We start from the raw sequence: 72,089 nt of genomic DNA, 5'->3' as shown, positions 1-72,089 counted from the left end.
ACTGCAAAAATCTGAGCTGCGGGCAGAGAAAGGGCATTGTGCATCTCTGGCCCTGTGATAGCACAGAAGTACATGTGATACATCTGTTGTATGAGGACTGCCCATGATTGCCCTTTCAATTTCCAGTTCCTGACTGCATCAAAATGGCATGAACTTGCCATTGTGACTTGTGCTTGTGACTTGCAAGCACATTGGCATGTATGTATCAATATGCTAAGTCAGATTCTTTGCATAACTTGGCTATAAGGATACCAATACCACTGTAAGCGTAAGTCTGCTCTGTGCATAACTATACACAGCACTCAATAAAACTCAAAGGCATTGGATGTAGATCTTAGAAGGGAGAAGATCTTATTAAGAAAAGCAATTGATCCTAAAAGTCTGCAATATTCCTGATCACTTCATAATACATGCAAAGAAGTATGAAGCTTCTTTTATTTCAAGAAATAATATTTGAAGGCAGCACCAGTCATAAAAAAAAAAAAAAACAGAAAAATTTTTGAAGTGCAAATTACCATAACAAAGGAAAAAGCACATATATTTTGTGTTCTGGTGAGAAGGCAGCTAGTGAAGAGGAAAAAAAGAGTCTGCTCTAACTTCAGTGAAAACCTACTATATTTTGGTAATGGAGTCTCCTCTTTCAGAGCATATTCTGAAGAAAAGCTGCAACACTTCAAACAAAACTTTATTCGACTTCGCACAAAAATATGAGATTCAGGCACAAAAAAATAGTGTTAAGAAAACACAGTAGCCTGATACAGACTCCTTTCACTTACTGTGTTGAAACACTGTCTGAAGATCTTGAATGATCTTTGACAGAATATAAAATATATTCAGGATAAAATAGGAAGGTGAAGAACTAGGGCATAAAAGTACAGGGATTATCTTGCCTGAGGGAGAGAAATTGCGCTGAGTCTTTTGATGGCTTTAGTTTTTAACTTCACTAAGAAATGAGTTTCAAAAGAAAAGGAGGAGAAGGTATCATCCAACAACACTGGTTTGCTCTTCATTAAGGGAGTTTAAAGGTAGGTTCTGATTAGCGCTAGCAATAATTAGAAGGAATTCTGTGTACTCAGAGTTCACAGGACTTGACTTTGATATGCTCCTAAATTTGCTCACTGTGCCAACCACTAAACAGCTCTTTTAGGGGAAAACAGAAACACTATACCTGGTGATGCAATAGCATGGATAACTTGTTACTCCCTTAATTATTTGTATTGTATTACTTGAAACATCATCAATTTAATACCTTATTTTCTTCTTGCTTTTATTATAAAATCTAAGTATACTTAATAGCAAATTCAATGTACTTCTTGAAGATCTTAATATCTTTATAAATATTTGCTTGGAATCAGAGTGAAAAAACATTTTGAAGGGTAGAGTTATTTTAATGTAAATTTAATTTTTCTTTCTGAAACTTTCATATTCTAGATTTTCAGCAGGAAATAAACTTCATTTGATGTAAGCATGAGCTTTTAATTATATAATTTTTGATAATCATGGAACTTCTTTTGTCTGAGACTAATCAAAGGTTAAAAAACTCACTTGAAATGCACTTTGCAATTAAATCAAAATGGTTTTGTGTTCTGGAGATTTCACACCAAGTAAATAACACTTGAAAAGTTGATGGTCTGGCTCAATACATTTTTAAGGTGGATACATATTACAACTATTTATTAATTTCTATTAGCATCCACAGTGCACTTGCACAGTTTTGGAAGGAAAGCAGAACCATAGATGTTAACCAGACTAAATTGCCCAGTGTTTCCCCAAAGCAGTATCTACAAAAATAAATAAATAAATAAATAAATAAAATCACAATTTCATTCAGATAATTTACATCTGAATCTGGCTTTACATCTTAATTGGGTTTTCAGATGCTCTGAGATGAAAGTCAATACATATGATTATCAAAGAAGATAAAAAGAGAGAAAGTTGTGCAAATATTTTTGAAAACAGAAAGTGAAATATCTGATCAGTATTATGCAAACAAGCCAAAAAAGGACTTATTTCTCTCATGACTAGACTTTTTATTTTGACATAGCACTAGAAGTCAGATTGAGTAGCAGATTTGGATGAAACACTCACCTCCTGTAAAGCTACTAGCAAAATGGCTCTTAATTTCATCAGAAATACTTGTATATGATAACTGTCTTACCTAAGTAGACATAGGGGACATTCAAACAAACCAACAAGAAGTGAGATATTTTAGTTGCAAAGGATGTTTTAAGGAAACATATTTTTCCTGAAATATTATTAATATTTAGATGCACAATTGTATCAAATCAATCCATGCCAATTTTATATAATTAGGCAGTATTGGGTTTGACTGCTCAATACAGATTTACCCTAGCTCATTCAACATATTCAGGAAATATAGGATTCTCCTTAAAATTAGAGACAGCTGGAGATCTTGCTCAATGCTGTTGAAAACTGGGGTGAAAAATGAAGAAAAAAAAAGTGAAAAAGGGCTTCAATCTAATATCGTTGCAGTGTACGCAAGATGATAAAAGCTTCCTACGGGAAGAACCAAATGTCATGTAAGCAAGAATTACATAAATGGAGTATGACAATTAAAAGGTCATACACTAAAAACTGATACAAACTTTGCTATAAGCTAGTGGTTTGCCTGCAGAAAATATCAGAGGAATATTACAAGATAAACGTAACTGATTAGTCAAATGACTATGGCCCAGTAACACTGAGAAAATGGCAGAGAAGTCTGTAGGACTGAACAGATAAGGTTTCTTGTATCATCTGGACTGGCTGGATGCAGTGTAGTATTTTCTGTGTCACATTTACACAATGGTATGTTATTGTATAATGGGGAGAAAGCTTTTAGAAGACCATATGAATTAAGGGTTCTAAATTAAAGAAGGATAGAGCTCACCAGGAACTGCTTCTAATTAAAAAAAAAAAAACAAAACAAACAAAAAAAAAAAAACAAACAAAAATCCCACACATCTAGAATGGTGAAACATGGAAAGACAAAATTCTAAGGGCACAATTGGTTTAGCTTGGAAAAATAACAGCTGAGAAAACATATTGGGCATCCTTTTATGAACATATGGGGAACAATCTTTAGGGAAAAGAAGGTTAAAAATACAATTGGAAAAAGAATGCATAAAAAAATGTGAGACAGTGTATCCATGAAGTTATTTGATATCCAACCATCAGAGCAATAAGATCCTGTAAGGATTTACTGATAGGTAATAGTGGGATCCAAAAAGAAACCTGTTTTTAAAAACAATGGCATAGAATATACTTGCTGGGGTCTGTACTAACAGGTCTGAAAATCAGATAAATGCTCTGAATTAGACTTCTGCATTACCAATATGCCACTGTTGTAGGACGGTGATCAGAAACCCTACAGGTTCCATTAGGAAGAAATTCCTTACTGTAAGAATGACGAGACACTGGAACAGGTTGCCCAGCGAAGTTGTGTCTGCCCCCACCCTGGAGTTGTTGAACAGCAGGCTAGATGAGGCTTTGAGTAACCTGGTGCAAAGGGAGGTATCCCTGCCTATGCAAGAGGGGTTGTAACTAGATGATCTTAAAGGTCACTTTCAACACAAGCCATTCTATGATTTGCAGTATTAATCCTTTACATTAGTACTGATCAGCTATGAGTAAAAGGATTCTGCTGTTCAAGGAGCTATGTACCCAGGGAGGTGTGATTTTAGAGAAATTTCTAGGCTTAAGGACAGCAGTCTTGGAAAGCAGATCCCTTGGCAAAAAAACAAAACATTGACTTCAGGGTTAGTAGTGCATGTATTTCAGACACTGAAATGCAATGACACACTTTCTGTACGGAATATCAGTATTTATTGCTTATGGACTATTGCCTTCCATTCTCCAGCACCTGAGATCTCTAATTTTTTTACACTTTATCTGTGCAGAATATCTTGTATGATACAACTACCAGAGCTGGCTAGTGATAAAAATAAGATTTAGGTAACCATAAAGATATAAAATTATGAGGTAATAAATTCACGTATTTCACCAGGGTTTGACACAATTCTCGTGCGGTCAGGGAAGGGTGATTTCATCTTGTTACCAATTCAGTGCATGCATCAAGTCAAAGATAGCAGATGACCCAGCTAAATTTTGAAATTTTAAACACAGAATAAACATCCTAATATGTTACATGCCACCACCCATTTAGGAAAAATTTATTGCGATTCAAAACATTGATACCAGCTAAGCTGTCAAGGAAGCTAAATTTATTTCTAAATGATTCACTGAATCTTATTCTATCTTATCTATTATGGATATTAGATCATTTTTCTAGTTTGTACATATTCATGTATTCTACACATCTTTAGCTGATGGAATGCTGTCATTCCTAGAAGACAAGGTTTGCTAAATACCCACACTAGAGCAAAATTAATCTAAAAAAATAAAACGACTTCTTAACACCTACAGTAAATGCATTCCTAAAGGAACCAATGGGCAGCAATCCCAGTATTTAACATGGCTGTAGCAAACATTATTATAAGGCTTCAGTTCTGAAAAAATGTTACTAGAACTACCTCACTGTCTAATTCACTCTCTTTCTAATATCTTCCTGAACAGCAGTACAGTTGTTAATATTTAATACGTGACAGTTGTGAATGAAGATCATGTGTCCCTGTGTTTAAGACAATAATTTTCAGAAAATTAATATACGGTAAGCACAATCTAAAATCTTAAGTAAAAACAGAACTTAATGTATTCAAAACTTTTTTTTTTTTTTTTTAAAGTTCTAGTTCTTAAATTAAAATGCTAGAATTCTCTTTCCCAATGGCTATTTTAATTAGCAATAGTGAGCTTGTTCTTATCTACAAAATTATTTGTTTAAAATAGGATACTTTGTAGAAATAAATAAATAAGAGAAAGGGTATCCTTAAGCACTTTCCAACTGTTCTGGCTGTACTTGAGTTGACTGCTTTTATTCCTTTGCTGTCAATGCATTTTTAATGTTTTTAAATTGCCTTGTTCTTACTGACTTAGGCTGAAATTCTGCTGGCACCATATGTGGATGACTGCCAAACAGAGGTTAATTTACCAGTGCTGATTTCCCAGGAGAAAATGGAGGTTTTCCCAATCTAACTCACAGAACATAAGAGCAAGAGGGCAGGAAAATCAGGAAACTGGACAATTCAACAAAGTGAGCCAAGTAGAGTGAAATGTAGAAATAGATATTCCCGATGTGAGGTACATTTTTCCGTAAATAAGATAGATTGCTTTTCCATCCCCACAGCCTACACCTTATGCTGGTTTCACAGAACACAATCAGTAACAGTATATCAGTAATGTACCATATTAATCACAACACCTATTTACTAACCATATACATTCAGAAATGAGCTGCTCACAACTGGTTCTAGATCTCCATAATATAATTTTAAAATTTTGGTGATAGTACCTCCAATCTTACTCTGAAATTAGATGTCAAAAGCTTACTTCTTAGAACTTAAGACCCAACAAAGACAGAGATCCAGTTAAATCTTTGTATTTCACAAGATATAATTTTTCATCCAGGTATCCCACAAGAAACAAATATTTTACAGTAAACCAAATTAAGAGGCTGAACTACAAGCCACAAACAAGTCACGAAACCCAAAACTCTACTAAGAGCATTGACCTGATTAAGCAAGACAGAAGTAAACAGAAAATCACAACCCACTATGAACCACTCCCCATGATGAAACAGTGTATTTCATCATAACAGAAAATCTGGCAATTTGTAAGAACCAAAATACAGAAGTTAGGCTAGAAAAACAGAACTAAGAAAGGATTTGTCTTATTTCTTTCTCCTACCTTGCTTCAGAAAGACTCACATCCTGCGATATCCAAATTTTCTGTGACTACAGGCAACATATAGTTTCCATCAGCTTTCATTTGATGTGCTTTTAGTGATTCACACCAGGTAAGGACAGTTGATCCCAATCATGTGCAGCTGGCTTTTAACTCCACCCATCAGGACCCAAGGGATCAGATAACAGAGGAGGAGAACGGAGGCCGTTTATGGCAATATCTTGAAACAAAAGTATGAAATTTATGAAAATAGATAGGAGGGTGGGGAAATTCATAATGTTTTTTATATATTCCATCATGAATCTTCTTTTTTTTTTTTTTTTGAACATGAGCATGAACAGACGTGGGTTCAAGAACTTTCTGAAATTGAACTTGCTACTAGTATGAAAAAAAAAAATAAATTGCAAAGGGCTTAGTAGATACTGAGAAAAATTAAAAAATAAATCCTTTTTCATACATTTTGTTTTGTATCCTGACCTTCCCTTACCTATCTGTCCTCAAGATCAACTAAGCATACAGAACTGCTGGTTTAGTGAAGATGTAATTTTCCTGACCTTTATACTTGAGTAGATATTACTGTAGAAGCTTCCAAATAAAAAGTCAGGTTCAAGTTTTCCTATAGCTATAGAAATTTTAAGACCTTCTGACAAGAATGCAGCTTCCAGAATTAGAGACAGCAATTGCAAGAGCAAGGAAACATTATAAACTAAGCAAACACCACCTTTTAAAAAATATTTTTCCCATAACTGAATTTTGTCTTTTTTCATCCACATTTTGATCACTAAGGGAAAGCCTATCCAGTTCCCAACAAGAAACAGAGGCAGAAGGAAGTATCAGCCCTGTATTGAAGCCAGTACACTTCCTTTTCCTTCCCTTCCTCCCCTTCTAAAGTCCTTTTTGTTAAGTTGTGATCTTCACACAGTGATGTGAAAAGTCACTCAAAGCAAAAGTGTTTGAGTCTCACCTAAAACACATGTTCCTTGTTGTACTTTATAAAAACTGCTATTTGAACAGCAAAACTTCTATGAGTACAATTCAGCACTGCACATTAAGGCCCATCTTTAAACTAAACTGATGCTTCATAAATTCTGAAGCAATTATAGCTTCTTTCTGTTATTAAGTTTGTACTTGTTTTTTTTTTTTTTGTATGGAATATTTTAGAGAGTCTGACTGAATTGATGTAATAATCTGCTATGAATTGTGTATCATCTTTCTTGTGACAGGCTTATTTTCCAGACCAGAAAAGCTTGGCTTGCAAATTGTGGAAGTCTTGATTCAGCAAAGTGAAGAATACTCAAATATGAATTTGTGTGTTATGATTAGTGAAAGAAAACTAGATTGAATAACAATCACAATCAGTTTTGAGGACAAATAAAAAATAAATCACTCCAGAAGAAATGTAAGTAATTAGTAATTCATAAGGTTGCTGCCAATGACATGTGAGGTAAAATAAGAATAACAGTGGAGACACTAGATGTGAAAGCAAGGTATCAGCCAAGTTCACTTCTCCAGCAAAAAGAAAATCTTGCCATGTCTGATCAGTTCAGTACTGCTTTTCATCCAAAAGAAACTCTAAAGAAACTCTAAAGAAACTATTTTCTGTAATAAATAACTCAGTTTTAAAAGCTCTATCTGATGCTGGAGATTTGGGTGAAATAAATGTTCATCCGACTTAACATAGAGACAAAAGACATGAGTCAGACCTCTCGTTAATAATTTAAAGGTGTTCTACTTTCTTTAGAAACAGTGTCATTTGTTCCTTGCTTTGTTATGCATCTCACAGGTGACCTTAAGGCTGTTTCTCTATGTACTACAGCTTTCCATGGAAGGCTTTTTAACTCTTTTCTGGTTGCATCTGTGAAACATTCAGAAACAAAAACTGTTACCTGTAAAATGAAATACTCAGTGATTCCTGTACATAATTTTTTATTTAAAGTGAATTTAGAATTGCAGTTGTGAGATTATTATGGACAGATTTGATTTATTCTATTGTTTCGATCATAGACTGGTTAAATTCCTTTGTGTGGGTTCAGTAGTTACTGAGTAGTTAATCTCAGGAAGACCTGTCCCTGCATAAGAAAACATGAATAAAAGTACACAAAGGAATATTTGACTGATGAAAGCAAGATTTATCTGCTTCTGGAATGAAAATCAGAAGCTAGAAGTATATATTTTGTTCTGATTCTATAAGCTCTCAGAAATTCAAATAATGCTATATTTATTTGGGAAATAGTATGGACAAAATAGTTGATAAACAGTAATAGGGCAATGCCACAAGCTCCTATTTGCATTGCAATAGGATATGAACAACATATATTTTAAGAATAGAATTTTCCATATCTGTGACAAATTTTGAGATTTCGTTTGTTGCCAAACATTCATCTTTACATGGTTACCACTGTCTTTGTGAGGCTATAGTGTGACCAGAACATAACTCTGAAATTGATAGATCAGTCTATCTATCACAATACAAAACTATATTGGGGTTTTTTCCCCCTTTTTTCTAAAACCTTTTTTTTCTTTATCACCTACTTTAAGGCAATAATAGTAGTTGCAAAAAATTCCTTTTAGCAATAAAGCAAGGCATGTGTATGCCTGACAAATAAAACTGTTCTTTAGTTACTGAAAAGTTAGCCATCTTCATTTAGCAGACATAAGACTTTCAAATATGTATGCCAATCTGAAATGCAGTTCTTTGGTTTTCTTTTACTTGAAGACTGCTGGGTTTTTTTACCAAAAAAAAAAAAATAAAATAAAAATAAAAAAAAATCTTAAAACGAGGAATGCTCAGGAGAGTTGAGAAATCTCAAGTTCAAAGTCTGTACCTCAGCAAAGATGTAGAGATTTCCTTTTAAAACTTCTAAAAAAGTTTTATTTACCTGAGAAATAAGCTCTCTTTATTCTCTGATGGGATATGGAAACATGTTGTTGAGTATCTGGAGTTGATTGCATACATTAACTGCTTCTCACATTACTTTTTCATGCTTGAGCTCCTATTTTAATTTGAAGTCAGGGAAAGGTACCAAATTAATTAAGCAACATTCCTTATAGACTGGAAGTAGATTGAATACTTTCATAGTGGTGATTCCTAGTATGACAGTTATTGCTAATAAACCTTGAGCTAAGAAAACATCATAAACATTATGGCAGGGTAATTTCCTTCCATTAGAAAGTGACTTACATCTTCCATGTGATGTATGAGCATCACAGAGGTAAAAATGTAATCTTTAGATATGCACAAGTGTCTTTTCATAGCATAACTTTTATTTTGATTTTTCTTACAAGTTCTGGAATAAAAGTAGACATGTCAGGATATCTCTTCATAAAATAATTTAGTGGAAAATATGAAATCAATATTTTTAGTTCACTCTGAGATCCTTTCAATTTCCTTTGAAGTTTTAGAACTTAAATTTTACAGAGTATCCCTTGTTAAAGAATAACACTTCAAAATCTACCACCAGGTCATTCATTTAGCACAGCAGACAAATTAAAGAGACAAAAATTTAAAAAAAAAAAAACAAAAAACATTTTCAGTAGGATATCTTAGCTGCTAGCATTGAAAGCACAGCAACTTAACACTGTTACATGAAAACTTTTCTCCTTCTCTCAAATAAGTCTTCTATATTTTAAAAGTGAACCTGAAGGAGCACAGAGAGAGTCAGGATAGACTTGGAAATGAACAGGCTTCTTCTCTTTGTAGGAAGAATGTTGGTAGGTCTTGAATAAAATTACAAGAACATTTTACACATAGAATATGCTTAGGAAGTCCATCCTCCAGACTGTAGCTGATTCTAGTTATCACTTGCAGTGTCGTGCTTTTATACTAGTTTCTACCAAAACAATTTTCACGTTACATACTTAATTTACTTTGCAGCCTGACTCAAATACTAACACAGTATTTGATATTAATGGTTAGAGGCTCCATTTCTCATTGATCTTATGAATTAATAATTTCAAGTCTTCTGCTTGTGCTTTAATTCACACAGCAAGGTGAGAATGCTTTTTCAACCACAAATAACTGTACCACTGCTTGCATTTTTTACTGGATTATATCTGGGGCAAATATAGCACTGCAGAATATCCCTGGAAAAAAAAAAAACAGCAAGCTTCTTCCCCTTATTACATGTACAGGTGCATTTCTAGCAGGCTGGGTTTATAAAATATAGCGTCACGTCATCCATCAGGCCATCTAACAGCTGCCGAAGCAAAACCGTGTGCCAATTCTCAGGTATACAGATATTTACTGTGTGTTCAGCCATCAGATTCACTGTGCAGAGAACAAACAGGCTCAAAAGCTTTCAGTTTCTCTTTGTCCTTTTTCCATTTTTCTCCCGGTTACACTGATCTGTTAACAACAACAGGAGATAACAGACATCAAGGCAGGTGGAGCTGACAACAGAGGGCTTCAAGGAATTTTCATTTGGAAGCAAAGTGAATAAAATATTTCTTGTATTTTAATTCCTCCAGCAAACATTTCAAGAAACAGACAGGTTTGCCCCAGCAGCTGTGCCTGAATGGATCCCAGAAACTGCCAGGCCCAGTGCCCTCTCCTCTGTGGGGAGTTCCCATGGAAATGCCTTTAGGCCACGTCAAATGAATTGCAGATACACATTTATTTTTTCCTTTTGTTTATGACCTCCTCCTGTGCGAGTTCAGAAAGGGTTGCTCTCTCATCCTTGGGACACTGAGAATTGCCACTGGGCTACCCAGCTCCATTTACTCTGATTGTTGTATTTGAAAGATCTGTCCTACTTCCCCTGTTCTCTGAAGTGTCTGAATTGCTACATCCAATGAAAAAAAAAAAGGCAGGAGAGACTTCCAAGAGTGCAAGTTGTGAGGGGAAGCTGCTAGCCCAGAGCTGTCTTCAGCTCAGGCATTTGGAAAACAGCTTGTTTCAGGTTTTTTAATAAGTTTGCAATTTTCTAAGGAGTCTGGCAATAATCATTAAAGATAAGACATAGTGCACAAAATGCAGCAGCTAGAGGGATGTCTGCAGAATTTTGGCAGGAACTCAGATTTGTCGTCAGTGATTTATGCACTGATGAGACCGATCGTTGCACTGGCAATACTTGGCAATTGATGATATAGATATTTAGCAATAATCTGTGAGAAAATTGTTGAGACCTGGATGAATTTGTTGGGAGTTTTAAGACTAAAGACACTAAAATCAATCTGTTATTTGAGAAGGTTTTTTGTTTGGTTGGTTGTTTTTTTTGTTGTTGTTGTTATTGTGTTTTGTTTTTTTTTTGTTTTTTTTTTTTCAGCATGCTGCTGTACCTGAGGAATAACTACTGTGCAGCCCATAGATTTAGTGAGAGCATAAATACACAAATATAGAGTAAATTGCTCATTGTGAGCCTGTCCTCAGCCATTGTAAAGTCAGAGATCATCCTCTCTAGGTCATCCTCATGGTGGGCTTTCAGTCAGGCCCAGGTGGAATATGTGTGCAGTCTGGGCTACAGGACAGTGCTGGGGCAGCAGAGCCAATCTTGCATGATACAACCAAAGGAAGTTCTCCTAAATCTCTTCTTGGTGCTCCTTGTGAGTTTATCTCTGTAGAGAACCATACTTCTTACTTACATCAGTGTATGAGACTCAGAAAGTCATTGTGAAAATTATAAAAACAAGGAAAAGCAGGTGATTAGCAGTACCCGGCTTTGCAGCATGTCTCAGTGACAATGCTTCAGGTCTGTTGATCAAATCGATGTGTTGCCCAACTAAACAGCATACAGCTCCTCTATCTATGTCCCGTAAAGACAGACAAATCCTATTCTCAGCAGAAATCTATGGATTTTTTGTTTCTTAAACATTTTTTTTTAGAGATTTTTTTTTTAAACTTGCAGCTGTTTATATATTATTGTGTAATCTTTGTCTTTCAATCTAATTATCAAGTCAAAAATCGCTAAATCTGCCTTATAATTATGGAAATATCTGCCACTTCACAAAAAATAAAAATAAGTCATACAAGAAGCATCCACTCTGGTTCTCCAGTGCCTCAACCTTCTGTCTGTTGCTGTTCCAGCTACAGAGCATACTTGGCACAGCACAGCACGTGGAACGTTTCCCCTCCTTTGACAAATGCTGTGAATCAAAGAATTGCTGTGCAAAGAAGATTAAAAAGAAGTTGATGATAAAACAAATGCTAGCGGTGCAATAAAGATCACATGTACTCTAGGCCACACATAATAATGATGCATATCTGTATGATAGGAGCATCTCACCACTATAAATTGCCAAACATTCAATTTTTCTCATACTGCACATAAACAAAAACTTTTCTCCCAGTATAGCTCACCAGAAGTTCTTCTATTATTCATGTGTGAACACTAACTGGAATGAATAAAATGTTCTCATGCAGAAACAAAGATAATGAATCATGAAGTAAGATTTAGGTACGAGTGCTTAAGCACACTATCAAATTACCAGGTGTCAGCTGATTCGTGAGCAGCATGTGTACATACACTTGTTTCACAGGTTATTAAATAAACTTAGCCCTTTGTAACAGATTTCCACAGAATGTGTTATGTTTTCATCAAATCTAATTGGTAGGTTTTTCATAAAAATAAATTGACTGCAATTTTAATACTAACATTAGTTTTAAGTCTTAATTAATCGATTAATTTCTTTCTGTAAACGAAAAAGTTATTTCATTGACACAAGACAGTTTACATAGCAGATATGAAGGATACTAACAGATCAAGAACTGTGTTTGGTAATTTGTTTCTTGCTGGTGATAGATTTTTTGTAAGGAATAGCAAAGGTTCAATACTTTTGGTATGTTTTGTAATACTGAATTTTCTTTTCAAAAGAAATATTTAATGGACATTAGTCTTAGTTTTGATTCCAAGAGGAAAGAATATGTGAGGTTTCTTTTTTCATATATTAATTTATATATATTAAACTTCTTTTCCCTAAAATGTATTGAATGGGTATCTTTTACTTCTAAATGTAAACTGCTTCATTTTTTTATTCTTTACTGGGACTGGTAGATATCTTAAGCAGCTGAATCTTGTGTGTTACATTTTTGTTCTATCTTTCTGGAAATGTTAAATGTTTTATCTTTATTACATACCTCTGGGCTCTCTCCAATACCTATAGTAACAAATTGAAAGATTCTCTGCCACATATATACATGCTAAAAATTAATGCCTTAGGCATGGAAAAGCATGTGGCTGAAACAAGGTAAGCAGATTCTTGAGTACCTATAAACATAAAATAAACCATAATAATCTGTGTCAGGATTCTAGTCTTTTGAAGAGCATAGAGCTGTATCAAGGTAAATTCAGGTTGGGTATTAGGAAAAAGTTCCTCACCAGAGGATGATGGGCATGGAACAGGCTCCCTAGGACAGTGGGCACACCACCAACCTGCCAGAGTTCAAGAGTTTGGTCAAGGCTCTCATACAAAGGGTTCAAAACTGGGATCAGAAAATTGTTTCACAGTAAGCCCACCAAGAAACAGATATATTAAAAGATAATCACAACTTAATTTCACAGATGTGTCCTATTCCTTTATTTTACTCGTGGTTTTTGAGCTAGTTTAATCCTTTTCTTGGCACTTGGTTATAGGTTTACGGAAGTGAGGAAAAACTGTCTTCTTTCAACTGGCATGCTGCCTTTCTTTTCCCAGTGCAACTAGAATATGCAAAGTACTTTTTATTGGCCCTTGGTCACAGGTTGTCAAGCTGCTGTTAAATCCTCATAGTTTCCTGTCTGACTATTCTTCCATAGTCTGCAAGGCGGACACTGCTTTTCAGCATCTGAGAGATATATTTGCTTTTTAGGTCCAGATTCATAAAAACAGTTCTTGTCATATGCAGCTTTTCCATAAAGTATATTTATGTGGTGCTGAATGAATTATTTTCTAGCTCTAGAAAGACATTAAGGATTCATGTATTTTTTCTGTAGGAACTAATATAATATTACATAAGTACTAGCATTCTCTTTTACGGGTGAAGAGACTACAAAATTACAAGTTAGTATGGCAGAACTATAAACTCTTAGAACTTGGAATGGCCTACTTCATTTCTTATATAATATCTAATAAAATACTCTCATACCTTACTGGAGATGATAATAGCTTTCACATCAGAAGTAACCAATTGTAAATATAGACCTAAAGTTTATTGCAAACTTACTGCCAAGGTATATCAAGGAAAAAAATGAAATGAAATCAAGGCCCTTTTATTCTCATGTCTGTCATAAATGGTACACATTCTGTTCCTTTTCTAGTTATTTTATAGCTCTGCCAGCAACAACAACAACAAAAATGCAACTTAGAAGCATTTTTAAGATCTCTAAGTTTAAGATCTTTTATGAAGGGAGTGATGAAATGTCCCAAAGCGAGCAGTAATTCCATATATATGTGCCAGTTTGAAGTTTGAAAATATTAATGTACTAATATCATTTATTAACAATAAATAGCTCAGATTACTCAGATTTGTGCAGTAGCAGGAACAATAATTTGTAACAAATGAATGTAATCTAGATTACTGCAGGATTTTAGCTGCAGAGTTTAGCTTAAGTTATTAATGCTGTTATCTTTTTAGAAAATGTCATATGAGAACATTACAAATTTCAAACATAGATGCAGTCATGTAGTACTGCAAAGAAGGACAGACCTGAAGTATACAAAAATAATCTCTACAGCACAATCCATACGCTTGTACGATTTAGCATAGTTAACAACTTCTGACTTAGAATGGGATTTTCTCATCCAAAGTATTAGAGATAGTATGGAAGAAAAAGTTTAGAACAACAAGATCTCACTTCTAATGCCAACACTGAAAGGTCTTAATAAACTCCCTCTCTGAATACCTTTATTTGCAAGAATACTAAAAAACATGCAAGGACATTATCACTGCCTGTGGCTGCCAACTCGAGTAAAAATGCCTGCCATTTTTTGTAGCCTGAGCTTGATCTAGGTAGGCAAGCTCTCTTGTTTTGCAGAGGGGATGAATCTTAAGCCTAGATAAACCATAAAGAATAGATATGAAGGATACCTACTAACAGATCAAGAAACATGTTTGTTAATTGGTTTCTTGCTTGTGGTGCCTGCATTTTTTAAAATATCAGCTGTGAATTTAAATCACAGCTATAGTAAAACTTTTCATGTGGAGCCTTGTTTCAGGAATCAGAAATCTGTAACTGATGTTATTTGGAGTATTAAACATATATATATGTATATACATACTTACATATACTGATAGATGTATCTGTATACCTACAGATCTATATGAGCACTACTGAAATATGAATGCCGCTGCATGAATCTATAGATCAGCAATCTTTAGATATCATGTAGCTTGTCCTCACCACTTTTTTTCCCCATATATTAATTTACTGTTTGCAACAATCATTAAATCTTGCTCTGTCACTCACTTTATTTCCAATGGATATATATTTTAGGTCTTAGAAAGATAATTGTCTAAGAGGTACAGCTGATATTCGTCAGAGTGGTAATGTTACTGTACATTGGCAGTAAATGATATTTTTAAGGGCTTCTCTGGCTCTGTATGAGAGATTATCCTCTGTATATATTTTTTATTTGTTTCTAATGGACCTGAATTCAGCTTAATACTCCCTTATGAATTGTTTTTTAGCTGTCTCTTTTTTCCTCTTAGTACAGGCATATATCTCAGGTATGAAATAAAAGGTTTTTTTGTATAGTTGCAAAGCTGTTCTTAATAGCAGTTTATAATTAAAATTTAGTCACTAAATGACACTATGCATGTCAAGTTTCCCCTTCAATCAACTTGCATTCCATTACCCAGACAGTTTGTTTGCAACAACACTCCAAATTTCCAGAGCCTAAAATGTTTAGTGTGAAATATAAAGACTGAATATACAGTTCAAAAGAAACAATTTCTTTCACATTTGGCATGCTCTCAATCAAAATCTTCTGTGTTAGATCAAATTTTCTTGTGGTCTCTTGGAGTCACTTCAGGTACCATATGTTGAAAAAGTCCAGGTTGGAGCAGCATAGACAAGACTCAGTTAATTACAGCACATAGCTAGAGAAAAAAAAACATATCCACAGCCTTTTGGCCAAATACAGATAAAGCTAATTGCTTCGTGCAGCCCATCTACAAATTTAGAGCATGCAGCATTCATAACTTCTGCAAATAAGGACTCTTCACAACTCTTGACAGACAGAGGTGTATTGCATGTAAGATTTGTTTGTGGTTTATTTATTATTTGGACAATCATCACTGCAAAAATAAAGTGTCTGCCATACACTTTATTAAACTGTACACTAGCAGTCTGAGATAGCTGACAGCTCCAAATCCTTGTAACAGGGGTTAAGCTGAAAACATTTATTGTAGATTTTGTCACTAATAGGTATGACTATTTCAGGCTCTTTTACAGTACTTTAGTTTTAACCACTACTCAAAAATTCTGCTGCTAGATTTGGATGCTCAAATCTCCTGTTCAATTGCTCATTTTGTTGGAAAGTTGTTAGTGAATCAAAACAATTGCACACAATCTTGTCTACATAGCAGAAGAATAGATAGCTTATTAAAATTAAGATAGTTAAAACAGATGAGATATATAAACTAAGATAAATTAAGAATTAGAAAAATGAAAAACTTTGAGCAAATTTCCAAATTTGAATTTAAGAAGTGATCTAGCCAGAAGTTCATGACTGAAAGACAAGCTTCCCAAAATGCATCTATTTTCATGTGAAAACTTGGACAGCCCAATTCCTGAGAAATCCTGTATATTCTAGCTCATCCTTGAATGATTTGCTCACGTCCTGCTTTGTTTCTGAATGAGTCTACTGGGACCAATCAACTAATTTATTTTTAACGTGTGGTGAGATACTGAATTAAACACCTATTCTCCCAGAAAGCACTTCTAGTGGATGATGTCAAAGAGGCATTTATAGCAATTACTAGTGCCAATCCTTAAGGGAATTCCATCCTGAGAGATTTTGATTACCTTTCACGGATCCTCCCTGCTGTGGATATCTGATATCTCCAGGCAAATGCTCACCTTCCTGTGGACGAGATATCAAGGTTTCTAGAGGGTGGAAAGTCATGAAGTTGACATGATACAACCCATTTCCACAAGAATGCTGCTGTTCCATCCCTACAGTTCATAACTTCTGACTGCCTAACCATCTCACATCTAGAAGAATTTATTTATGTCTCCCAGCTGTCAAGAAAATGAATGCGGTGAAATGATAACAGTTTGGCACAATCTGCTAGAAACCATTGGGATTTCCTTCTAAGTGTAGGGTGAAATTTAAAGAGGTAATTCTACCACATTTTTTTCATTTAATATTTATTTAAACGAATGTCCTGTTGAGGTCATCTTCTTCCATCTTGTTTGTGAAATTTGCTGCTGAGGCTCAAGTACAATGGAAAGGAGACAGGTTACTGATAAGAAGTCCTCCCAGGTATTAGTGTCTCTGCCACGGTTTAAAAAATTAACAGATGACTGAAAAGATATAGACAAAGAGAAACCAATGTGAAACTGTACTCACAGAGAAAACAAACAAGGAATAACCTTCACAATGATTTGCAGGAAGTAAAACTGCAAAACTGCATGACGAGTTGTAAGAAATCAAGCAGGGGCCACTTGAGAACTACTGCTTCCCAACTCATAAAACTGAAGATATTTTAACTCAACACTATATGCTGTGTTTTCAACAGAAGAATTTTGCTTTATTTTATTTATTTATTGAGCATCATGGTCAAGAAATCTGTAGGATTCTTACACTTTTATTGTAAATATTCTCCATATTTTACACAGTTGCTTGAATTTAAAGATACAGCAAATAATTTTTCATACTAATTTTTAAAACTGAGCAATTTGTGGATGTCTCTCATGATTCAAATTTCACTTTAAATTTCAATTTAAAGCTGCCTTCTGCTTTAATTTTCTTCCTATTTTTCTGATCAAAAATATAATTTCAAAAAGAGCTCTGTGAGAATACACAAGAGGTTTTAAATGCAAAATTTCACTTCTTAATGGAAGTTATTTAACATTTTCTACTTCATGCAGAAATAAAATTATAAGTGCTGCTCTGAAAGTAATGCCTTTTATTTTATTATGTTGGTCCTTAACATCAGAGGTGTATGTTGGTGGTATGGCAGTAGAGACTGAGCCTTTGTCCCAGTCCCATTATATTTTGTTGCCGTGTGAGAGATGACAGCAGGGGGTCAATCTGACGATGAAGTGCAGATGAAGCAAAGGTGTGGCATAGAGTTTTACTATGAGAAAAAAAAAATCACATACACTGATATTCATCAATACTTGCTGAACTTTTAAGGAGATCAAACAGTGGATGTCAGCACTGTGAGGTGGTGCGTGGTGTGTTTCAGCAGTCATGGCAGGGAAGTGGAAGACAAGCTGTGTTCTGGATGACTATGCAAATTTTTATGAGCATGTTATGCAGGCTCTTGTTCATTGCTGGTTAATATGGACAGCTAATGGTATTGACTACATTAAAAAACACCATTTTGTAGCTAAGAATTTGCTCTGTCGGAAGGTGTTATGATGCATTTTTTGCCTGTTGTAGTTTCGAAGCAACCTGCTTAACATTCTGAGCAGTTCGTGACGATTTGTGTAATTGAGAAGAAATATATATTTAAAAAAAAAAATTGTTCTTTCACCATTAATTATGTTTTTCCTCTCATTTAAAATTGATTTGTTCTCTCACAATCCCATAATATATTTTGCTTTCCAATGTCTACACATTTGTTTGTCTCATTGATCTCTAAAAGAAAAGGGAAGCTCAGTGTGGAAAGAGGATATACAAACTTCAAAGTCCAGAATGACACTATTGATCATTAAGATAAAATAATTTCAAATAATTTACATCTATTGACTATCTGGATTCTATTATATAATGCATAATTTCTGAATGAATATTCCCATTGTGCTATTGATTGTGGTGGTGTTTTTGCATTAGAGGAATTATCTTCTGTTTCTTGAGACCATATGTGCACTCATCCACCCACATTAACAGAATTTTATAAAATCATTTAGGATAATAGTTGTGCTGAGCATCCTCAGTTCTCAGAAGGGTAAAGTGGTCTGATTTGAAGGTAAGAAAATATGATAATAATCTTACTCTGCTTAGTAAAAATACTAAACATACCAAACCTAAATACAAAAAATACTAAACCTAAGATTGGTTTATTGTCTAATCCATTAAGTCTCACTGAAATTCACATTGAGAACATACTTTAAAATGGATGTCTACCAGACACAGAGAGTAAAAGATGACAAAATGCTATACTAATGATCTCCCAGATGAACTTACTGACAGTTTGACCCTCTGAAAGTTGACATATGACATCTATCCTGGAAATTAAAGAACTATAGTCACTAGCTGGTAATATGAGTAGCTCTTTACGTGTGCATAAGATTCAAGCAGAAGGCATTTAGCTAATGTTAAAAGGAAAGATATTTCTGTTACAAAATATCTTCAGTGTTACAGTAAAGAACCATTTCATGTATTGTATTCTATCTTCTTGCTTTTTAAAAATAACGAACATTAGTCAGCTATAGGTATGATGGTGATTCTGTGATAGGTATCTGAGAGCTGTTTTGGCATATCAGCATCAGCCTCACTGGGTAGAAACTCGGTCCCTACATGCAAATACAAATGATTAGCTTTTTTCAAATTGAGTTTGCCAATATTCCTTTTTTACTCTGCTCCTTCTAATTTAATATTGCCTTGAGTGCATGCTATTTCCTTGTCTGGGTAAGAAAAAAACAATCACAATTAGTGTAGCTAAATGGTGATTTGTCATTGCATTGCCTGAAAATTGAAAATGATAAATATATTGTTGCTAGGGAACAGTTTCAAAAAACAAAAATTTCAAAGTACAGTATTTATATGCATTAAAAAAATGTTCCAAGTATAATCCCAAGGCAATGCAGAAACCTGAAAAATGTTCTCTTGTGGGGTTAGAAGATGAAGGGAACAAAAACCTATAGGCAGATGCAATTAGTTAGAAGCCTAATTTAACAGAGGAACATTTAAATACACATCCTTATTTTAATGTATTCATATACTGTTCATAGAATACCTTTCCAAGACTGTAAATCAAAATCATAGTTCAAACATAATTGTGACCCCCATGTTTCCATCTGGTCCACATGAAGATATATATGTTAGAACAGAACTGGTGTGGTGTGGTCCTTACTGACCAGCAAAGTTTTTCATATTTGAACAGATTTATTGTAAAACAAAACAAAACAAAAAGCATTAATGTAGTCATTGGATAATCTTTTTTTGGGAAGTCTCATTAACATGATGTAATAGCAGCTCGAGAAAAGTTGGAATGAGGTAAGAGCCGGACTGAAATTTTTCAGAAACCACAAATGTTTGTGCACGGTCCTGCTAAACGTGTAAACCTGTACCACTGCAGAAACTTCTGTGTGGGCTAAATCTCTTCAAAACTAGAGAAGTCAGTATTATGACCAGTCTCAGACATCCACTCTGAGACCTCCACAAAGCTTGTACTCAATAATTCCCTTATTCCAAAGTGATCTGAGATATTTTCTGTAAAAACCCCTAGGTTGTATTTCAGAAACTTCCTTAGGAAGTCCAAATCTTCTACCCTTGTTCTTCAGGGACAGAATTTTTGAGCAGCTGTTTTCTGATTATTGGTTCAGATCAGCCTGAAGAGGCAAATAGAGCCTTAAATGCCTGCAACAGCAGTAGCAGTAGAGAAGATATCCTTCATTTTATCAGTTGAGACTTTAAGGACCACAAATAAATTTTGTTGCAGAAAAGAAGCTTCTAAGATTTCAAGCAGCCAAGTCTTACACATGCTTAAAACCACTGAGTTTTCAAGTAATCTAAAGTTCTCAAGTAATCTAAATACTTATTACCAGCCTGGCAACAGTGTGGTTCCTCTGAACACATCAGGTGCTAGTGTCCAGAAAAGGTATTGTAGGCTGTCCTCTAGAATTGTTTTTTTGCTTTGCAAGAGGAATTTGTTTCCATAAGTAACTAATGAAGGTGGCGAAAGTCTATTGAGAAATAAAAGTAATAAAATAAAATTATGGAGCCAGAGCTCAAGCAGTTCTTGGTGAAACAAGGAAAAGAGTGCTGAGGGATTCCTGCAGTCCAAGTACATGAGAAAATCTATGAAAGGGTAGTTCCTTTTCCATAGAAGACTAACTCAAATATTACCTTGGTTATTTCAATAGAAATGAATTGGATTTTTCAAAATGTGAACTTAGATCATTTCCTAAATATCAACCAACAAAATTTTCATTGTGATTGGAAGAACGTAATAATTATACTGGACATTACAAAACATGAAGATGGGAAATATGTTCCTATTCCTCTAGTTTGTTCTTCCTGCTCCCTCTTCTTCTTGCATATCCCGTATATTATGCAGAGTTCTACATTTCTGAGCCATTTCAGTCTGTTTCCTGCCCTGGTTCACAATCTTATGAGTTGCAAGATCCATTCTTCCTGGAAGTAGTACTTATAGCTTGTTAGCCTACAGATCAGTGTGACTGGAAGTTCCTTTTCTTACTGCTGTCTCCTGTGTTAGAAGTCCTCCATCAGATAACTCTAGTGGAATAAGCATTTCTATGTTCCCACATGCTCTCATAAATTAGTGTGACAGACCAAGCTTGATTTCCATCACTGCCTCTTCAGACACCCCTAAATGAGCAGACATCCTCCTTCTTCATAACCTTACAAAATGTATTCTGAGTACAGAAAGATTAGAGCTCTCTAATATATAAATATATATATCACTGATTTTAAAGTCCTGCATTCTTGCAAAGTAGAATAGGTAATGATCATTCATACTGGAACTGCACCTTTTCAGTAATATACTTTATGATTAAAATAAGTAGGGCAGGGCAACTGAAATGCAATGCATTTTAATATATTAGTACGTAATTACAATTTTCAGTTTATTACTACAAGCTTTATTCTGAAACCAAATGCTAAATTGAAAAAGTTCTTAGGTATCCAAGGTGACAAGTACATCTCAAAAGGCTACACATCACTCATTTTTACCTAGGGAGATTATTAAATTTCATGCCTGAAAGCATTGGTTTTTTAACTCCGTACAGATTCACAGCTCCAGAAACAGCTGACCTGAGCTGACAGGTATCTTATATGCCTCTCTAGGACTCTGAGTGTATGCAGCCATCTGGGTTTTCTCAATCCTATGGGATTTTCAGTCTGGTGCAAATTGGATGTTAATGTTCAAATGCTTTTTTTTGCAGCCAACTGCAAACACATTTCACCAACTCCCTGTACCAACCTAAAACCATATCACGGATTTAGTGTCACATTGTGAATCAAAATGAAAACAGCCCAACTGATATTCTGGATCATCACAGAAACTTTACAGTGCAACTTCAAAAATGTTCAGCTAGACTTCAATACAGCTTTCATGATCAATCAAAATTTGAGGGTACTTAAAGTTGTAGTGGTACTCTGCTGATAAAAGTAAGCAAACTCTGAGGTTTGAGCAAATTGCTCAGTGTTCAGTCCAATTGAGTTCTGAAAATTTCTGTGGGTAAAGAGTCCAAAAATGTCCTTGGAAAATAGTTTGGTTGTTGATGGTTGGACTAGATGATCTTAGCAGTCTTTTCCAGCCTTAATTATTCCATGATTCTAATCATTCTCATTTTGATCCCCATCCCATTCTCCATGCAAGTTTCCTTGCTACAGCTTGTGACCACTGAATATGAAGTTGTCATAATGTGATATGCATAACATAAATTCAGACTTTGAAACTATATTTATCATAGGCATTAGGTGGGATTTGAAGTCAAAAGGATTTTTAATGGTGGGTTTTTTTGTTTTTTTTTGTTTTTGTTTTTTTGTTTTCTATAGGCAAAAAAATTGTGTATCTAAAACAGAAAACATACAGTAAAACTGATGATATGGCCTTGGGATTTGTCTCTGAGATTATTTTGTTTAAAAAAGTTTTCTCCAAGAGATCTCGATTAGTTCAAATAGATCTGCTAGGAAAACACTTTGTGATTAACAAAAATACGAACATTTGAAGGAAAAATGAATGGAGGATGGAGGAATGATTCCTTATCCAGACTTCTGAAACATGTTTACAGAATCTAAATAAAAGTTGATCCTAAGCTGGAGGTATTTGGAAACAACCACTGGAAAGTAAGTAATCTCTTTCAATAAGGGAAGAGGCAGGGGAGAGGGAGGAGGGGGGAGTTGGTAAAATCTCAGGGAGAGAAACTGTTTCCATACATGGTACAGACCTTAAAGACCATTGAGTTCCAACCCCTATGCTGAGGCAGGGCTGCCACCCACCAGATCAGGTTGCTCAGGTTCCCATTCAATCTCGCTTTAAACTCACTGAGGGATGGGGCATCCACAGCTTCTCTGGGCAGCCTGTTCCATTTCCTTACCATCTCCTGAGTCAAAAATTTCCTCCAAACACCTAATCTAAATTTCCCTGTTTTAACTCAAAAATGTTCCCCCTCCTATTATCACTATTTGCTTGTGTAAAAAATTCAGACTCCATCCCTCTTTTTTTACAAGTCCCTCTAAGACCTATCTCAGCAGTTTCCTCCAGATTGAACCAGCCCAGCTCCCTTAGCCTTTCTCCGCAGGAGAGGTACTCCAGCCTTCTGATTATCTTTGTAGCTCTCTTCTAGATCCACTCAAACAGCTCCCCATTTTTGTTATGCTATGGCCCAAGACTTGAATGCAGTATCCCAGATAGGACCTCTGGAGGATAGAGCAGAAGGGAATAATCACTTCCCTTTACCTTTTGGCTACAGCTCTTTTGAAGCAGTCCAAGATGCAATTGACGTTCCATACTGTAAGAGCACATTACTGTCTCATGGCAAGCTTTTCATCCAGCATAATCAAGGTGCAACATCTCGGTCTTGCTGAATCTCATTTGGTTCAGGTGGAACCACTTTTCAAGCTAAACTGGAGGAGGAAGAGGGTGTTGGCTGGAGAGAACACTCTTTTACAGTGCGTGCTTATATTTTATCTATCAGTTGCTTTCATTTCATTTCATACGCTCTGCATAGAAAAAAAAAAAAAAAAAAAAAAAAAAAAAAGTAGAAAAATTAGTATCCTAAGATTATTTTCTACATTGTAATCAATGACATGGTCTTCTTTTCAGTTCTCTGATGTTTCTCATTGGTTCAATCAAGCCAAAACAACCCTGCTGTGAAGTTGTCTGATAAAGATGAAATTATTTAATTTTTTCAAAGTCTGGGCAGATAGAGAAAAGGCTTTCTAAATCTTTTATGCATTTTTTTTCTATATAATGGCAGAAGAAATTCAACATGGAGAAATGTAAAGCAGTATAAATTAGTGAAAGTTTTGTCACATATAGATAAAGTTCCGAGAAGAAAAATGAAAGTTATTGAAAGAAGATAAAAAAGTTTCCAGCCAAAAAAAAAAAAAAAAAAAAAAAAAAAAAAAAATTTTAAAATATAATAGGAGTTATCTGACTTATGGATCTCTCTTTCTCCTTTTTTTTTTTTTTTTTTTTTTTTTTTTTTTTTTCGTTTATTTTTTTTTTTTTTTTGTGAAAGCTTCTATAGAGTTTTATGCTCTTCCCATAATGTATGTATGGGAAAGCAATTACATTAATTAATTAAGGGTAATATATTTGCAAAATTTCAAGGCAATACTTTTTTTGTGTGAAGTACAATTAATCTGCAAAACTCACTATGGAAGTTGTCATTTTCCTTATGGTTTAGGACATTAACTCCTCACTTCCCTTGACAAGTAAAAATAGTTATGCAAAAAAATCTGGTATTATTGTGAACTACACTTTCCTTTGAAATGCTACTTATAGTCTAAAATCTTCTGAATTCTGAATTTTAATGCTGGTATAGTGAGAAATAAGTCTCAGGTGGTCAAGCATTTCCCAACAAATTCATTTCTGCTCCAAAAACAATCCTCTTAAATTGCCATTCTGCAGAGGCTGTGTAATCTAATTCCTATCTAGCAGGGTAATTTAACTTGTGCTTAATTTCAGATGTATTGGTTTGATATCCGTGTTATCCCTTGAATCTGAAGTTAACTCCAGAGGAAGGGGAGAAAGAAGATGGTGGAATGTGTCTGCACCTCTGGGAGAGAGCAGATTTCAACACGTCATTTGCATAGTGACATATGACAGAAGAAAATCTTTCGTGAGTGGCTCCACAAGGGGGATATAGAAAGGCAAAATTGGTAAGCAAGCCTTGGCTTGCTTACAGAAGGAGTTGCATGTTTTTTTTCCCCAAATGCTTCTTACTTCCAGACAGAGCTTGGGAAGAAATCAGTCAGAGGATCGGTCTTTTCCTTAGGGCCTTTCTGGATTTTTCAGCATGTTTTCCACCTCCTTGTTCTAATAAAAATGCTAAATTAGCAACTTTTGTCCCTGATGTAGTGTGGGATTTATACAGCTTTACTTGACTGTTAAACAACCATACCCAGTTGTGTATCTCAAAACACTTTTACAAAAAGTGTGTGATTGATTTCATAGATTTTCAAAATATCCTGACTTCTCATGCCAAAAGCAAAATACTAAAAATATTTCTTTCTTATCTCAGCAGAGTACACTACAGGTCCCCACATTTTGATTATATGTCAAGTTTCATGCACATAAAATAATTTAGGATGTAAATGATAAAGGGGTTTTAAAATAACAGCAGATAAGTCTCTTTTTTTCTAATAGTTTTCAAAACATCTGAAAGTCTCAAAAGTGCCATTCTCTGAAAGGAAATCCATACATTTTACTGTTCTCCCCCACTGTTCCTTTTTTCATTCTCCTAGGGATAATGATTGAAAATTTGACATATAACAGAAGATTAGTTTCAATCTTAATTCTGGTATAAGAAGTTACTTATACAAATCATTAAAAAAAGAGAAGGGAAAAAGATTATGTAGATAAAAGCAGCAGGAATTTTGGATGAGCTGAGATTTTACAAGCCTAGTTAGGCATGGTAGGACAGTTATATAGCCCAGTCAAGTATGGCTGATTGATTTTTATCTGCAAATTGTTATTGACTGTGAATGCTAGATGCAGGTTGTTGTTAAAATCAAGAGCACTGTGCATTCTATTTAGAGAACAGTGGTTGCATAATAAATCTGTTTTCCCATAAAAACCATGCAATTAGTATTAATGACTTCATCAGAAGGAGCAAGAGCAGGCTAAAAAAGTTGCCTGAGATACCGGGTTGAAAAACACCATTAAATAAAGACTGCCATGTTATACAGGAAGAGCTGGATGCTCTCAAAGCCTGAAGAAAATGTGAGAGCTGATAAAAATTGTACAGATACCAGCATGCAACTCTAAGTACGTACAGGACTTTTTGATGAAATAGTAACACACTAGATGCAAAAAATTCGAACATTTGATGTGAAGGACCAGGGTACACTGATAATTCGGAATGAGTACAACCCACCAGTAGAAAGTGGCTATGTGTTAGGAAGATTAAGTCTTAAGAAGAGTTATCCTTATTATGAAATTATATTTCTGCTCAGTAAAGACACTGAACTATTAATGTTAAAGCGTAACAGGCTGGGTATCTCACATTACAATTTTACACTGAAAATGCAGAGCTAAACAGGTGGAGAGAAAGACTGCTAGAAGGGTGAGACTGGAGAGCTTGCTGTATGTCAGGAGCCAAAGAAAGCTTCATTTGTTCAGCCAAGCAAAAAAAGAGAGCTGATGGGGTATATAATTACTGTCTTCAACTGCATCTAAGGAATAAACACATGGAAAGGAAAATGAAAACAAGAGTGAACTTAACCCAAACATATTTTTCTGAATTATTGAAGGCATGCATTTTGAATGCATTTACATTTTATTAAGTGTCTTCATCTTGTAGAAGACAAACATAAGGAAATTGACAACAAGTTAATAATAAAAGATATTCATTCGATAGCTTGTCCGGTTTGAGGAACACTGCGCAGTGGGAAGGAGTTCCATGTAGAAAAGGGGAAAATATTGTTAGATATGGACAATAGGGACTACAAAAATAGTCTCACTTCAATGAGTGTCAAGCAAGCAATAGGGATATATGATTTATAACAGGATTGCAGGTCATTAGAGGACATCATGCGAGAACGTTCATGTCAGCTAATTATAGTTACAATTGTCCCTTACTATTAAAAATTTACAGTCAAAATCCCCAAAGTTAGCTATCACTAACATACAATGTTCTAACTTTCAGTGGACAGTTCAGACAATGTAACAGCAAAAGTACTCAGTTAAAAAATAAAAAATGAAATAAAAATCTAAGAACAATTTTATCCACAATGTGAGCTTTTAGAAAGCATAATCCTAATGCAAGTTCTCTGAAATAATCATACAGTATTTGTATTCAAGTCAGGGGATTTCTTGCTTGTGATCTGACCAAGATACATTTGAAGCTTGGTCATGACTTCTATTTTCTGCTAAACATAATTAAAATTGTATTGAAATTTGCAAGCTGCACTACTCATTAAGCATTTGCAGATGTAATACCATGACAATCACTGATGCTCTTCTGTTTTGGAAGTTGCCATTACCGTGGTAAAAGACATGCTGAACAAATAAATTGTCTGCACATTGGAAAATAAAAGCATGACTAAGGCTGAGAAAAGCAGTTCTCTAAATTGAACCTCACCTGTAATGAAGCTTTATGAAATTCTCCTGAAACTAAACACATTCTTGGAAGTGCCTAATAGATAAAGTCTAAGGCTGGCTTGAAACACAAATAGAAAGCGATTTTTTTCCCTATCCGTATTAATTCTGGAAGTTTTTATTTCTACCATGTTTCTAAAGTTTGAAGTCCTTTATGAAGCTTTCCTTTATAATATAAGTTTAAGCATCATCTTAAGATATGAAATTGGATATTGAATCTAAATGATCATCAAGAACAGCATGAATTCATGATCAAGGAAGATTCTTCCAGAAATGTGCAGTTTTGACAAAAAAAAAAAAAAAAGTGCAAGACACATAGTTTACACCTGAGAAATACAAAACACATTTTCCCATATTCAAAGTTTTTTTTTTCTCTGCTCTTCTAGCTAAGCAAAATTCCTTCTTTTTGACACTTTTTTTTTTAACACTTGCCTTCTACTTTTATGCTCATTGTCTGGCAAAAAATAAAAGCTTTTATTTATCTAGATCTTAATCCAAGCCATTTGTACAGGTAGGTTGTCAAGCCTCAGATCACATTTCCCATGGAGAGAAAATCCATCTAATGGAATAATTAGCTTTTTTTCTTCTTTTTCTTCAAGGACAAGAACTTTGATCATTAGTTTAATGAGTAGAGTAGCACATCCCATTAATCTTTTTTTTCTTTTTTTTCTCTCAGTTCAAATAATACAGTAGATTTTAGGTATTTCCCTTGGTGGACAGTGAACTATGTTTACTTAAAACTCTCTTCTTGTTTTTATGAAGTCTATAATCAATTTTATGTATCGCAGCTTGACAGAGTCACTTGTGATTTTGAATAGTTGTTTATCTCTTTCCAGTGCTATTCTTGGCTGATGGCCTGGCAGAAGTATCTAGATTTGGAAAGGTCAAAGAGAAATTCAGTGCCAAAGCCATGACAATCTGCAGGTGGAACTGCAAGCTTTCTGAACTAAAGAAAATGCCAGGACAACTATCTTAAAATATTTTAAAAATCTGTAAAATAATTGAAATGAACAATACACGTATTCCTGTGATACAAAAATATCATGGAAAAAAAAAACCACATTTATGCTTTGTCTGTAAATTGTTGTATTCATCAGAATTTTTTTACACTTCTGTTTGAATAATTGAAATATGACCAAATTATTTTCTGTATTAAAGACCAAACGTACTAATGGGAGCAGCAGGCAGATAGGCAGTGAACCTCATGTGCCCAGCTTGCCTTGGAAAATGAACTGAATTTAAATAGGGCTGCAAAAACTGTTGCACAGCTTTCACGTAGAAATTGTACTGTTAGTGCCCCAGACACTTTATTCAGGCTTTTACACCTGTACATAATGCAAGGTTCATAAGGAAATGCATCTATAGCAGATGGATGTAGCATAGCAGAAGAATGGAAGTATTTATGACCAGATAAATGCCAGATAGTGTATTGGTAAGGATACTTGAGGGGGGGGGGGGAGGGGAAGAACCTCATATTAACATTCTTCCTTTAGATCAAAGGAACATTTGAGATTCCAGATTAGTCTTGCCCATTTCTTTTCTCAAATCGGTGAAAATGTTCAGTTTATTTCACTTTACAAATCAGAGATATCAGGAAGCCAGGTGCTGAGGCTGTTACTGTGAATCCCATAGCAATAGCCATTACCTAGTACCATTACCTAGCTGCCTCACTCCCCTTTTCTTTCCAAAAACTCTTCCCTATCAAATGAAGCATGCATTTATTTATTTCCTCCTCCCCCAGGGATTTAATTATCAGCTTGAAAAATCTACAGTTTCATTTGAGAGAGGTTCAGGTAGAGTTCTTTTTCAATAATGATGGTAAAGATAAGAACCTCAGCACTATTCATGGTGTTTCTTTATCAGCTAATGGCAAAGATTTTGTTAACTGTAACTGCAGCAGTTGTTCTTACGTTCCTGAACAAGCCAGGGTTTTTTTTTGTTTTGATTTGGTGTTTTTTTTTTTTTTTTTTAAACGAAGTATTTTCATGCATGTATGAACAGGTATCTTTTAGAAAAAAAAAAATAGAACAGTACTCACTGCTGTAGCTATAAACTGTATTTTTCGTATACCAGTAAGTTACATTTCTCCTTTAATGACATCGGGAGACAAAAAAAAGGGCTACAGACAGTTTTTTTTTAATTATCATTATTTACAAATTTTAAGCAATCAGAGCTAAAGTAGTAATTGTTTTTGCTGGTTAGTAGTAAAGCCCAGCGAGTTTCAGCCCTGCCAGCTTGGAAATGTCACCTCTGAGGATGCTGCAAAAATGGTGAATGGTACACACATTGCAACATTAAAAGTTCGTTATTAACTTGGGACTACTGCACCTATAAGAGTCACAAGACTCTATAAGAGTCATGAGAATGCTGTTTGGAAATTCAATACCTGTGCATGCTAAATAAATGCACAATTATAGCAATATTTCAGAGTGTTTAAAAGAAACTTATTTAGAAGTGAAAGACCATCGATTATCAACAGGTGTGACTTTGTACCCATATGTTCACTATCTGCAAGTTTTTATTATGGGGTAAAAAGAGCATCTTAATCTCTTATTGTTCATCTTCTATATTTATGAGGTCCAGAAATTCCATATTTACTCATTTTTCTTCAGAAAAAATCTGAAAGCTAATGCAAACCAAAAAAAAAGTACTAAATGGATCTCTAACTTGATAGTTGTTAAAAACTAATTATGCAAAAATGATAAGTGCATTCATATCAACCCCAAAGTTGTACTGAAAGCTCACTTTCATTTGGACAAGCAGTTAAATTCAGAGTAGGAGCATACAATAAATGAGGTTTTTTTAAAGTATATATGATTTTCCAGCTAATATATTTTATAAATTGAACATATTGACATGGAAATATTCATTAATACTTGCTTAATGTCAATTAGTTCTGCCAGTGTTTGAAGTTTAGACGTTACTATTGGCAGCTGAACTCATTAAATTCATTAAAAAAATTTGTCTTCTCACAATCTTAAAGTCTTTTAACAAATTCAAAGTAATTTTATATCCTCTGTACCCATCTTGTACCAGATCCTCCCTGTCTGTCTGCCTTTCCTCACACTGTCCAAACTACACCACATGAAAATGTTCACTCCTTTTATTTTCAGCAGCTGAACTAATGTTGAATTTCTTTGTGTGATATGTGTGGATGGTGTGACCAAGTCTTATCAGGCTATGTTGCCCCTGTGCACTTTGGGCATTGTATTTATTTCTACTCTTTCTTTTGCCACAGCAAGGACTCATGTTTGGTTTCCAGCAGGAGAAAGATGGGATCTGGGAGAAAGCACAGATCATGGTTGGCGAGATTCCTTTCTGTAACTTATTCTGACATATTTTTGTCCCAAGTACATAAATATTACTAAGAAGGTACAATTGTCTATTTTAAAAATATATTTCTTTTTCCCTGAATAAATAGGAACATTCCCATTCAAATGTCAAAATTTTGAGGTAAAAAGCTTGGAATAGAATTTTGATCAAACATTGTGATTATTTATATTGCCATGAATAGGCAAATAATCACCAAAAGGCTTTAAATAGTTAAGTGTAAATTATTTTCTACAAGGACTGTATGCTATGCAGAACTTCCTTAGTTCTCTTCATTTACAAATTACCTGAGGAAGGAAAAAGAGGTAGCTGTTTATCTGATGTATCTGATACATTTCAGAAGTCCTGTAAAGAAGCTGGGTGGATCTTTGCAGGCAGATGGTTTGGGAATCAGCCATTACTTTCTCCACCTCACGGCAGATGCAGGTAGAAAGTAAATATCTTCATCAGGAATGAAAAATTATTAGCATGCCTCTTAAGAGTTTAATGCTATTATGGAATGCAAAAATTTATACAAGTATTTATACTATCATTAGTATTTTAAAATATGAAATGCAAACATTTATTTCCCCCCATGTTCTCAGGAAAAATATGTTTCATGAAGAGCAGCACATTAACTAACATTTTATTATTTCTGCCAATAGGTGGCACTAGGAATTTTCACATGAATGTAAACGAATGCAACATTCTGGATTTAGCCATCCAAATGATCCTCTATAAAGACTTTCCTTCATAAAATATTTTGGAAATATCATGAGTGGTATCCTTCAGTTATTCACAATAGGGCAAATTCACAGTTTTGAGAGGAGTTGCTACAGAAATGTAATTACAAAGAAGAATTAATGTTATTTATATTACTTTTCATGTTGTCAACACTGGGAGAAGTTCCCAGCTTGCTGTTTTCTAAGTAGTTTACTTTACATCATTCTTGTATGAACCAATTAGCCAGAATTACTCTATGGGTTCTTTAAGATATTTACCAGAACATAACAAATGCTGTAGTTTAGCGATTTTATGCACACTTTATACAAATTCTGCCCACTCTTGTTCAAAGGAAGAAGAAAAGAAAGACATTCACACTCTGTCCGAAAAGATCCCTCCTGAGGGCAACACATCAGCAGCAGGATGTTCTCAGTAGATTCCTTCCTTTTGGCACAGAGTCTGATGGCTAAATGTTCTTCACAGGAGGACAATCTGAGAGCAAGCTATTTGGCTCCTTTCCAAAGCAGCTGCAGAGTGCTGACCTCTAGGACATGATGCCAAGAAGCTTCTGCTGGTTCCAGTGGGAGGTGGCCATCACTGAGAGCATCAGAGAATGTTACAGCTCTAGCAGGGATGAGATGCTTGCTTTTTTATTTCAATTTAATATGACTTAAAAAAAAAAAAATCACCTGCTCTCTGCAACTGAATTCGAAGTAACAAATAACTACTCTTCTAATGCTTCTATTCTGACTTTGCTGATAGTCAATGTATTTTTAATGGACTGAGGCTATAACTGTTCTTTTGACACCTAAGAGGAATCTAGTGACATAGGATATTTGAAAAGATGCACTCTAGTGGAATCTGACTGCATGGAAGCCAAAATAATATTTGAAACTTGATATGAAATGGATTGAATAAAAAAAAAAAAAGAACAAAAACATAACAAAAAATGAAGGAAGGAATTTAAAAAAAAAATCTCTTCACAAATATAAAAAAAGCAAATTAAAAGAAGTAGTCTGAAATCAGAAAATGAAGGATGAAAAGGCAGCACAAAGAAGTATTAGAATGAAAATAGGAAAAACAACAAAGATGTAGTAATGTCAATTATCTGAATAGCCTATTCAGAAAATGAAAATTATTGCTAGAAGGATACATTTTTCAGCATCCAGGTGGGATCTGCTGAACAGCATGTTAACAAATATTCTTCTGTAGGAATAGTTCCCTCTGTACTCTGTAAACTACATCCCTTCTGTGAGCAAAGAAAAAAAAGGATAAAAATGGCAGAGCACTTGGCAAGGCAAAGTCTGCTGTGTTCTTTCCCCCAGAACTGTCCAATATGATGCTGGGGCAGTGCGGAGCTCTGCTAACCAACCCCATTGACCAGAAAGTCACCATGAGTAGGCTCCACTTAGTTCACACTGAATATATTCTCAAGTCTACTGGTTATCTTGGGCAGTCTGAAGAAAATCTAGTTACAAGAACTTGCAAAAAAAACCACATTGTCAGCTTGAGGCTAGCGCTAAGTGTGACATTTTATCTGGAACAGTTCATTAAGAAAATATCTCCAACCATTCAGCAATGTGATCACTCTGGGGATCCTCAATTAGATAGCAAGCTGGTCAGCATCATGGATAGTCTTCCACTTCAGGCCCAGAGAAGCACAGAGAGTAACACCTTGTCTGAGATCTGTTTCTTTGCACCCAAAGTGCATCCACATCATCCACGTTTCTGTTCCCTTCCAGAGTCTAGTCACCTGTTTTCCAGACATATTTACTTCTCCCTAATAGATCTTTCCCATTAGGCTTGCAACAAGCAAGTGTATTTCAGGAGAGATCCATGCTAGTAACTCCTTTTAGGAAGAAATAAAAATATGTAGGAAGATCCATTGTGAATCTCTGACAGAATGCTTTTCCTCAGCCTTAATTCACTAATGACTTTCAACACATTTTAGTATACACAAATGTGGTGCAACACATGCTTTCATGGAATAGGATAAGAACATAAATACCACGTGGCAAATATTGCATGTATTTATCACAACTGATAAAACTGAACAAGTTTAACAATTCTATGTTGAAAAACAGGAAAAATATACAAACAAACCTAGAGAATCTAAGCATGCAAACTCAGTATTTCTCAATATTATTTAATGACACAAGTTGTTTTCATGTTTTCTTGTGGGATTTTAATACAATTTACATTGACATCTGACAAATGATTACTGAAAGAGTTTATATGACATACAATGTGTTACAAAGTTTTATAACAGACTTTGCAATAGCTTTGATATTAAATTTGCATCACAGCCTTTTTTCAAATCAAATAACATTTTGAAAGCACTAAAATGATTACCATGAAGAACCACTAAAAAAAAATATTGATTCATTTGGTATTTTTAAAGACCTCTGCTATTTACCAAGGTCTCTACTTATCTCAAAGTTTTGAGCTTGCTATGTTGTCAAAGCTTTCACTTTTTAAAATACGTCTTCCTGAATATTAATATTTGTTTTGTAAAGCACATTTTCTTAAAATTGTTTTGCAATGTTATATAAAGTCTTCTTAATGGCTTATTAGTACTGGAAAAGTTTTATCTTATTGACTTTGCCATTTTAAATACATAAGATGTCTACTTAGTATTTTCAGCCATTACTTTTCAAGTACAGGAGACTTTTGTTAGAGGATAATACACTTTTCCTTAATTCTTATTTTTATCTATTGCTGCTGCTCATTACTCAAAAGCATCTGTTAGTATAAACCCTTTCCGTTATTATGAGTACTACTGAGCACTTTTGGATTCCTTATCATCCCTTTCACTATTCCCTCTCAGCAGCTTGATTATATACCACAGGACCCAGGCCCCTTCTGCTTGTGCATATTTTCTTATGTGCCAATTAGGTACAACATGCTTCTTCTGGGAACAAAGGTGAACCGCAGAGCATGGAGCAGGATGCTTTTTTCTGACCCTGTCCAGCTGTTCTTTCTATTCTTCACAGCTGAAACTCCATTTCTTTCTCATCCTGCGTTATGAGACTGTGAGCAAAATTCTCTCTTAAAAACAGACTTAAAAGCTGTTATTATTGTGATTTCTTACTTAATAAAATTCAAATTTACATTCACAATGATGCATCAATTAATTGTGGTTATCTTATTGCACTGTACTAGTAAGCTGAATTATTCTTTTTTAGGTTAGAACTTATAAGCTACATAAGCAAGGATTATTCATTATTGTGATGATTTTGACCTTGGATTTTATGACACAAAATGCTAAAATTACTGCTTTTGCATGAAATGACATCCTGCTTTTCTTCCAAGCCCTGAAGTTCTTGACAGAAAATTTATTCAGATTATTTATTCAGTAGCTTTGAGTGTGTTTCTCCTGTCTTCTGGCTAAGCTACCAATCATTAGGTGAGTTGCAGGCTAAGACTGAGGAATCATGCACCATGTACATTTTGTCAGAACAGTCCCTTTTCCCTAACCTATAGAAGACAAGGTTAGCAAAATAAAATCTTCCTAAAGGAGAATTAGAAAGATGGATACGATTGATTGCTGAACACAGTTTTCTTCTCTTGTTTTGTTATTTTTTTTTTTCCCCCCATACAGTGGCAGCAGCACAGAATATAGATTTTACAGACAGGATGTTTTTCACAGAGAAAAACTGAATGACTTAGTTAAGGTCTTGAGGCCCAGGTTTTATCAGTTACTGAGAGACTCATAAGAAATGCTGAGGGTCCCTAATCCCTACCGGACTGATGAAAAGATGCCTCAGATCTCCTCAGAAACATATGCATAATGGATTTTTGAGTCATCTCTGATATTCAATATTAAAAACACACCTTTTATGTAACAAAATTACCCAAGAAGATATATGGCCTGTACCAACTTCTTTTTCCTGAACTATTTTAAGCATCTATTATGCTTAATTCCAAGGGGTCAAATTTATCCTGTCTGAAAATTTGGATTTATATATATATATATATATATATATACACACACACACACACACACACACCCCTTAAATCCAATAGCAATCTAAAACATTATTTTTTTGTATCATTTCCCAAGAAAAACAATAGAGAAATTTTGTAAAAGAGATATAAGGAACTTCCCTGATTATCAAAGGACCTGTCCTAACATCTATGGCAGGTCAAAAAGCAATGAGAAGAATATGTGTTCTGATGCTCACCACACAGGTTCCCGGTTCCCTTAAGGCAAGAAGAATTCTGCCCCATTACTCCAATTTCAGACTGAGTAACTTGAATTTAAAACATCCCATCTGACATCACCTTTTCCATTAAAACACAAATCAAAGGAATGTTTCTTCTTATACCCTAAAACTTCTCTGAGGTTTAAATGCAAAGCTAATTGCTCCTCATGTGAAATGCCACTAAACAGGGAAACAGGTTTCACTTTGCTTCAGTGGAATTGCAAAGTAATTTTGTCATGGTCTTTTACGCTACTTAAATTGAGCTTCTTACTACTCTTTATTATATGTCATTAAATTCATGAAACATTGATTCATGTCTTGATATTGAGTGACTAGGTGATAAAGTGACAGATGAAACTCAACATTGATAAGTACAACGTAATTCTCTCAGAGAAAAACAAACTGTACTATACATGCCTAATGAGGGACTTTAAAGAAACTACTGCAACCTTGAAAGAAGATCTTTAGGTCACTGTGGATAAGACTGTAAAACATTACTGTAGAAAGGCAACAGAATGTTATAAGAAAATGCTACAGAAATAAAACAAGAGTTGGTATATCACTGAATAGCTTTTGGTAGGCTCACACCTTTACTTATATACTTTTTTTTTTTTTTGAGATCAAGTAAAATTAGAAAAGGTACAGAGAAGCAGGGAAGGTGATCAGAATAGTAGAACAGCTTCTACTGAAGAAAGCAAAGAAAAATCAAGACTTCTCAGCCTAAAAAGCATATCAGTTCAGATATGACAAATCTCTAAAAATAGGACAGAAACAGAAGGTAAATAGGAAATAGCATTTCCAATGTAAATCTAGAGATATCAGTATCAATATTGATGCATGAGAGCTGCTCCAAAAATATTGCAAAAATACTGCATATTTCTCCACACTGTCACCACCATTAACTACGCAATTTTTTCCAGTGATGAACAAGAGCCTGCATGCCATGCGCATAAGAATCTGCATCAGTGGAGCTGACCTGCTGCAACTGTACGCAATTTCTCCCATATGGAGGAATTCAGAGACACACCTTTACTTCATATGCACTACCATGTCAAAGGCCATTTTGTCAGACTGTCCCTCTGCTGCCATCCGTTACATGACAACCAAACGTAATGAAATATCAACTGAAAGGTTCAGTCTCTACTACCATACAACCAACATTCACCCCTTATGTTGTTTCAGTCTCTACTGCCATACCACCAACCTCTTAATTCACGTGCCAACATTTAAAAAAAAAAAAAGACGACATTACTTTTGGAGTAGCCCTTACATCTAGGACGATTTGTTTATGGTGGGACCAAGGAATGCTTGACGTCTTCCATATCTGGCTGTTCTTCCCAGCCGCGGACTTATTCCGTGCTGTAATGCTTATGGTGCTGTCCATCTGATTTTGTTTTCATGGGATCTAAAGCCTTGTGAAAAGAACCACTTGCCTTCCACGATCCTGTTATATCTCTGCCTGCACATCCATGTGGGATATACACTATACTTGATTTCCTATTTGGGTGTAATTCGGATGAGATGTCATTTACAGGCATGTAGCAGGAAGAACTGCAACAACAAAAAGTAGATTTGGCTTTCCTAGTCTTTCAATCAACAATTTTAGTAAAGCATTGAGTACTACTACTCTAGAAAGTTAAGACTGTTACTCAATGTAATACTAAGTAGATCACACTTCTTGGCTGGTAAGCAGTTAATTATTATAAAGTAAATTAAAAACCACTATTTTCATCAGAAGATTTCAATTGGAACATCTCTATTTTCTCTCTTCAGTCTATAGGATTTGTGTAAACTTATCTATGAAAAAAGCCATCATATTGCCTAATTAATAATTTATTGTTATTTCTTCTGTTTCAAAACAAATTGCTTCTGATTCTCTCCTTCCTGCAGAGTGGCCTGACCTGTAATCAGTCTTGGAAAGAGATTTGTTAACGCCTATTTTTAGCCGTATCAAATACAAACATATCAGCCACAACATGTATTATAGAAACTGTTTTTAGTAAGTTTGTCTACATTGCAGATTTTTCCTGCCAACTACTACAAAAATGTTTGTGTTTTTTTTTTTTGATTTTATGAAATTTAGTTGATAATCAGTTGTTATATATAGCTTTGATCTTAAGCAGTTTATTCGTACTTACAGACTCTGGGCTCATTATACCAGATATATAATACATTCCACAGGAGGTGAAGGTGCTGTTGATAAGGAAACTCCAGTACACATTTATTGAGCTTTTCAGTGAGATTTTAATAATTCTTTAATGAGCATTTAGCCAATTAGCACTACTGAATGTCATTTCCTTGTATCTATACAATTGGTTATCAGAGAAATATATTCAAAACAATGATTGTTTTGAAATAATAGTTTGTTGCAAATTTTTAAAGTATAGATAAAACACAACTTGGAGTTGCATTGCAGTCTTACATTCATCCCTTTAAACTGATAATTAATATGTAAATGTTAAAAGTTTTAGGAGAACGTGACAAAATGCTGAGATTTTGTGTATTTGAAAAATATGATGACACACACCTTCTGTAAAGGGAAGATTGTTCTCTTCTGTCTTCATTTGGAAGTGTCAAAAATAATACTACCTTTGCTATTGAGGTAGTAGTGCTTAGGGGCACTCTGAACTACATAATCTTAGTCAAGCCACTAAATTTTGGCTGCCTTGCATTATTATGAGCATGAATAAATTAATTTAGCACTCACTTACTACACATCAATCTGAGTTTATACTTATAAAATGCATCTTCCAATTGTAAATTAGAAAATCCACTTTTTCTAATTCTAATGAAAATAGTCCTGCATTTTGCAAATATTAGTGTTAATGAAGCTGAAAACGCATAGAATGTAATACAGAAGAAATGTAAGCAAACCTGGTTGGACTTGATCTCTAGAAATTCCCTTCCAACCCCTGCAATTCTGTGAACACCAAGATTTCATGCCATATTACAAATGCTGATAGTTGTGGGAATTGTTGATGCGGCAAACAAAGGAGAAAAGAAATAAATGAAGAACAACATTTTGTTTTTGTAAGAACAAAATGTGAATTGCATGTTAGATTTTCATTTTTTTTATCTGGAAAATATTAGCAGAAGACTTGCAGTCATTAATAGTAAGCTGATAGCTGCAACAATATGAAAGGGTAGGATATCCTCAGAAACCTGAACAAGTGTTCTTGCATACTATTTACTAGTACAGTTAATGATATTTCAGTACTTGAACCCTCCTATATCCTTTCTATCTCATCCTGCCTCTACTTCTCTGAAATACTTTGGCTTATTTGCTTACATTACAGATTTTTAAACAGCATTAAACTTAATTACAAAGTGGCTGAAGATGAAAGCAGTCACCTTACCTCATAGTGACGCTCTCTGAATGCCACCAATTATTTTGTGTCTAAGTCAACCCTGAATAAGAACTTACTGCATTCTTTGATTCTTCATTTCCTTGGTAGCACTCAGACCTTCTACATAATTTACTCTGAAATGGATATTAAGGTTAAGAGCTAGTAGAAGTAAGCGATGGGAAACGGTATAATGGCTGTTATTCTAAGATCACAAGTAATGGAATTACCTGCCTTTGTTTTGAAACATTTCTCCATTTTAGCTCCTTACTAACAGAGATAAAGTTGATAGGAAGAAAAATCTGCAATCTTGCCACAAAATTGAATCATCTTGCAAAGAAACTGAATCATTTTGCCAAAACCAGTTTACTTCAGATACTATTTATTGTTTACAACAGTCTAAATTTACTCCTTTTACCTGTTCAACTACAGCAGTTTTCCTTTCAACATTTCTGAGTGATGTGCTATTAAAATGAAAGTTAGAAGAGGGGAAAAAAAAGAAGAAAATCTAACAGAATAACAGTGAATAAATACAAAAAAAAAATATTAAGAGATGTAGAACAGAATGAGCAACTTTCTTTAATAGATTGTAAAATGTGCTCAGCTGCCATTGTGATAATCATTCATTCATCTGTTCAGAATAAAGTGCATTTATCCATCACAAAATCTTGCTCTTGCATATGGTAGGAGGCATACTCATCAGTAAGGTAGTCTGGAAATGAGCCTAGGCTACCAATTCTCAGTTCTTTAGCTTCAAACTTCTGGAATCTTCCTTCTGGAGCAATATGAAAATGAAAATCAAATAGCTAGGTACTTACTTCTTGTAGGCTAGCCCAGGGGAAAACTATGAATCTGTTTACTGACATCAAATTCAATTGTGATCTGTTTTATATTCTAGGATCCTAAACATCAACTCAATGATTTGCTAACCCTGCTGATTTTTTGATAATGTCAAAATTTTTCATGAAAAATAAAAAAGTGTTTGAACTTGGTACCCTTGTACAATAATATCAACCTTATGTATAAGAGAAGCATTAGCAAAATAGCTATTTCCTTCTCAGAAAACAGCCTTAGAAGAAAACAGGATGTGAATCTGAATGCTACTTATTTTGGACTGTTTTCCTTGTATTTCTTATAACAACACACTTAGTCTATAAATAATCATTCAGCAGATGTCAGCATTATTTAAATTGCAGTATCTTTAAATTTTATTAGACAATTCATGATAGAATACCGAAAGTTTTAGATAAAAATAAGAATCAAATTAACAGCAGTAAAAAGACATAATATCTACTGTTAATATATTTCCTCAGCTATTCACTAAGCTATGGATTTTGTTTCTGTCATTTCAATTATACTATCTCCCTTTCATTTTCCTTCTCACTAGGAGGATTACAGTTCCTTCCTAAAATTAATATGTTGTCTATATATTGCTGCAATTTCACTAAGTCTAGTCAGTGAAGCTAATTTTACATACTGATTCATCCAATTTAATTTAAGAAGACACACTTAGATTACTTAGTCTGATCTTCTCTATCACTTGGGCCAGATAACTGTTGCAGGCAACAAAATTACCAGCTGTGTATGAGGTAAGCGATTCACTGAATAAGACAAAATAGTGAAACCACTCTCTTTAGCATATTGTTAATTACCTTCTCATGTTTGCAGTCACAATGTAAACACATACTGATTTGTAACCATTTATTATTGATTAAGAAAAAGATGTGTTCTCCTCTTTCAAAAGCCTCCTAAAGTCACTGACTGGGGTTGTTTCTGGTAAAGTAAATAAACAAAACCCTTGATGTTGTTCTTTATTCACTTTAAGCTCTTTCTTGCTAATTAGGGAGGCTGGGGTGGCATTATCTTTAATCTTATCTAATAATCTTTAATGTTAATATGTTATTAAAATATAACATTAAAACATCCTATATTTTCTATACTATGCTGACAGATTGCCTCCTCCTATTCACTGCTGACCACTACTCACACATCTTCTTTGGCCCATGTGATTTTAAAATCTATTTTAGACTCAATTATTTTGCTCACAGTTTCCTACCCTATAGCTGTTATGACTTTCCAGTTGATAAGAGCATTTTAAAACCTGGAATATGATACTATTTTTAATATCTGAATGCTCAGTGCTGCTAAATCAAATGCCTGGTCTCATTTCCTCTAATAATCAAACCTATAATTTTCCTCAAATAATTAAACTAAACCATCTGACAAGATGCATTTGTAGGACAGCATATCGATTACTAGGATTTTTATTTCTATTCTTTATCTTGTACGTGGTATAGAGCTGCATATTAATTATTTTTAAAATCCTGTATGAGAGCTCTCATTATTTTCCTGTGGCTGATGTCTTGATAACCTCCTCACAGTCATGAGGGTCATCCAGCACACCCTGTTTGAATAAAGTGTGCTATTGCAAACATTTATTTGTAATTTCTATCATGCCAAGACTTAACTGAAATTGCTAATAGCGAGTCAGAGATCTCCTCTATCTATAATTTCAGTAAAATTGGGTGGTAATTTTAAAATGTTTACTTTCAGTAAAGTCTCCCCAATTACAACTAGAAAAGCCTTGATATTATCAATTCAAATATAAAATGGAAAATCTTAATGAATATTTTTGCATCATTAGGAAAATGCAACAATTGAGCAGAGAATTACATTAAGTAGAATTTTTCAGCCCAATTCTCTTTTCAAAATGCCTCTCCTCGGCCTTTGCCTTTTTCTTCTCCTCCACTATTTTAAAATCCACAGGTCTCTCAGCTACTTCTGTGATTTTTCTTCTCTTCCATTACATTTGTTTCAAACTGCTGTCCATAATTTGTTGTGAAACATAACAGAATTTTAACCTGAAATGTCTTCTGGTAGGTTATGAATTTCAAATTTTACATATTCTTAATCTTCTTTCTTTTATAAGTTTGCTTCTTCATAAGTACTTATGATTTTGACTCTGATCAAGAATATTGGCAATGAGGTCCTGACAGAAATTTAGCAACAAAAATAATCTGACATTAAGGCATGAAGTTTTTATCTCATCATTTCTTCAGTTTCCAAAATACTTTCAATGCATTTTATCTGTCAAAAATAAATGTCATTTATAAACTTTACAAAGACATGCATTTCTACTGTGTATTGGAAATATAAATTAAAATCTTCTCCCATGTGAGACATCTTACTGATATAGATGAGTGGATACTTATATGAAAAATAACATTATATGAAAAAACCTATTTTTGTCTTGTCTCAGCTAAGCAGTTCTCAAAGATCCAGAAGCATAAGAAATCTCAGAATCACAGAAACATAGGGGTTGAAAGGGATCTTCAGAGATCACCTAGTCCAACCCCCTTACTAGAGCAGGTTCCCTACACAAAGTTGTGCAGAAAAGTATCTAAGTGGGTTTTGAATATCTGCACAGAAGGAGATGCACTTCTCTGGCCAGCCTGTTCAAGTGCCTTGCCACCCTCAAAGTAAATCAGCTTTTCCTCAGTGTTTTAGTTTGTGCCTATTGCCCCTTGTCCTGTTGCTAAGCACCAGCAAGTAGAGCATGGCACCATCCACTTGAATCCCACCGTCCAGATATTTATAAATACTGATATGATTCCCCCCAGCAGGGAGATGCAAATACAAGTGGAAATCCAGGATTATGATGAAGTAAAGAAGAAATATATACTAATTACCATTAATAGAGGTCTACAGGAACAAATTAAACAGCTATAGGAACAAGGGAAATGACAGGGATACAGTTGATCCTTCTTTGATACTGAGGGATAAACAGATGAAAAAAAATGACAGATTCTGACCTCTGATTTTCAGTCACACTGGCTACTTTGGAAAGGATTGACATTCAGTTCAGACTTATAAAATGGGTTCAATCTTCTTACAATCAACCACGTATACATATTTTACATTTTATTTAGCAGTCTGGTCACAGAAAATACAGGACACATTTTTACAAGGCATTCATGAAACTGAGGGCTGCAGTGTGACTTATCTCTACTAGAAGTTTCTTCCTTCCCTTTTTTCATTTATGAAATGCAAAGGTATCCTGGGTTTTATTCATTTAATGTTAAGCAAACAGGTCAGATGGTCACAGAAAAGCAGTCTACAGTGCCCTGTGGCATTTCTGAATCAAGTGCAATACAATTCTCCATACACTACATTCAGGGAACAGATAAAACGAAATGAGAACAGTTGAAGGTAATTTATGAGCTCAGCATAAGTATTTCTGTCTTTAAAAGTAATGTCATGCTGGAAACCTCAGAGAGGGTGCGATAGAAAAAGGTAAACAAATTACAAATCAGAAATTTAGATCTAGGAACCAAACTCAGCTCTTTAGCAATGATATTTTACTCAGGTCTGACACTAGCATACTGAGCTTGCGCAAAATGTTAAAGGATTACTTAAAAACCAGTGAGATCTTCCCTGCACGATGGTATAAGAAGAGGCTTTTAATCAGATTTTACACTCCTAGCATAGAATTTTTAGCTTTTTCATAGCTGGCTAAATATGTAGACAATAAGTAGATTCGACTTAAGTCCTATGTTCCTGTTAGAACAGTTACACAGGTTAGATATATTTTCTTAACAAATATTCAGTAAGAGTGTGACAAGTTAGGCACTATTGACCTTATTTCATTCTAATCTTAGTTTAGACATGCACTAAGCTTCCCATTCACTTCATAATGACTTTTCCAATACCACGATCCCAATTAAAAAGGAGAAAATGTGAGTTTATCAATATCAGTAGTTGTGGTTTAGCCCAGCAGACATCTAAGCACTTCATAGCTGTACCACTCCCTATGCTAGTGGAATGAGGGAAAGAATTGAAACGGAGAGCAAGAACTTTTGTGTTGGGATAAGGGCAGTTCAATAAGAAAGAAAAAAGTATCAAGAAAAATAATAAAGAAAGCAGGTGATACATAATGCAATTACTCTCCACCTGCTGACTGATGCCCAGCCAATTTCTAAGCAATGGCAGTCCTCCCACACTGACCAACTGACCCCAGCTTTTACTGCTGAGCATGACACTGCATGATATGAGACATTCCTTTTACCAGTTTGGGCCAGCTGCTCTGGTTCCACCCCCTCCCATCTGCCATGCACTCCCAGCCCCCTGCTGGTTAGGCAGCACCAGAAGCTGAAAGGTCCTTGACTTCATGTAAGCACTGTTCAGCAACAACTCCAACATTCACATTGTCAACTTTACTCTCATTCTAAATCCTGACCAAGGTACTACGTCAGCTATTAAGAATAAAATTTAATCTATCCCAGCTGAAACCAGAGTACCAGTGGCTATAGTCAGCCATTAAATAAAAGGAAAAGCCCTAAAGAACATACAGGTGGAATGAGGCAAAATTTGAATGCTTACAACCAAAACCAATTTTCCTTGTACTTCATTGCTTGGGAAAGCAGCAGGCATTCTCAGGACATGCCTAATATCCAGACAATATGGAAATCTTCACAAATCATGGCATGTGGTAAGAGAACAGCTGGTTAAGTCCTTTTGTAGAACAGTTGAATTATTATTAAAAAAGCCTTGGGCTTATTATTGTTCTCCCCTTCTTAAAGATTACAGGATGGCAGAAAGCAGTTTTAGGTTGTGGTTGCTGCCCTTTGGGAGTAAACAGATGTATGGAAAGGAGAGAAGGTGGAAATGGAAGATGATGGGAGAACACAGAGGGAAGCGACAACGCTTTTGGCAACTCCTGAATACCAGGAATATTTCAGAATGCTTATGTTTTACTAAATTATTTAATAAGTAGTTTTGACCAAAGCAATGATTGAACCTACATGGTGTCTCCTCTTTTTTCCCCCCCCCCCCCCCCCCCTCCGCCACTGGTGCAAAGGGTTCTGTCTTGTGCATACACAGCTGACTTCTAAGACAGTCTGAATGCGTATGCTGCTCTGATAAAGCTTGAAAACAGGTGTTTAATGAAAGTCTAATATTTTTGTTATGTGTGCAATTATAACTCTTGACTACTTTGCTATGTTCACTAGTAGGCATGCAGGTTTATTTGTTTGTACATATTATATGCTGTATTCATAATTATCTTAAATGCGGATCACAGTATTGACTACAGCAAGATTAAAGCTTATGACTCTAAAATCAGTAGGCTATTCACTCTTCCCTTTTTCAAAGGGATGAAGCTATGTACAAAGCATGTACTTTGTACCTTTCCTCTTGGAGAAACTTCTTGACTCAGTTATTTGCTATTTATGTCAGACTTTTAGACATTTAACCTTTTCCCTCTGTATTATTTCAAGGCTAGATGTCACTCACATCTTTAAACAAAATACTTCATCTAGTACTGACTATGCATGGAAACCAAACATGAAAGTATATGTTTTCTGAGGTTACTTCCCTCAAGAATTGTAAAGTCTCCCTTTTCCCAGCATTTCGGCTTTCAGACTGTCATTTTCACTCAGTGAACTCACAGGATGAAAACTCCCTCACCAAAAACCTGCATATCGATCAGTTATGTTGCTGCAAATATACCACTTCGCTTTGATGTTTCTCTCTGCATCTTAATCTGTATTTTGTTGGTTTACTTTGGTAGGTACTTATCATCAACTACAGTAGCAATCTTGTGATGGCACAGGAAATAGTCCATCAACTTATACAACAATAATGAAAATATCACACATACAAATAAAATGAACATCAAGTGCAAGTGAATCATGAAGTCTTTGATCAGGTTACAGTTTGATGAAATATCATCAGATCATATGTGAGTGCCACTGCATATGAGTATTACTAGTGCAGCTAGACAAAAATGAATACTTCTGAGCATGTTAAATTCTCTACGACTCTTTAAGGCAATACTTGTTCTTACTATCCAACAGCTAATACAATTCTTAATTTTTAAGAAAAATGAAATTGATTATATCCTTAATTTAGTGGTTTTCTCCCAGCTTTTTACCTCCTAACCATTTCAACTAGATAAATCTTAGAGGACTTCCATAGTTAAAATGATGTGCCAGAATTCTTTCCTTTTTTTTTAGTTTATTACTGGAATAATTTTGGAATAATTACAATTCTGATGGATTTTGCTGAATGAGGACAGGCCAAAATGCAGACAGCAAACATAAATACTCAAAGTATTTATATGAAGATATTGATATGAAGTGGATAAGTCTATTCTGAGAGGCAGGCTTCATGTATACTTGGGCAAAAAGTCTGATCCAGAAGTAGACAAGGCTCTGCTTAACCTAAGGCTACATACACATATCTGATCTTGAATGGATTTTCAGCTTCTGCTCCTGGCTGTCGAATAGTTTTCACAGGCAGACTCATTGTTCCTAGGTCACTACAGATCAATCAAAACCAATTTTGGTCAAGCAGTATTGTTTTTCCTGTATTAGGTTACTGTTGAGTAAATTCTCTCACATTTATGTAGGTCACTCTGAAAGTAACACCTCCAGTTTATTTCCATGGAAACTACAACAGATACAAAGAGCACAATAACCCTATTTGATAGAGAAAATTCTCAGCTACAAAAACTTTTTTTTTCCCCAACATAGTCATCCTCATTAGCTATTCATTTGCTATGCTATGAACTAGAGCTTGCATTCTGTGTTTGTAAAAAAAATCTGCATGGCTATCCAGAACATGGCTTGTATTTCACATCGCTGTGGCTACCACTTAAATTCATCACTCAGTGCCTCCTCGTGCTCATATCCACTGTTTGATCTCCACAGTTGTTCAGCAAGAGTTGCTGAATGTCAGTGGGTGCCATTTTTTCCAGGTGGAGTAAGTCAATGAAACACCTTTGCTTCATACACACGTTTATGTCAGTGTCCCTCTGTTACCATCTTTTGCACAACAACAAAATGTACTGGAATATTGGTGGAAATGTTCAACATCTATCGTTATACCACCAACATCTACCTCTGATGTAATGGGCCAACATTATAAAAGAGGAGGCATTACTTTTGGAGCAGCCCTCATATTTCTCTAAGGAGAGAGTTCTAGATGTGGCAGTAATGGAGGAGAATGTGCATAGAGGAAACAACGAGAAAACTGTCATGAAAATCAATTTCCAAATTAAGTAATTCCAATACAGTAACATTGTAAAACAATAAATCTCAAATATGATACAATTATGCTATGAGGCAAAAGTTGATGTCAATCTTCAGTGCATCCTGGGGTGACACAAGAAATAAATACTGATTTTTCAAATAGTGATCTACTGCTCTTTGGTGTTTGTTTCACATGTAAAGAGAAGCGAGAAGGAAAGCTAACAGTTTGAATTTATCTCCTGCACAAATGGAATCATGAAGAATGCTGAAAGAAGGAATTGTGGTTAGCTTATGAGGGCAGAGTCGTTTTAAGAATCTATCAAAGGACTTAATATTAAAACAGTTTAGAAGAAACAGTAAAAGCTGAAGAATTATCAACTCCTAGAAAATAATCATCCATAAACATTCTCTTCCCACTGCTTTAAATAAAAACAACATCCAATAAAGAGAAAGCAAAACAAAGGAAGGAAATTATGCAAAATCAGTTGCCTCTTTAAGATACTGTTTTTACAAGATTGATCTCTAGTGAGCTGCAGTAACTATCCTTTATTTCTGTGAATAGCTATCTATATTAACAGTGCATGGAGAAGTGTTTTAATGTCTCTTAATCTTCCTACATGAATTGAATAAGAAGAGACAATAGCGAATCTTAAGTTCACATACTCTGACCCAGTAGTGAAGGCCAGTCTTTTTAAGAAGCACACTGGGCTGTTTTGTTCACAGTCTTAGAATCCTGTGTGTTAGGAAAAGGTTTTCTTCCTTTGAGTGTTCAAAAACCTTGCAGATGCAGATTGCAGTTCATGCCAGAGTTCTAGTTCAGGTGCTGTGAGAAACAAGATAAACCAGACCCTCAGGGACAGAATGCTTTATGAACTCAGTAGGAGTCTATTCACATGGTCATTCAAGATGGATTGAAGCCCACACAGATGTCTATACTCACTACCAGTAATCATGCACTGGAAGGAGACAAGCTCTTAGCGCTAGGCCTGCCTTTTGGCTGGACCTCTGTGGGCTGTGAGCCAACACTGGTGGGATAGATTGCTCTTCAGCCCACCTGACAAGCACTTGTTTCGAGCCCTGTGTGCAAGCGTACATTTCGAATCAGAGCTGTAATGAACCATCTGCAGGGAATGAGTTGGCAAGAGAGATCAGCAGGTTTGACCCTACTCTTCAGCTACCCTTCATACCTGCAGGACAGATACACCCACAGGAAAAGACTAGCAATGAAAAGCCTGAGGACATCAAATTATACTACGAGTAGAAAAGATCAAGCACCACCTCTTATGAAAGTATAACAAGCAACAGAGAATTCAGCAGTATGGAAACTGCCTTGAAAAACAGTGTGCTATACCATAAAAAGGATACTGCTGTTCCTAACAGGTAGACTTTTCACTGTTTTTTCAGTCTGTTTTCTCTCCCTACTGCTTTTTGGACTGCCTTACTGGAAATCATATTTCATTACTACTGCAAAAATTTAAAAATTGTTTTGTTATTTAGAATCTGACAAACCCCTTCAGCTTTTTTGTCCTAAATGTACGCAAAATGAACAAAAGAGCTGCATCTCAACAAAATATTATATTCCTGTAATTTTTAAGCTGAGTATCCCAAAGGAATGTCTATAATAGTCTACATATAAAAAGAAAAGAAAATAGTAATAATAAAAACCCTTACCTGTTAAACTGTCCTCTATTGATCCTGTAAATACATTCATCAGAGAAATAGTGTTTAAAATGATTTCTGGGTAAAGCAGTGTACCATATTGCAACACAAATGGTCCCCAAATAGGCATCTATAAGAAGCAGTACAGACAAATAACTCGTTAGAGAAACTATTTTAAAATAGTTTCTTTTTCTTCACTGGGGAAATGTGGTATTATTGCCCTAGAATGATTTAATTCACCCTAATTATATTCTGTTTGATATCTGCAGCTGTCTTAGAAGCAGGATTCTACTATGTAAATCCAGGAGACATTTCTCATCTCATTTGAAACCCCAACATGCTCTAATTTTCAAAGGAATTATAAGCTAGTTTCTGCATATGCTCATTGAATTTTTCAGTGGAATATCAAAAGAATTCCCAATTTTCTGAACGCTATCACTTGTACAAACTCTATTCACCTTGAGTTTCCCTTATATACTTATACACATTATACACTTTGTATTGACCCTGCAATATTAATTAAAATCTTGTGCAGTTGCATAATAATGTGACCAGAAATGTCTTTACTTTGTAATTCTCATGGAAGACACTAATCAAAGTTGCCTTCTTATATTTTGTCTTAGAGTTCCATTTTACTTCAGAACAGACGTGAATTTGTCTCACATACAACTTTTCAACACAGCTAGTAAATAGCAGCATTTGGGCTGATATCAAAAGAAGACCATAAGAGGATATGTTTCTGCCAAAAATTAGTGTTGTAAATGCATCCTTCGATGTATTTGGCAGTTGCTGTTCATATTACAGTGCCACATTGCATAATTCACATAATAACTATGCACCAGAATTTGTAATTAAGTATTGGCTCACGTCTGGTAACCAGAAGTGACAATCAGTGATCATTGTTATTTGTTGGGAATATCACCATCAATCCCAGGGAAGACAGCAAGGTGAATCAACATGGTGTGAGAAAGCACAACTGGCTGTTAAGTTGTGAAAAGCCAGTAAGTGATAGCTTCCTGCTGCTCTCTACAAATTACCAACTAACAAAACAGAGCAGTTTGCCTTCTCTTACTATGAACAAAAAATTTTAGAAGTCTTAGCAGGGAGTACAAATTTTATGGAGAGAAATCAGGGGAAAGTCAAATGCTCTTCTTCAAATAAACTGACTTCAAAGAGTAGGGTCCTAACCAGTGATTAGAAAAATAAAATAACTGAAGTTCCATGCTTTGAAGATGAAGCCAGAGTAAAATTTAAGTAGAAATTGAAAGAATATCCACCAGCTTCCTTCTATATTTACTACAGTTTTTACCAGATGGACTTCATTGATAACTAATTTTTTTATTGTCACACAATCTTTGAAAGAATAGGTTGTAGCAAGCTTTAACAGGAGTAAGTACTTCCCTGTCAAACAAGCCAGTTAAAAACTGTGTCTAATCAACTATCTAGTGCTTTCCAGCTTCTGCCTTGTCTTAGTTTCAATGGGATGGCAAAATCTTTGGTTAAACATAGTGAAATTCCTATGTATGATCTAACCGAATCCTGTACTATATTCTATGAGAAGGCAGCAGAAAGAATAGAAATATTAATCTACCCTATAGTTCTTTTCATAGATCCATTTAGAGAAGAGTATAATCTGATCACCCAGCTGACCTCATGGACAAAATAGAGAGGACTCATTCCTTGCTACTACTCCCATGTCTCTCACACAGTCATAAGCCCTTCACCTTCACTGAGGGGCAGCACCATCAAGAAATAGGAGTGAACTTGTTCTCATTTGGAAGGAACAAGGGATACAGTTTGGTTCATGAATCCTAATCCTACCTAAAACTCTCATATACAAGATACTATAAGAAATTATTCTTTCATTCCCAGCTACCTCTCTTATCTGTTTTTTTTTTTTTTCCTCCAGCCTGCTGTGTCAGTTTTGTTGCTTTGTCTACTACAAGACTTCCAAGCCTCTTTATGTCTGGTTAAGGGAAAAAAAGGCTATTAACACCTGAGTAAGAGATCCAGTTTCTTAAGTGCATGACTGGAATTAAAAGTTGTTTTCTCAGATGCAGCACTAGGATCAAAGAAAAGCTTTAGTGGAACTAGCATAAACTCTTGTAAGTCCTGAACACAATTTTTGGGACTGGAAACTTCCATTCATAAAAGACATCAGAAGTTATAAAAATATACTGTGCATCAAGAAATAAATTGTATACGGGAAAAAAGATAGAATAACTTTTTAATAAAGGAAGCTTTATAAATTTTAAACACATGCAAGATTATTCTTTAGGGAATATTTCAAAAGTAGGAATGTTATGGAAAGAAATAGCATTCAGACATTTGCCAACTAGTCATAAACTAAGATCTCACAATTTAGAATTAATTTTTTTACTGTTAAATTTTAATTTGGATTTCTCCTAGGAAAATGGTCAGAAATCATGAATAAGTATAAAATGTAGAAATTTTTGGTGGCTACTTAAGTTACACACAAAGATCACAAATATCTAGGAAAATAAGGGCATGTCTGTGGAAAATACTGAATTAAGTGGATACAGTTATGATGCAGATGAGTTATACAAAATGCTGGAACTACAGCTAGGTGTCACGTGATCATAGAATCTTCTTAAGTGTCAATATATTAGAAAGTTTTTAAACAGTATAACAAGGTCTTCAGGTAGAAGTTCATAGCGTGATAGATACTGAATAATAGGTTAACGTTCCCAGATATTACTACTACAGTGAGTGTGATGAACCAGTGTTAACTTGCTTTGTACTGCCATCAGTAGGCTGAAGCCAATTGGTTAAACTGGCACAAGGGAGAAGTTCACCATAATCTATTATCAGCCCCTTTGGTGAAAGAGGTTTTGTTTAAGACTTCACTTAAAACAATTGTTCCTGTGTTGGGTCCCTAGGTTTCTACAACTGTGTATTTGTCCATGATGGCAGCATTCCTCAAGAAAACAGCAATGGCTGATACAAGTCAGGAAGGCATTTTTATTCAACAGATGTTCAAACTCTATTTTGATGACTTTACAGTGTGTCTGGAGATGTATGGCATATACTTTTCAAATTCCTGCAGCAAACAGTGCCTTGCTGAGTGAAGTAGTCTGCTTTAATCACAGGTTCAGCAATCTGCCAAGGATTACGTGATTGAGACTGATGATAGTATCCATAAGTAAATCAGGAATTGATGAGACCTTTGTATGTCACCTACAGCAGTGAGACAAAGTGGATTTTACACCATCTAACTAAATCCAGACACTTGAAATCCAGACATAAAGCCTCTGACCTCTCTTGAAAAGTTGACTGTGCCAGTGGAGAGTGTAGCAAGCAGCATCTACATAATACAGATGTGAGAGAGAGAAGCAGGGGGGGCGGAAGGAAGACACAGATCTCCAAAAAAGTATTTCATCTTTGTCAAGTCAGAGGAAAATAAAGAAACAAAATGTAAAGAGAACCTGCTTTCTGTGCATCTCCAATAGCATTAGAAAGGGTAAGTAATAATTTAATGACATCCTTTAAAAATGATTCATAGAGGTAGGGAGTGATAGGCTTTGAGAAAATCATGTTTCCAGGATTATACAAAAGTAATTAAAAATAAGCCTGTTAAATGGAAAAGCATGGAAAAACTAATACAGGTCAAATTAATTTGTCTTTGAAAAATAATCAAACAAATGCAAAGAATTGGATGTTATTAACTCTTTGCACCATTTCTCTTCATAAATCATCCAACTTCCATAAATACATCAGTGGCATGTAACATAGTTGTAACACAATGGAAAGCACAGCAATGACAGAAGAGAGGCAAGGCACTAGGCTGCAGTAAGTGAGAATCTGCTCAAATGCAGAAGCCACAGAAATAAAGAAAAGCAGCTGCATAGTCCTACTTTCCCAAGGACTCAGGTAGACTGATCTCCAGCAAGACACCCTTGCCTTCCCTACCAACCCTTAAACAAGGCCTAGGAAGTGGTGGATACTCAAATGCAAGCCACTCAGATACACTGCATGAACCTGAGATCACCTGGTAAGAAGGCAAGGCCAGGAGAAGAATCACTGTTTCAAGCCATGACTTCGCATTTCTGCTACAGTAGTTTTTGTTAATGATAGTAAGCAAACTTAGAGATATGCATGCACAACTTAAATATGTCTGAGACACAGATAAAAGAGTTATAAACCCGCAGCCTTGCAGATTGGTTGGAGAACTAAGTAATTGTGCTCTGGAAGGAGCAGATGTTAGCAACTGACCATACTTTTAACTAACTCATTTGTCATCCTACAGTGTTTGGATCATAGAACAGCCTGCCCCAAAGTTATGAACTATAGTGTCAACTGATGCTCCTAAGAGGTTATCTGTGGAGTACCAGTATCAATTTTTCCATATGACAAATTTTTTTTGGACCTGCCCCTGATTCAGCCATTTATTAATACAGCTGAAGTGATGAGTGGATGTTATGTATAATAAATTATTTTCTACATGTATGCATGTGACAAGTTTATCACATAAAAAATAAATCTGCTTCAGAAATAAGGCGATATATACTCAGCAGTAAGTGATAATGTAAAATACCAGTTGCCAGCTACTCTTGAGTACTCATCTTCTCTCCAGAATTAAGAATCTAGAATCAAGTTTGCCATACTTGACATTCAGTTTTGGCTACTAAAACCTCACTGTGCATATATGCTCATTCTCAAGTTTGTTTAGTTAGTGTTAAAAAATTAGTTCTTGTTTTATCCACCTTAATATGTAAGACATTAAGTCACATTATGAAACAAAACTTATGCTAAAAATTAGAAACGCCTTCTGTGTGCAATTTGTATGACTGAACAATATCAGTAGTTTATTTCTCCATTCAGCGTCTTAAAGGTATATTAGCTAGTGGTAAACTTGATGCAGTTTGAAGTGCGTATCTGAAGCATACCATATTGGAATATCAGAACTCTCTACACAACTGACAATACCCTTGGTATATCTTAATAGCTTTGTTTTGTAGCTTGTTGTTAAAAATTCAATTTTAATTTGTGGATATTCCTACAGAAGTGTTCAGGCTTCTATTACACATTAATTCCCATAGTCCGAGTATCTAAAAGTAGATATCCTATAAAATTTATGAGCTACTCAGAAAATGCCATTTTCTAACTTCTGTTTCATAGTGGTTTGTTTTTCTTTAATTGTAAGGTAGGATTAGGATAAACAGAAGTTCCACAGTTATGTTTTGAATTGCCCAGGACACATTTACTGAGATGATTAATTCCTTTTCTAACTCTTTTGCCAGAAAAAAAAAAATATTAAAAGCAGCAACATAGTAAAAAAAAATTCCAACTTCACTGAACCACAGGCATTGTAGGAAGATCCAGAAGAACTTCAACAGCATTTCTACCACATGTAATATAAAAATATGTCTAAATATTTTAATGTAAATATATATAAATATTTACATTGCATATGTACATAAAGATATGAAAACTCAATATGCTGAGTACATAGGTAGGTAAATATACCCAAGCACTCTTTCAATCCTCTTGCTCTATGAAACTTTTCTAAGTGCAAAGTAGTATCTATGAATCTTTCATACTGTCTCCATTTATGATTAGCAATATACAGAAGAAGCCATACTATTATGCTGTACACAACATGGTGCTGATAACATAGCCATCGTAAACTACTCATTACATGCTCACACATTCAGCAAGTTCTCAAGATGTTTATACTAAAATAGTTTTCGAACCAAACTTCATTGGAAGACTAATAGTTACAGCAATATTCCAAATTTTACATATTTCAAGTGTTATTTCATTGCACTAGTGGGTTATGGGAGCCAAGGAGATGCTTCAAATGAGAACATCATAAACATTAATACTAAAGTACACAAAACAGTACTTTTTAAAGGATCTTCTCAGCCATGCATTCATTGTTCTATATATTTATAAAAATAGTGACTACAGTAAAATATCATAGAAAAGTGTCTTTTCCAGGACCACATATTTCATTGATTAAATCAGAAGAAATTCAGGGTTGGATTATGCAGACTGCAAAGGAGACAAAAAGTAGGGGACCTGTGACTGATACAAGAGAACAGGTGCTACCTGAAATAAAGATTGTTTAGTAGGTACGTAAACAGGTACATAAGCTGCTACCTACTGGAAGAAAAACAATGATAATGCAGATGTACAATCAACAAATGTACTGTTAGAAGAGGTTAGGACAGTATTTTACAGGTTTAGAGCTAGAAAGATTATTGTAGTGAAAAGAGACAATAAAAAAATGAAACGCTCACCCATATCCAAGGTTCACAGTAGAAGACTCCAAAAGGAAAGATATCCAGAAAGAGACCCTTCCCTCCTGGCAGTCAGCCCTTAAATGAGGTCTAGGAAAGGTGCAGTTAGGCTGCACCTGTGACTTCCAGTCACACAGCTGAATTGCCTTCACCTGTGCTCCCATGGCTGACTCCGTCCTTGCCTCAGGTGGTCAATCAGTGGTTCAGGCCATGATTTAACAATTCCCATACAGCAGATAAGACTGGAACTAGTGTTAACAGAGGTAAAATTCATAGCTGGTTGTGAAAATCATAATAGAAATGACTGAACTACCAATTAATGGAGATAAAAGCTGTAGTTTACTGTAGACTGTCAAGTGACAGTGATACACAATTCATCTTAATCTGAAGGTGAGGGTAACTCAATTTGCTAATAATACAATGAATGTCAGTTATTTTCTTGTTAATAACTTGAATTAATCTAGGTAATATTTGCACAGCATTAAGTGGTTTTATCCCATAGCCCATCTATCTCATGCATAATATTCACCAGTATTAAAGCTGAAAACAAAAGAATGGGTAAAAAAAAAAATGGTAAGAACATAATTTTGTGACAGACATACACAAAACAGGACTTAGATCAGGTACTGCGGACAAAATTCATCACTTACATAGCACAAACAAAAATCTGAGCAACAACACTTGTTTTTAAAATAAATGAAGCAAAGGCTGAAGAAAATATATCTATTTTTCCTCCTGCACAGAGGAGAATGCACAGATGTTTCTTCTTCTTCCAAAATTTCTGTTTAAAGAAACAATTTAAATTGGTCTAATCCTCTGAAGCAGAACTTTCATCACTTTTTAAAGAATAACTGATGGAACAAAGAACAGAGATTGAATATGTGGATGTGTGCTGGTTATTTTTTCCTCGTACAGCAGCTGGTTTACTTATATAGGGCACAGGAAGAAAAGCAATGATGCAAAGGATGAAAAAGTTGTTGAAAGTATATATTACATTCTTTTCCACTAGAGAATATTTCAGTAACTCCAACATACACTTTTTATAATCTTCTGCATTCATTTCTTTTTTTTTCCTTTCTCTTTTCTCTTTGGTTATGCAAACTTGTTCTCTAGACAGAGCTAAGAAGCTAAAAAGATTTAGGTCACGATTAAGTGCTCTAGTACCAAGCAGATGCAAACCTATGGAAAGGGCTCCGCCACACAGTTAACTATGGGGTTATATGATTCCACTGCTTTTAGGGACATTTAGTGAAAATAGCATAGTTGCATAGCCTTTATAGCTCATAAGTGTAAAAGGACACAGTTAAATTTGCAGTATGTGGGGCATTTGTTGTTTGAATTGAACATTAAATAACAGCATTACATTACATTTATTTTCTTATAGTATTTTCTCACAGTAAAAGATGAGGTGATCAACTAGGTTAGGTTTGTCAATAAGTTGAAACAGGCATGAATTATACAAAATGCTCATAGCTTAAATGAAGGCTGATAAAATATCTGTCTTAATCTCTTTCACTCACAAGGACAAACCAAAATGACCATTTACCCAGATGTGACTAGTGGGTACAATTGTTTCAATGTCAGAAGCAATGCATAATTCTTTCAACTGATGTACACAGTTTTGATGAAAATATGAAACATACACAGCAAATCATCTAAGCTGATTAATAACATTTTCAAATATACAAAAGTTTCTAGATAATTAAATACATCCTTCATAAGGATCCACCTGTGCACAGTAGGTAGCATATTAATACCTAGGCTACTTTTAAATTCCAGTATATGTACTTAAGCCACGACAACATATTGATGGCACTGCAAGTAGAAAAAACAAATATAGCATCTACTTTCAGCCAGAAAATATGGATGTAGCTACCTTTTTCACTCTGATACTTGGGAGCACTTACAAGACAGGTAAGGATATAGTTTCTCATCTGCCTTTCATTCATTTCCCACTTCTCCCTGGATAGCTGAAGCTGGGACAGAAGATTCATGATGCCAGAGGAAGGAGGGGTGTAAGAAAAGCCGACTCCAAAGTTTCATGTGTGGGATGCTGAAAAATGTGGGTTCAGTTCCTTAAATTGTTTGTAAATTTTACAGCTGCTGGATTAAATATATAATAATCCTAGGAAGGGTGGTTCTGTGAACTCACAGCTCTGATCATGTTCTGCCTTATACAAGAACCACTTCCCTTAGATCTTCAAGAATTACATCAAGGAGCTGAAATATATTCACTAGCATCACCAAAGGAAGGAAATCTGGGCTATACGGCCTCAGCAGTTCTAGATCTGAGTGAAATAGAGTGAAATAGAGGGTAGTGAAGAATAAACTCACTGCCAGGATGTCCTTGGGATTTGTGGCTGTTTGTTTTATACAAGATCTAGGCATTTAAACCCAGAATATTTACAGTGCACTGAGGGGCATGTATGCAACATTCATGAAGACTGAAGTACAGTGGGTTCTTCCCACAAGCTGGTTCTTCCCACATAACAAGAAGTGGCTTCCAAACCCCATGAATTTTCTTTTTATTTCCAATAAGTTTCACAGGGTTTATCATGCAGCAAGGATTTTTGTCTGAATGTTGGTTGTCCCAGAAAGAACTTCCATGAGGATATTTCTGAGATGTGGTGAGAAATGTATATGAAATGCAGATGCAGCCATTTCTCAACATAGGAAACTTGCAGCTTTTCTATGGAAATCAGCTGGCTTGAACCACAATCATGAAAATTTGTTAGTGCACAATTCGATAATTTGATAAATTCCACATTATTCTATGTTCTCTAAACAAGATACTGCTAGCTAGAGCCACAGCTCTGTATATTGCGAAACATTCCTGAATGAAAAATTTGGTCCAAATTGTTATTTGGATACAGTTACAGGAGAGATGGAGTGAATCCTGGCAGTATTCTTTAATGTTGTACATTGCTATTGTGTTACTGTAAAAGAAAAGAAAAAGGAGGAAAAATAAAGAAGTAATGTGACAGCACATATTAAAAGATATACAAAGATATTTCTTGAATCATTTCCTTTTTGTCTCCTTGCAGGCTATGAAAAGCCTTCCTTTAAAACATAATTTTTTGTATCTGCTTTCCTGCATAAACTTTTTCTATGGTTTTGTATTCCTTTTATGCCTCAGCAGATGCATCAAGGAAGCAGAGTACACATTTGTATTTGTTCTGCAATCCCAAAGTCTTTGCTTCATTTCCTCTTTTCCCAATGCTCTTAGCTCCCCTGTTTAGAAACTGTTTCTCAGAGTGCCATCTGGGTTCTTCTCAGTACCTGAGATGATTTATCAGCAATTCTACAATCTTTCAGATATAGAGAATACAGAGAAAACACACTAATAGGAGGAAAAAAGCGAGAAGGGCACAAGAAAGCAATCAGAAGCTTTGGAAAAGATTTAGAAGTAAAGCTAGTCAGACAAAAATATAAAACGCTTGAGGAAAAAAAAAAAAAAAACCATATCTAGGAGAAAAAATAATATAGGAAGGAACACAGACAGATCTCAGCAAAAAGAGTCTATCATGCCCAACCTTTTTTCCTGCAATTTTCTGTGTTAGAGGTTCTGACAAAAAAATGCTCCTAATAAGTTCAGACAGAAGAGGAGGGTTGTCTAAGTCCTTGAGTGTGAAAGAAATCAAATATCTTTATTTATGGTGCCTTTTCTGCCTGCCAAATATATTCACTACTTCCAAACAATACAGAGATGATATTTCAACTGTGAATGTACAGTTTGCAAATTGAATGCAAGCTTAAAAGAGTTGCTGGTTGCAGGTTAGGGTATTTGGCAAAGAACTACTTGAGCAAAGTGCATGACATGTCTGATTAAACTCACTTGTCCTTGAATCACACAAAATATGAATTCATTGCACAATTGCTGCTCTAGGGAAAGAGTCTGAAACACAGACTGATCATGTCAGCATAAGGCTACTGCAACAGCTTATCCTTTCTCATTAAGCAGCATGGCACTGGCTCTCTGGATTCTGCATCTTACTGGTATTTTCTGAGACATGGCACTCTGCTAGACTAAAAAATCTAGGAGGAAGGTGATGCTTTATGTCATCTTTGAATGAACAGCAGCATTGAGAGTGGTGGTAGTGTAGACTGTATGTGCCAGCCAAGAAGTTCCGTGATGGTGGTGCAAGAAAAACTGGGTGATACAGACCAGTGAGTACTGGGAGACAGCACTGACCATGCCATCTCCTGGAAGGGAGCCTAGGAGGAAAGAGCAAGTCCAAAGAGCTCAACCAGTATCAACCGGTGGTGGTGAGGAAAGCAGCACAACTTCTCAGGGCTGTGTGACTGGGGTCTCTTGGCTGAGTTTCTGCAGCAGCACTGGCCGAAGGAAATGATGGAGAGCCAGAGAGTAAAGCAACCAGAGGACATGCACACACCCTCCCTGACTGCAGTGTGGCTATTGCTGCTGGCAGCCCCCCAAATTAACTCACAGCTCCCCAGACTAGTGGAATAATGTTTCTGTAAATTAGTTATTATGTTTGGTATAAGTATATAATTGCATGCGATCAGTGTCAAGGACTATTAACACTGAATTCTCACTTGGCAAAAAAAGACCGTTGAAGAGACTGATGAGCATGCTACGGGTGGTCAGCTGGAACCCAAATTAAAGAGATCTCTGACACTGGTAAAATAGTCACTAACAGCTAAAATGCTTTGTGTGTCTTTTAATTTTCTCAGCAGAATATCAGGACAGTGTAGGATTTATAAAAACCCTGGTTCCTTTGGCCCTACTTCTTGAAGCAGCAGCTTGTCCTGCTGTACCAGCCTGCACCTTCAGGGGATCTCCTTTCACTTCTGCGGCAGTCGTCCCTTTTCTGGCTACACTGAATTCAGGGGCAGAATCAATAATGTGATTAGTATATGAATAATTTATATCCACCAGGACCATTCCCTGGTCTCTCATAGGAATTTATGAGAATGATGAAACTATTTTGTGAACTCAGCTTCCAGTTTTGTAGAGCCACTCTGCCACTTAGCAATAGCCAGAGTCACAGGACAGCCTATTTTTCTTTAAACATGTATCTCAGCTGTCCATGCTCTGTCAATCAAAATTTAATTTTGCAGGCAAGTATTATTCCTCACTGATGTTACAGAGACTCTTTTTTTTATGTTATTTTACTCCTCAGTTTTTCCCCTAATTCTGTTCTAGATATAGGTGTCTATATAATAGCTCCTGCTTTATAAAACAAAAGATATACTGGATTTAATTCTAATCACATTTCTATTGGATTTATAGCTGTTTAACTTCACTGGCTTCTGTTGAATCATTGCTGTCTTACATTACATTGAGTACGGCTTCACTAGCCATTATCCTGGATTTCGAGTAGCTCTAAAATCATGCCCAGGTATTTCTGCTATAACCTATAGAAGTAGTCAGGTTAGACATCCTGACTCATGCTAAGAAACACTTTTTCCCCATCTATTTATTAACTCATCAAGTTTAAAATCCAGGTTCCTCTTTTGCTTTTTACATTTCAACCAATTCATTCTAATAACATCTCCCTGTAAAAATGAGATAACACGCTGTAAAGATAAAAGTGTACCAATGTGCACATTTCTGAATGTCCACGTTAATGGGGGTTCTGCATGTCATAACAGCTGTGCTATGGAAGATGACTTGAAATAAGCTCTCTAATTGATCTACACATCAAATGCTTGGGAAATGTAAAAGAGGGGCTTAGAATGTCAGTAGCTTGGCTAGCTCGCCATCTATTGTCCCTGGTCTCATTTCTTTAATATGTATAGTGACAGCCATTGCTAGAAGGCATCTGCTGTCAGTGTTAATAAATCTCTAAGAGAACTTTAACAAAAATCACGCCTTATTGTTGGAAAGTCTCCCTGTCATATTTATTTTGTGAGTATAGGATTACTACGACAGTGTTTTAGCACAGTAATGTCTGCTAGGTCATATGTGGTGCCCATTTTCATACAAAACATGCCTTTTCACCGTCTCTGGCTGTTGCAGAAGTTCACAGTGGTTATAGAGGGGGAAAAGGTTGGGATACTGACAGTGTGCTGGAGGCTTTCAGAGAACAGATGTCAGCTAGACATTAAAAAAATAAATAAATAAACTTGGCTCAGCTGAGTTTACCTTACCTATTCCTTGGGATATTAAAAAGAAACCAAAGCAAAACAAACAAACAAATCAACAAAAAAATCCACCCTCCCAACCAAAAGAACTCAACCCAAAACAACCAAACAAGAAAAACTGAAGAAATTTGAAAACCCCAAACCCCAGCATCTTGATTTTTGTTCCCCATCATATAGAATTAATTTGTTGCTGAATTCATGCTTGATCTAACACCCTTGTCTTACACCAGGCATGAATTCAGCCCTTGGTCTTTAAAACAATCTTTCCCCTTGTGTGAAACAAAAACACCATATGGTGAGTCCTTGGCTTGATATCCATAGCTGAGCTTGCTGTTGTTCCTTTCAGATTCTGTTGGTAGAAAAGGTTAAAGCCTGCAGAGCTGCTTCAGTCAATGCCAAACTGCCACAACAGGAGGTGAGGGAGGAGTACGTGGGGAGCTGCATGCATCTGAGCCTGCTGCTCATGCTTCAGGAGCTGTATATTACACAAGCTGGGCTGTTTACACTGAGAGGAGCTGAGCCCTGTGGGAAATCAGAACAATCCTCTTCCCCAGAGCTCCTGTTCAGCTGTTCCTGTAGATCATTCTGTGAGGCGTTTCTTCTTGAAAGTGCTCCAGAGAGGAGCAGTGCATGAAAGTCTCCTCCTCGCATCTCAGCCATAAAAACGTTTGGGGAATGACGATCAGTAAAAGGGTAAGCAGGAAGGCAGACCAGTGAAGTGATTTTGTCATATAGCACTGCATGTATTCACACAAAGTCTGAGGATCTTCACTCAGAAAATCTCCTAGTGATGCTAACTCCGTAAGCAAAGAAGCAGTGGTTATCCTCTCTTTGCATTCATCTTTGTGGTGCTCATACAGCAGTTTCCCATCTGCCAACTGGGAGTAACATCCTTACAAGAGATCATTTGAGAAATTAGTTGCTGCACTTCCTGTGAGCATTATTCATACTAAAAATAATTCAAAAGAAGTTATTTTATACATTCACACATAATGTATAGCACTGCACATTACTGACGGGCCTCTCAGCAGCACAGCATTAAATACCTTCACTGAAATTCATGGTGGACTTACGAGTCTGACCATGTCACTTTCTTCAAAGCCACTTTATTTTCCTCTCTAACAAATACTCAGTGCCAACACTTTGCCCAGAACTGCAAAGCTGTGGTTCTGCCTTTTGCCTCCTGTCTTGAAGCAGGATTTGCCCGTGGTTGGTCAGCCATGATAACTTGTGGGCAGCTGTTTGTCTCCTTTCTCAAGTGTATCTCCAGTTTCTTCACTAAGTTGCATGAAGAATGCTTTCAGGTAAAAAATGTCAGTTCACTGTTCAGCTTTCTCTGTGAAGCTGTTGTAACAGTGCAGAAAAACTTGGCTAAAGACTAAATCCAGATTGCTTTCTATTTCAGAATGTTTTCAAATCTCAGGTAAGATTCAAATATCATTACATAAAAATAATGCCATTGCTTTACACAGAGTTTTAGAAGAGACCGCATTTGTTTTGCAAAGAAATTAATTATTCTTTTAGTTGGAAATTGATCCTTTAGGAAATTTTCATGCTGTTTTAAATCATGCTCTTGTCCCAGCTGAGATCAGAAACAAATTTAGAGGCAACTTGAAACTTGTATCATTAACATTCACAGGGCATTTCCAGCACAAGAACCATTAAAAGATTTATTTCAGTGTTACTGGTGTGGGGTTTTTTTCCTCTTATTTTTAATAATCTTTTAATAATCTTTTCCTGCACAATGAGTTGATGCTCTTATGGTATTGTAGAAAGGGAAATTCACACAGCACAGCTCAATTCTGAAGATACAACCTGCCTTATGTCCCTCCTCAGCTGAATGAGAGAGGCAAACTTGTCTGGAGAGCGAAAGTAGAATAGAAGGTTTAAGTCTTACAAATTCTATCCCGGAGGAGCTCTCAGGCAGATGACTATGGGACAGGAGGTTAAAATCTTCCATGTATCCTCTGTGGATACCTCTCTCTCTCTTTCATTTTTACTGATTAATCACCTACTTTCTGTCATTATTTTGTTGGTTTTTTTTCCTGCCAGCCTTGCTCTCAGCCTGTGATCCTTGGCTTTATTTACTGCCAACAGTTCAGACTCTGCTCTGAGGGCAGAGAACACGTGATTTTCCATTCAACCTGTGAGGTGGGAGTGTGGTTCTGTTCTCCTTGTACTAACCAGGACATGAAGGGCAGTGAAATTTCTGTTATGAAAGAAAACAAAGCTATAAGCACATTGAGCTACACACGAGCCAGGATGGATTGTTCAGACAAGAGCTTTTCTTGCTGGAGTAGATGACAGTTTTTACTCTCTGTATGAACCAACAGTGTGAGATCCAAACCTAAGCAAAGGATTTCCAAGCTTTGATGACTGATGTTTCTCCAGAACATGTGGGCATATTTCTATAACTGGAGAGATGCTTTAATGAGAAATGTGAAAAGTGCTATGACTTTTTGCGCAGGTTAATAAATGGACTGTATTTTGGTAAGCATTAAGTGTAATATATATTTCCTGAGCAAAAATAGTAGTAGACTGGAAATCCTGTTCCAGAGTCTCTTGGTCTCAATGTGACACAAATAAAACAAATATTAGTCCTAACTGTCATTGTTGGAAAAGGGAATAATTTTCTACGGAATACATTTTCTAACAAAGAAATTTCCTAAAAGTTATTCTTTCTGAAATGAACTAGCTGACATGAAAAATTTTAGCTTCAACAGCTGAAATTTGACAAATTGATAAGTAATTGAATGCAGAATCTTCTAGATAAAGTGTTAAGTGGCAACCATTTTTGTACTCATCCACCTGTAATCTATCTTTCATTATATAACTATTCCCATTATTACAGTGACATGTAGAAATAAAAATTACCCAATTTTCACCATATGCTTGCATTAATAAATAAAATAATGAAGTTATTAAATGTTTCAAATTGTTCACAGAAAACATACTAGTGATTTCTAGATATTTCTGTTCATTCCAACCCCCGGAGGGGCCTACAGGAAAGTTGGGGAGGGACTTTTTATAAGGGCATGTGGAACATGAGGGGAAATGGCTTTAAACAGGAAGAGGGTAGATTTAAACTAGATATGAGAAAGAAATTCTTTACTATGAGGGTGGTGAGACAATGGAACAGGTTGCCCAGAATGGTTGGGGATGCCCCCTTCCTAGAAGCATTCAAGGCCAGGCTGCACATGGCTTTGAACAACCTGGTCTAGAGAGAGGTGTCCCTGCCTGCTATAGAGCAGGGAGGGTTGGAACTAGAAGATCTTAAAAGTGCTTCCAGCCCAAACCATTCTATGATTATATAGTTCTATGATCTCACAGACAATGTCATAACAATGGGGACTGAAAACAACAGCATCCATTGTTATGAAAACATTTTAAGTTATGATGGTTATTTGTAAATTTTGGTATTCAGGATCCAGACTTTTGCTACTTTTTGTCTCCTTTAGTTTCCTATGTACTAATGTGTCTGCACCAGTGCAGAAAATTTCTGTTAGCAGGATAATAGGACTATTATTTTCAAAATAACAGTTTTGCTGTTTCAACATAAAAGCGCTTTCTCTGTCTCTTGACTGCTGCAACTCATATGAAGATTATGAGCCACCAAGCAGCACTGGGACCTTTGTAAACTAAGAATAGGAAAATAGATTTATGAGTGCTTATCCATTTGGTGCTGGAGACTGTTCCAAAACTGAAAGCATAGTCCAAGCTTTCACATAACTGTTGTTTTGAAATGATGGCTGACAGAGAATGTTTAAAGGGCTATTTAGGTAGAGCAGGTGAAACAGCAAGATCTGAAAACCCTAGTAAATAGTAAACCCTATTTACTATAGGAAGTAGCTATTCAGCCCAAAGGGCTTGCCTTCTTATTCCATTTCTTATACATAGGAAAACTAGGTCTGGAATTAACTGATGCAGATAAGATACCTTTGGAGAAGCCCCGAGGTGTTTAAGATCAATCTTCTTTCTTTCACAAATGCAAACTGGCATTGCCAGGATGTGTGGGTATACAAAGAACTCAGGCTGGGGCTTTTCCTCTGACTGCTGAAACTGTGGAGTAATCATCCGAATATTCCACTGAGCTCCTATCCATCTGCCATATTACACAATTTAATAAAATGTACTTTTTTGAATTCCCAGACCAAATTTGCACATCTGTTTGCCGCATTAGCCGCCTGGGTTTGTAAGAGTATTTTGGAAGTATTTTTTAAAAGATATTAAAAGTATTTCAAGAAAGTGCATTTCTTTGATATAATCTATCTGAAAAATACAATCTCCAAAAGAGTGGATCTTTAAGATTTAAAACTCATTTTACTCACCTTCAGCTGGTCACAAATAATAGAATGATTCCTAGGAATCATGAGCACCAATACTTATTAGCTACAGGAAATAGATCTGGACAATATCTGTTTCTCCTGCCATGGTAAGATCTTCTCTGGTATAAAGCGAAGGTTTCCAGCTACAGAGGGGGAAAAAAGGTGCTTTCACTGCACTATGATTTGTTAGTCCTTTTAAGGAACTTTAAGTTCAGAAGCACTTACAGTTGCAGGGCAGTGCTTACTCATGATGAGAACATCAGGAAGAAAAGCTGTTGCTTTTTCACTCTGTGGCTGGGGATAAGCAGACTACAGCCATATTCATTTTCTGGGAAATAGGCTCATGAATCTGTACTTGTTAATGGTTAAAAATAACTGAGAGAGATCTCTTTTACTGAGAAAGAAGAAAAAAGGGCTTTGGATGTATGTTAATTTATCCTAGATAAGAGCTTTGTTCTATTTCATTTTGAATTCCAACTTATTCCATTTAAATGAATTGAGAGGACTAGCCGAAATATTTATAAAAAAATAAGAAAAAGATCAAACAGAAGCAAAAAGAAGACCTGAAAACTAAGAAATAAAAGCCAAAACAGTGTAACTATAACATTCACTAAAGATCTGCCAGAATGTCTAACTCTGCTTTAAACTTAATCATACCTAAAGCAGGTAGAATGGACTCAAATCAATTATCTACTGCAACTTTCTTGCAGATGTATAGGTTTCTAAAGATAGAAGAGATTTGATATCAAGTATACATTGTGACTAGTATAAATAATACAGTCTAAAAGCCATCTTTTGAATCCAGTAGATTGCATTTGGATAAATATTATATATTAGTAAAATATTCTGTCTTGACTTCAAGATAAAAAGAATGAAGAATTTGACAGTTTCCTTGTTAATTTGTTCCAAATGTTTAGTCATTACTACAAAAAAGCATATTTTTAACTTGGATTTGTCAAGCTCTTACTTGGAGCTACAGAAGTGCTTTCAATGTCATTCTTGTTCAGGACACATGTTAGCAGGCATGAATTTATTTGTAGACCCTGGGTGTAAATTCTTAGATTTGACTGTATTAAAATTATGACACTTTCTTTGAATGGTCTCATCTTTATCTATATTATTCTGCATGCCTGCCCTGTCCTCAGCACCGCTCACCATTTTGTCTGTTTCTTCTGTCAGTTTTATAACTGTTTGCAAAATGTTAAAAAATTGGGAGGTAAATACAAGAGAGAAAACTATTCCTACACAGAAGCTTGTATTTATTTTATACCCTGTTGCTGTGGAAGAGAGACTATTTTGTAAAGAATTCAAGCAGAATCAGAGGTTTGATAGGGATCTTGTAATGGAGTAGAAGTGCATTAAACTTAAAAAGAAAAGTCATATTTAACAATGAAAAAACTCAGGCATAGAGGTAAAGATGAGAGAGAAAAGTAGGACAAAGGGAAAACTATGTAAATGAAAATTATATGCTAAATTTACATTTTAGGATATTATTTGATTACTGCTGAATAAAACATTTAACTTGAAAAATACTGACATTATAATATATAATTCTATATTTGTTATTTTATCATTTTTGGATGAGGAAGAGTACTGACACTTGAACATTGTAGCCCAGAGAAGTTCTGTGAATTGATACTTATGAGCAGTAATATAATCATAGAGAATTACAGAATACTGGGGAGAATGAAGAGACCTTAAATCAACCAGTTCTAACCACTGCCACGGGCAGTGTTGCCACCTGCTAGATCAGACTGCCCAGGGCCCCATCCAGCCTGCCTTTGAACATTCCCAAGGATGAAAGCTCCACAACTCTGAGCAACCTGTTCCAGTTCCTCACCAACCTTACATTTTTTGCTAATATCTAATCTGAATCTATCTTATTTCAGTTTAAAACCATTATCTCTTGTCCTATCACTATACTCCCTGAAAAAGTGTCCCTCTCCAACTTTTTTGTAGGTCCCTGTTGGATACTGGAAGATCGCTAGAAGGTCTCTCCGGAGCCTTCTCTCCTCCAGGCTGAACAACCCCAACCCACTCCACCTTTCTTCACAGGAGAAGTATTCCAGCCCTCTGATCATCTTCCTGTCTGGACCTCTCTGTCCTCTGAATATGTTCCAGCATCTCCATGTCTTTCTTGTTGGAGGCCCCACTCCTGAACTCAGTACTCCGGATGGGGCTTCACAAAGGCAGAGCAATCACCTCCCTCTCCCTGCTGGCCACCTGTCATTTGTTGCAGCCCAGGTTACGGGTTGTTTTACTTTAGGCTGCAAGTGCATGCTTCTGGCTCATGTCAGAATTTTCATTCACCAACACCCCCAAATCCTTCTCTGCAGGAATGCTCTAAAGCCCCCACCTCATGCTGCATGACAGGGTGTGTCTTACTGAAATTACCATAGAATTGACCAAGTTTCCCAAATTTTTGTGCTTAACATGTTCAATATAACTGTAAGTATGTATTAACCAGGCATGTACAGTTAGTAAGTATACACTTTTTACACACAACAATACTGCGCATGGGTGTAGATTACAGCAGAGTGCCTATTGGCTTATATATTTGCAGTATATAGTTTGCTACTTTAATATGTTTTATTGAGAAATAGTATTTTGTTTCTGAGGGATTATTCGGGCATAATGCTTCCCTGCTCTTTTTCAGTTCATTGAATGTAAAGAAGTAACAAGGGGTTTCCACCCAGTTTCAATGAAATATTATTTTCCTGAGCAGATATGCAGGGAAGTTAAATTTTGTCATTATTACATACAGTACGGAGTTTCCACAAGGGGTAAATGATTATTAATATCAGATCTTCCAGATTTAATGAGCACCTGCTATGCAGAGTGGGTCAGTGTTTTTGATGAAACATTACAAAACACTTACTATAATTAGCGTAATTAGGTCTTTTAAATAGCTGCCCTATCTGTAGAAAATCAGATTCTCAAACTTACTTTGCAGGTGGTTATAATACCCACTGATTTAGATGAGTTTCTGGCTGTTCAGGCAACATTTATTAAATCCTCGGTCCTTCTGGAGACGTCCTTAGCAGTAGCAGTTACAATGGTACAGAAATGTTCATACTTTACCAGGCCAGTTGCCCATTTAGACTTTTGTACTGTCTTTGACAATGACTCATGCCAAATAAATCATAGGGAGGCGCAAAAGGCTGCCTCTAGAGAATTACAAAGATTTGTCCTTGACTGAATGTTTTTCTTCAATATTCCCCAGCTGGATGCAATTTAAATACATATCTCAGTTTTAAGATAGGTGATTCTTGTCAAGTTTAGATCTCTACTTTTTTTTTTTTTTCATGTGAAAAGTCTGTGTTCAAAAATGAATTAATTAGAACATGTTTCTCCTTATGTGTTTTCGGGCTTCGGTAGTTCAGACAAAGCCACGACCTATTCTCTGCTTCTTTCTCACCTTGTCTTCAGGTTGTCTCCTTTATTTATGATATCACTTCTGCACAGAGAACAACAGAAAGATCATCATTCATATGGAACTCTGCATTTCTATATAGCAAAAATAATTAACAACATTGCTTTTAAGTTATATAACGAAATTAGATGACTGATATAGTGATATTTATTAATTTGTTTCTGACAGATATTTTCATCAATTTGGTCCCTTTCATGCAAAAGCTTTGATTTTGTCAAAAGTTTTTTTTTTTTTTTTAAACCCCATCAACATGTACAAAAATGTCTCTGTTTCTCAGAGAAAACTTCTCAGTGTTACACCAGTCTGAAATGATTCATTTTACATCTGAAATATTAAAATATTCTTTGAAATGTTCAATTAAAACATTTCTAATAGGATTTTTTAAACTTTTACTTCTGCAGAAATTGGCCATGTTTCCTTTGAAATACTCTTCAGTAATGAGTTCTGAGAACTGGCCTTCTATGTATGCTGTGGAGTTGCAATGAAAGTTTTAATATTTTTTAATAAAATAACATTCTTGGAATGTATCTGTGCCAACATAAAAATCACAAAATCTCAACATAATTTGTTTCCTGAACACTGGTTAATTCTTTTATAAAGCAGATTAAATTACTTTAAATTTAAAATTACTGTAAATTTCTGTAAAGAAAAAAAGTTGAATAAATTATCTGAGAGTTATTTTAACAGCATTTACTGCAACCACATTGTTTTTTGTGACCTGCAGCTATTCCAGGCTAAAATTTTTGTAAATAAGTAACTGTAAAATAAATAAATAAATGTGAAATAAATAACTCAAAACAGACAGTCAATGTCTGTTTTGACTTTTATTTGTATTTATTTAGCATTAAAAGTTTTCAACCCTTCCTTTCCTCATTTCCACTTGAACTGGAAAAAAATAGAAACTGTTTTGCACAGAGTAAAATATGCACATTGCTCCAAAAGCAATGCCTCTTATTTATTCCCATTTAAACTACAACAGATTTAGAGAGCATAACAAGACTCTTTGATAGAGCAAATTCTCTGCTACAAAACAACATCTTTCAACATAGTCACCACCATTATCTGTGCATTTTCACCACTGGTGAATGAGCCATGCTTGTAAAAATCTGCATGGTCATCTGTCTTGTCTTTTACATTGCTGTCACCACTGCTGAAATGCACCACTTGCTGCCTCACTGTACTCACATCCTTTGGTCTACAAAAATTTTCAGCAAGCATCAAGAAATGTCAATAGGTGCAATTTTTTCAGTACAGAGGAATTCAGTGACACATCTTTTCTCATACATATTTCCATGTCAGACTGTTCCTCTGTTGTCATCTCTCATATGGCAACAAAACAGAATATTGGTTGTACAGTCCAACCTCTATTGCCATACAACCATCATCCACCTTTGACAATTTGGAGCAACACAATAAAATAGGAGGCATTACTTTCAGAGCAGCCTCATGCTTAAAGCTGTATGATTGCCAGAGGCAAGTTGATTATTAACTCTGCAATTCAGTTGGACTAACTTCCTCACAAATATTATGCAGTGTTATTTCCAGATTTGGTAAATATATCCAGCATGAAAAAATATTGGTACAGAATGAATACATGGAAGGTTTTCATCAGAAAAATCAAAAATTTGTTTGTAAATAGAGGGAATTTCGGCTTGGGGAGAACTCACTCAGCTACAAAAACATAAAACCTGAAGGGAGGAAATTAAAAAATATATATATATATTTGTAGAACATAGAGTTCATTCTTTAGGCTTTTCTGCTTATAGTGTGACTAAAGAAGAGCTAAATCTGGAATAAAAATGTTTGCAATTTTAGAATATTACAGTTCATAGTATAATATATATAGATATTTTGCATATGCCAACATTATCGCTGTGATGTTGAGTCAAAAAGCTTTTTAGACAGGATGCCAGCTCAGACCATATCTTTACATTTACAATGTAAAACCAGTTCCATTTCAAAATTAAAAAATAAAAAAAATATGGATTAAACACTTACTGTTGTTCATAAAGACCATCTTTTATGTCTCTTAGGATCAAAGTAGAGCAGATGAAGAAAACCTATTCCATCACCCTTTCCCAAATCCCTGTCAACAGTTCTTAATTATCATCTGCAAAATGCTAGTCAAAATGTTTCATATATTGCAGGTATGTGAACTGGGAAAAAAACAAATAAACAAAAGAGTGCTTTGATCAAAGACTTTTCTTGAAGAGAAGATGCAGTTTATCTGGAGATTAATAATCCTTCAATATTTTAGACCTGCTACATTAAAGCTGTCAAAATGTTTTCAATTTCAGAAGCCACAACTTCAGAGAAGAAGCTCTTATTCTCATAACCATATATGACCTAGTTTCAAACAGCTTTCTTTCTCTTCTCTTTTTTCTTCTGTTTCCTCTTTTTTCCCCTTTTCCTCTCCTCTCCTCTCCTCTCCTCTCCTCTCCTCTCCTCTCCTCTCCTCTTTTTCTTTTGTTTTTCTTCCCTTTCCCTCTTCCTATCCCTTCTCTTCTCTCTTCTCTTTCTTTTCCTTTCCCCTTTCTTTCCCCTTCTCTTTTTCCCTTCTCCTTCCCTTTCCCTTTCTCTCTCCCTTCCCCTCTCTTTTTCTTTCTCCCTTTTCCCTTCCTTCTCTGACTGGCATGTGTTGCCCAACACAAGTAACCTCAGGTCTGGACTGGTCCCTTACCTAAAGCTAGTATTAACAGAGGAATCTCTGTCACAGCTACAGAAACAGGACAAAAAAATATTATGTTATATACATATTGTGCACAGCTGGATTCTGTTACAAGTTGTATGACCATCAATGGGAGACAAGTACATTTTCTTTCTCAGTTCCTTCCTGGCTGATTCCAGCATGGGAGTTTCCCTAGCAACACTTACAGCCATGTACATCAAAATGAGAAAGATTTGGGATTTGACATTCCTCTGAGCCAATCACCTTCACACACAAAATCCCAAAGCAGGAGATAAAGTTGTTCCAAACTTCAAGACGTATATATACTTCTATTTTAAACGAGTGATTCTGGAATAGATTATATTTCAGGAGTTGGAAACAGTAGTAGAGATTGCTTTTATATGCTATTTTCAAGCTACACCTGCTCACCATGAGGCAAGATGTCAGGAAATAATGAAGCAACATTATACATATTGAAGTTGCAAGATGGGAAATCAGAATTAGATCAAAGGTCTCTTAGAAACAAACGAATTTCTGACATTGAAGACTGAATAGTCTGTCTTTGAAACCCTTTCTACAGTCATTGGAGCATGCTTAATGGGTTTTTTTCTTTCTTTTTTTT

General features: G+C 35.4%; 1 long non-coding RNA gene across 1 annotated transcript; it reads right to left on the bottom strand.

Annotated features, from left to right (window-relative positions):
• Nucleotides 1-31,306: 31,306 nt before the first annotated feature.
• On the bottom strand, nucleotides 31,307-54,971 carry LOC122180335. The gene is made up of 3 exons (XR_006179017.1): nucleotides 54,934-54,971; nucleotides 48,683-48,800; nucleotides 31,307-32,056 (listed from the first exon to the last, which is right to left on the bottom strand). It is a non-coding gene; the product is annotated as an uncharacterized LOC122180335 (long non-coding RNA).
• Between the last annotated feature and the right edge of the window lie 17,118 nt (nucleotides 54,972-72,089).

Source organism: Lagopus leucura, unplaced genomic scaffold (genome assembly GCF_019238085.1).
Source record: "Lagopus leucura isolate 7727_CA_CO unplaced genomic scaffold, USGS_WTPT01 Super-Scaffold_100004, whole genome shotgun sequence".
NCBI lineage: Eukaryota > Metazoa > Chordata > Aves > Galliformes > Phasianidae > Lagopus > Lagopus leucura.
The sequence above is the reverse complement of the archived record's forward strand: the minus strand, read 5'-3'. Positions and strand labels throughout refer to the sequence as shown.